The sequence below is a fragment of the Clupea harengus genome, chromosome 1 (genome assembly GCF_900700415.2).
Source record: "Clupea harengus chromosome 1, Ch_v2.0.2, whole genome shotgun sequence".
NCBI lineage: Eukaryota > Metazoa > Chordata > Actinopteri > Clupeiformes > Clupeidae > Clupea > Clupea harengus.
The window spans coordinates 18,241,122-18,311,835 of NC_045152.1; the positions used below are offsets into that span (position 1 = coordinate 18,241,122).

Here is a 70,714-nt window from a genome sequence, read left to right on the forward strand (position 1 = left end):
CACTCTGGGAACGGAGCGGTCTTGGAGGGCAATAGGGGACAACTAATTGCTTAAGGTAGTTTGGAGCCAAGTCGTTTACGGCTTTGTATGTTAGAAGGAGTACTTTGAAATCAATTCTACTTTTGAGAGGGAGCCAATGTAGAGAGGCAAGTACAGGTGAGATGTTTTAGTTCTAGTGAGTGTGCGAGCAGCAGCGTTCTGTATAAGCTGGAGGCTCTTTAATAAGAAAAATGAACTGTACCAAAAGTAGAACCCCTTAAAGAGCTCAGTGAATCAGAGCCAAAATCATCTCACTCAATACACTACATGTCAAAGTGACATTCAAAGTCAGATAAAGTGAGTCAAATGAATGTTTGTGGTGCAGCTACCAGACAAAAACCATGTTGCTCTGTGCCACCAACCAGAGCCTGTCCTTGCGCGGTCAAACACCATGTTGCTTTGTGCCACCAACCAGATCCTGTCCTTGCGCGGTCAATGAGAGGCCTAACAGGAAATTGCCCCCAGTCCGCCCCCTTTACCGCTCTCTGTTCAAACCCAATGGAGTGGCTCTGTCCAGTCTTGTTACTGTCGATAGCCCAATCCCAAATTCCACACTCACGGACTGGCGGACGTTCATGCGCGTTCCTGATAAATCCATGAGGGCTTAGAGCCTTCCCACTGTAAGATCGCCAAGTGCACGAGGGCTCTCTCGCAGACATTTTGAGCCCTTAATGTACAATTTCTGTAAGTCTGCATTTTTGCAGACTTTGCCAGAGGGAATTACCCACAGTAAGTGTTGTAACATGAAACACAGGAAAACCAGAAGCTTACAAAGGCTGTAAACAACCACCATAAAACAGGAAGTACATTAACAAGGATTTAAGATGTTACATAAAAAAACTCATGAAATCAGAGGGATGCAAGCATTACACACCTAGTTTTTTTATCAACCCTTTCTTAAAATCTTTGCTTAATGATGCTGTTTTGACAATTACCTCTGGTCCACTTTGTAAGGCAAAAGCCTGGGACACGTTCAAATCAGGCAATCGGTCCCTTAAGTCCCTTGGCCGTGAAGAAAGTGCAAAATGTAAAATAAAAAGTCCCAAAACCACATGTTTTCATGTCGTCAAGGTAACGTGATCGCAACGTGCTGTCCCATTCCTGTTTATACCATTTTGAGCCTTTGCAGCCTCTTGCCCTCAATCCCTTACCAGGTGACATCAATCAAGTCTGTGAGGGTTGATGGTTTAGGCCTTCAATCAAGTCTGTGAGGGTTCAGGGTTTAGGCCTTCAATCAAGTCTGTGAGGGTTCAGGGTTTAGGCCTTCAATTAAGTCTGTGAGGGTTCAGGGTTTAGACAATCAATAAAGTCTGTGAGGGTTCAGGGTTTAGACCATCAATGAAGTCTGTGAGGGTTCAGTGTTTAGACCATCAATGAAGTCTGTGAGGGTTCAGGGTTTAGACCTTCAATGAAGTCTGTGAGGGTTCAGGGTTTCTGCTTCGTAGTACAGGCCCCAGGTCAGTCCATTTTTGTTTGTGTTGAACAGTACAGGGACATAATGCTAACCCTCTCCTGAGCACAGGGGGCAGTACCTGCTCTTCCTCCTCCTCCTCCTCCACCTTCTGTCTTTCTTTTTACCCCTTCCCTTCCCAAAGCTAAGCTTTCATTTGATGCAGTCTTTTTTTTCACCTGTGTCAGTGAGGAAAGTAAAGACTGGGTCAATTCATATTTACATGCAAATGTTACTAGCCTCGGCTAAGACTTGCATTGAAAATAAAAATATATAGGGGTACCTCATTTGGACATGCATTTCAACCCTTAATACAAATTGAACTGAAAGAAAAGCATTTCAACTTTCGTTGAATGTTTATCAGTATGACTTTGGATAGATTAAATTAATGTTAGCTAGCAAGTGAAACTAACTAGCAAGCATCATGATGGACGGCCACAGTTTCACGTAGCGGCACATGAGCTGTTTGTCAGTTGACATCTGGGGATGTATGGCATTGTAAGAGCTGTGTCTCGCTTTGGCGGATTCAGCTGCCTGTCCGGTTTGTTGACATAACCAAAGAACCACCATGTTTAGGAAAGATTTTGTAACGACCAGATCATTCATTTTCCCTCCAACCACGGTAAAGCAATGACACCAGTGATCAGATGAGAAAGTCTGTTATCTTGGCGTTCTATAATATCTTTGCCTAAATAATAACTTTGATGCTGCAATCATTTCATGACTGTTTAAATGCACAGTCTTAAATGCACAGATTAAATGCACCTCAAAAAAATAGAGGCAACCTCAATGGTGGGTATGGCCTTACACACACACACGTGTACACACACACACACACACACACACACACACACACACACACACACACACACACACACACACACACACACACACACACACACACACACGTACACACACACACACACAGGCACGCAGGCAAACACACATTAAAGGCTTCTGGAGAACCTGGAGTTCAAATGACTAACTAGTAAGAGACTGTATTGTTAAAATGGTAGGCAATTACAGTGCCCCGGAAGTCTTATAAATGTTTATTTTTGCCAACTTAGTTATTTTACAGTATTCCTAGAGATTCTCAAAGAAAGAATTGGTGGATTCAGCTGCAGCTCACTGAGTTAATTAATTAATTTATTCATTAATTGCGCCTCTGTGTCTAATGTTACCTGTTGTAGCCTAAATCATTCATGAATTAGATTGAAACCTTTAGCTAGAATATAATTTATTATTGCTTAATTATTAGTTTGAGAAAAAGTGTTGTTAAACTGCTCGCTACAACAGCTAGCCCAAATGTTTAAACCACAAAGCTAAAACTAACCAAGCTAATCTGTTTTGAAACTTCCTTACTTCCTTACTACCGGTAGCTGTTGGGCTATTGCTGGATACCAGCACCATACCCTGATATGGTCCATTTGGAACCCTCTTGGCTTTTCTAAGCCTAAAGAGCTGCCAGTGCTGAGAGGGCTGGTTATATATAGTCTGTCTATTGGCTATATCTGGACACTGGAGGTCGGGAACTTCATTGGTTCATAAAGGATGCCAGGAACGTTGTGGGAGCTAGATATATCATCTGTGTTATCAACTTTATTACCAGAGTTGTTGTTGTGGCCAACAGTGACTGCATTTTCTGAAGGAATTCTTTAAAATTGCAGTTAATGTTGAAGTGATGTTGAGTTGGATAAAATCAATCTCAAATAATGCAGAAAATCCATGATTTTTTGTTGTGTGGAAATATTGCAGTAATAAGAGAAAGTTACAACCTGCAATTGTAGGATACCCTTATATTTGTGTGAATTTGTGAAAATGCAAGATCACAAAATCCTGGAGTGTGTGATATAAGTCAATTTTGTGAATTTGTAAATGACCAGTATATGAAGAGGGCATAGGCTATTTGGCACTATGATGGGCTAGCGGTCTGCCAGCTGTTTTTGCTCCTGGTGGGTTAAAGGTCTGTATGTTGTGACATAGCTGCTGCATCTCCATAATAGGTAGATTGGGTAAAGGTCTGTATGTTGTGACATAGCTGCTGCATCTCCATAATAGGTAGATTGGGTAAAGGTCTGTATGTTGTAGCGTAGCTGCTGCATCTCTACAATAGGTAGATTGCCATCAATATTTAATGGTGCCAACTTCCTCTTTCTTTCAGGCACGTAGTCTACTGTACCAGTTTCGCCTGCTACCCAGGATTCCCTGTAGCCTGCACGACCTGTGTAAGCTGTGCGGGCCGGGCATGTGGGATAGCCGCTACATTCCAGCCGTGGAATGTTCCGGAGAGCACCAGGACTCTCAGAGCTGCCCTTACGGGGGCACGGTGGACCCCCAGCCGCCCCCGTCGCCCCGTCCCGACGCCACCCCACCTCCGTCCGAGGGCAAGAGGGGCTCCAAGACGCGAGACATCTTCAGCTTCCGCAAGCAGTCCTGAGCGTGGAATGGGACGGGTCATGGATGCAGGTCACTTCCTGTTGGAGGGCGGGCGGTGGGCACCCTGATCCCGGGCCGCTCCGGCACCTGTAGCCTTCGATACACTCGAGGGTGCTGCCGCTCGGCTCAAGTGGATCTTCATCCACACGCCTCACTCTCCAGTTTATCTCCAGACATTAATTTGTTTGCTTGCTTGTTTATTATTTTTGATTAGATCCTAAGGGAAATGCTGTGCGTGTGCGTGTGCGTGTGCGTGTGCGTGTGTGTGTGTGTGTGTGGGGGGGGGGCTGGTGTCACAGTGAGAGAGAGGCATCCTATCATCTGCCCTGATGGAATATGCACCTTCTATATTTTGGTGGATTCCATGTTTGTGGAAGAACAGGGGTGTCTCTCTAAAGCAATATGGTGACGTACAGTCCAAATCAGTCTGACTGCTCAACAGGACATCATCTCAGACAAGAAACCAGAGGATCTTTCATATCAATCCTTCTACTCTTCTCATTCTATCGTATATCCTTACTTTACATGTTTACTTGGTCAGTTTTTTAATGTATCTTTTTGCACTGTTTTTCTGTGGTGGTGATGACAAAAATGCTAGGTGCTAAAGTATGATAATGGCATGTTTATTAGGCTAGCAAGATGGGGAGGGTGCAATAATAATCTGGGGGGTAATTTAGCAAAAAACACAAAAAAACTCCAAACCAAACCGTGCAATATGCTTTCTCAAATAACAGTCCAAGGCCAAAACTGAAAAAGCTGGTTTTATGAGTCGTCTCAAAGTAAACAGACCGTTGCTATTCCATGTGATCCCGGGTGTGCCGCGGGGAGAACCGCCCTGGCCTGCTCTGCTGGGTTGGGTCCGGTTACGCTCCTGAGGCCGCGGAGGAATCTCGGCGATAAGAAAAAGAAAACAGTATTCGGTCTCGGTTTAACTTGGATGAATATTTTATAATGGGCTTATATATGGGAAAAAGCAAATACATCATTGCAATTTGAATCCAAGCTGGGGAATTCCCTTTTCTGTTCTGTTCTGTTCTGGAGACTGTTCTGTTCGTTTCGGATCCTAAAGGAAAGGAGGATAATTTCATACGTATCAATTACAGTTGAGTTATATGAGAGAAGAGCTCTTGTGTAATTAACTTTGCATGTCCCATTTGACACTGGCACACCCATGGTGTTTCATGCGTTGAGCAGTCCATCCCAATGTAAGCAAACATCAAAAACTAGTGGAAACCATGTTATTTGGAATAGTTTCTTTACACATTGATTTTCAGCATCCAGTCAGAGCACAGCAAAAACTTAGCACTTAACATTTGTGCGTTCAGCCAGATGTCTTTTGGAGGATGTTATCCATGTTCAGCACCCAACATTCGGAGCGTTCAGCTCTGTTTCATATGCACATCAGGAAAGCTCTCTCAAAGCAGCTTCTTTTTTGCCAAGAAAGAATCTATGAAATCTTTACAGCGGGTTTTAATGACTTCATAAACGACTTCATTTGAAATTGAACCCCACCCCGTCAGTGTGTTCGGCCATCATTCTGGAAACACGGTTAGTCAGCCCTATGTTGGGGAAGAGTTCCCTAAGGGGCAACTGCCAGTCCAGTGGGGAAATGGCATCTCCAAATTGGTGCTAAAAGGTGGCATTAGTATCTGAAAGCAGCCTTCCCCTCTCTCTCTCCACGCCCCCTTCCTAAAGGACGTGCATTAGTGGCCCTCCACGGCCATTAGTCCCCCCCACAGACCCCTGCAGCACATGGACAAGGAAGGGCTCAATGGCAATCACATGAGTAGAATAGAATCACATGGGTGTGAGTGTGTGTGTGTGTGTGTGAGTGTGTGAGAATCTCAGAGATTTCAAAGATTTATGCACGCTGATCTGTGGGTCAGATGCGGCATGAAGTGTAGGTGTGGAGAGGGCATCTGTCTGTCAGAACCACAGCTGGATGCTCCATGATGGACGTATAGTGTGTGTGTGTGTGTGTGTGTGTGAGTACATGCAGAGTGCACGTGGAGTTCTTCAGCTGAAGAGACACACATTTTCTGTAATGAGGAAGTTGCTGCCAACTGACCCACATTCTTTGAGAATCTGTGAGATGAAGATAACATGGAAGGCATTTTAGGTTTTGATATGTGCATTCTCATGGAAGAACTGGTGTGTTCAGATCAGAAATGGTTGTGAAAGATTGAGCTGAGTTCAGAGAGCCTGGTCTTCACTAGTCATCTCAGTCCCCAAACATCACTCCAGTCATTGGTATGATGGTCGCTACTTTAGTGTAGATAGAAATAAAACCTGTCGGATACAAAAGGAAAAACTACCACCTCGAGTTTAATGTCATGTTTGGTGTACCATCATTGATGGTGCTCTTCTCATTGAATTGCAGTGTTTTCCAGTCATTTCAGGGTGGACAGTCTTGTGTTGAGTTTTCTATTAATGACATCTGTTTCTATATCAGGGTATGGTGCTGGTAGTTTCTATTAATTACAACTGTTGTTGTTGACAATACTAGCACACAGTTGAAACATTGTGACTGAGACTTTGGGAAGATCTCAACATTTTGGGGAATTCCAACATTTTGGGAAATAGTGTGGTGGTGTAAAACCTCCAAGTAGACAGGGGGACTTTGTTGATGTTGTTTGTGGTTTTATTAGAACATCAAGACACGTTTCATTTGAAAGCTGTTCTTTTAGTTTTCCAACAGTTTCGTAATACAGGTTTTGTCTGTTGCCGGCAATGATACCAGAGCAATCTTGGTCTGACTGACATTTGTGGTCTAACTGTAAGGCTCATATCTCCAACCATCTCATAAGGGTCTTCCTTCTTCAACAGTTGGGAAAGAGAGAGTGACTAATCAGAAACATGACAGATGGTCCTGCACCCATACCAGAGTGTGTGAGAGAGAGAGAGAGAGTGAGAGAGGGAAAAAACACTTGTATGCTTTATATCTATTGCTGCCACCCCTCCCTTCTGCAAAGATGTCTGTATGTACTACCATAGCTGATCGCAGAAGAAGTGTGTGTGTGTGTGTGTGTGTGTGTGTGTGTGTGAGAGAGAGTGAGTGTGAGAGAGAGATACACGCAGTGAGATTGCCTTGGCCTTTGTCTGACAAGGCCCTCTAATTATCAATGACTGGGGCCTCTTTCCACACCTTGAGCATGGGGAGGTGATTATGAGCCGGGGCCATTTGGAGAGGGAGCGAGGGCCCTGTGGGAGGGGACAGAGGGGGGTCCTGGCTGGACCTCTGCTATAGGCGCTAATGGACGTCTTACCCCATACAGCCGGCCCCCATTAACACTGCAGAAGGACAGAGCGAGAGGATGGCAGTGAAGGCTGTGGGTTTGCCTTGCCCTCTGAACACTATATGCAGTGGTGGTTCTGCCCTCTGAACGCTATATGCGGTGGTGGTTCTGTTCACTCCCCTCAAGATACTTCTCAAAATGTATTTAATGACGACCTTCAGATTGGCCTTCTTGTATCATTCTAATTGCAGTTGTTTCCCTACGATTTGGATTAATTTGTTGGCAAAAGTTTTTTTTTTTTTTTTTTTTTTAATATACAGTATATAAAGTCTACTTTGAGAAATATCATATATGTCACGACACAGAAGCCTCCATTAATTCAGCTTACTCAAGTACGTCACAGTAAAGTCCACAACCCTTTTAGGATATTACTGTCTGGTTGTTGTCCTTGGTTGTTCATGCAGTGTTTGGTGGACAGCCAACCCCATTGCACAAACTTCATCTCCCATGACCTCGCACAGCTTCCTGTCAATTGAGGGGTTTAACTGGGTGCATGTCATTTATGGCCTTTTACCACCCTGGTCATTTGTTAAATGACAGACAACAATTAAATCTTTTGACGTGCTCCTGTAAACAAAGAAGGTGTATTTGTGTCACTTGTATTGTTAGCTAATTATCATTGTTATGTTCATATTAGCTATTCTTTTCCAAAAAGGCAATCACAGCATGACCATTGACTTTACTGAATGTATCTACTCACTACAAATAGTCTTAGACGAGGATATGGCAGTAGAGCACCATTCTGTCATGTGAACACAAACATGCACCTTGTGACCTTTTACTGCTTGGAAAGAACAGGGGTGACCTACTTTGGCCAATATGAATGGGACTGAATGATTCTAGTGAATCAGAACATCTCAAGTGAAATGGCATGGAACACTTCTTATGAATGGAATACAGGTGACATGCTGAGTTCATCTCTGTCTCCAATAACACAACATACTCTTTCAGTTATATAGAATATCAGCAATGAGTTCTATTCAAACAAAATCATTTTCTTTCAGATCTTAGTGTGTGCTATGAAAAAATAAATGTTATATTGTCTTTATGTAGCACATCATATGTTACATCTGCTTGAAATATACCAAATGAATGGGCCACTCCCCACAAGAAATCATTTAGTAATCATTTAGTTTCTCAACATCATACAGAATGAAATCATTAAGTAATAATTTAGTTTCTCAACATTATACAGAATGAAATCATTTAGTTTCTCAACATTATACAGAATGAAATCTATTTATTGCAAATGTGTCATGCATCTGCTGCACACACACTGCTAATCTTTGGTGTAAACAAGTAGTTCAGTTCACACCAGGTTCTCTCTGGGTTGGGGTGATGAACATGAAGGAGCACTCAAGTGCTCAACCTGTCTTTAGAGCTTTTGTGGACACTTGTGAGACTGTATGCACGTTTGATGTAGTGTAGTGTAGTGAGAGAAGGGTGCGATTTAAGAATCCCATATCATTGTCTAACTGCACTAAGCACTCAATGCGCTGTATCTGTTGCACCTCCTTCTGTTAAGGCACTATGTGCTAGGCTAGGCTAGGCTCATGGTGTCCATTGTCACATTGAAGACTATGTATGGGTACTCCTAAAGGGTGCGTGCTGGAATGCTTGTACTGTAAACAGAACAGGCCATCACTAAGGGCAGGGAAGGAATGCATGAAGGAGAGATCCTAAGCCTATATTTATTTTTCTATTATCAGAAGAGAGTTTGACTGAAGTGGTTGAAGTGTGGTCCTCTGGGGAAGTTGGGAAGGATGTTTTGCATTGGCCTGCTTGTATTGAACTCCCTTGCTGGAAATCACACATCTAGTCTAGATATTGTGTAAGTTCATTGAACACTTGTACATCACTCAGCACTATACACTCGGGGGGGCATTGCTCTTTATAAAGGACTATGTGGGATGTATCACTAGATTGATGATCACTTCAGATAATTGTTTTTGTCCCTTTTTTGGTCATCTTGCAAAAAGGATATCACAGATTTGGTAAAATACTATACCATGGTTGACTTTGTGCAGTCATTTCTAGAACCTATGTTTTAAATACCATACATTTGTCTTGGTTGATAATGTTCTGTGTTTTTATACAACTCGTAAAACATGCCTCATTACTAGGCCTTTTTTAAATAACCAACATTTATGACCCTTATCTTCATATTTATGTAGCTCATTTTATGTCGAAGCTACATTCTCATTTGCTTGTTTTATCTTTTTTTTCAGAATCACTCTTGTTTGGCAGGATTTCTTCTCAGAACCCATAAGCCAATGTTCCTTTTTAAACCATGCAAACTAAGTGCACCCACCCACAAAGACATAAAACCACAGACACATCCATGCATCACCACCTTGAGTACAGACATTCAGGTTTAAGTAGACCACACAGAATGCACGAAAAGTCCCGTGAAACGCGTTATGTATGTACTTTCAACAGTTATTTCAATCACTTTACGGCATTGTCTTCACAGTGCTGCCTTGACTTAACAAATGATTGTGGACGGCTTTTTATACCTTAGTTTTAAATATTATCCTGTCATTATTGTTTTCAAATAAAATATTTATCTTGTATCGATCCCAATTGCCATTCTGCTGTTATTTAAAGGAAGAAAGAGATGCTTTATGAAAAATGAAATGTACAGTATTCGAGAAATGATTATAAACTCACGATTCTTCGAAAAACATCTGCATGTGTTGCCAAGATGACATTTGCAGGTTGTCATGGCAAATAAAAAGGAGAGAGCTATGATCTTACTGTGTTGTAAATACGTTTTTTAATGATGAGATGAACCAAGATAACAGGGCGGTTAGGTGAGTTAAGCGAGGTACTCCCACGGCGCGTTGTCAAGGTCCTTGATAACACTGACGCAGGTTGAAACACCCACGAGAAATGGCGTTTAAATAAACCATGATAAACACGCATTACCAGTGGAACAGATGAAGCTCGTATTATGGACCTATTCCAACGCTTTGTTCTCACACTTGTTCTCTACAGCAACCATGAAGTCTAATTTGTCTAACGGCTTATTAATGAGTTAATTTGCAAGTGTAGATTACTGCAGCGGATAATACTGAAGCCGAATAAAGCGAATTGCTGATGAGAAATACGTGCAGAGTAAATTGTTTACAACCTAAATCAATCTAAATATTTTACCAAACGGACATAATAGGCCTATATGTGGAATTGACAACGTTTTTTTTTTGTCTTGTTGGTGTTCCCGTGTTGAAGAAATTCAAGAAAGCCCCTCGAATGTCCTTGAATTTGACATGGTGTTAGGATGGATGTATTATGCAGTGTCATTGACAAAATGGAGTACATCATGTTCTCTTAGTTCTGGTGTTGCTTGAAGAAGGCATTTGTGACAGTCTCGCAATAACGGCAGGTGCCTTTTGTGGCCTACCTGTAAACCCTATGCATCCAGATGGCTGTAAGAATACTGTATGTAAAAGAACCAGATGTCTTTCGTTTTCACCATTTCATAGTGAAAGGAAGAGCAAGCAATTTTTTTAAGCAAACTGAAACTTTCACAATACAATTTCTCAGAGCAGATCCAATGAGATGAACATATTACAACTGAACTGAACACAGCTGCCTCCTTCCTGTCCTCAGCATCATGCCAACATCAGTTCAGTTCAACAGTTAACCATTTAAGCCCAGCCTCATCTTGAATTGTATCTATTGTAATCTCTATATTCATTATTTGCCATCTCGAGAATGTCTCCGATGTTAAAATTATTCAGGCTGTACAATTAGTTTGATCATCTATCAAGTTTGATCATCTATTACGCACAATAAATATAAGGGGCAATAAATCAGACCTCTGAAATATGTTGGATAGAGAGTGGGATTTAATCAGGCAATTGTACTACCAAATACTATAGAGTTGAAATGGAATTTGGTGTTTAATCAGACTGCTTCATTTCCATCCTTATTAACTAAAGGGGATGTGTCTCGTCCCTGATTGGATTGCTCATTGTCCTCGGCGTGTGAGATGGAGGGGGTGGCCCTCCTGGGCAGCTGCGTGAGGCTGCAGAGAGGAACCCCAGAGGAACCGCAGGCTCAGCTCAAAAGAAGCACTTTATCCAGGATTATGGCCACAGGCTGCTGGCTCTGGATTACTGGAACACAGAAGGAGTCGTCATCACACCCCCCACCTTACTACCCCCACCCACATCTTGAACAGAACCCAGGGAACTCAAGCGATAAGCTAAATGTTATAGTAACAGTTCCAAAGAGAACCCAGGGAACTCAAACGATTAGATGAATGTTATAGTAACAGAGTTCCAAAGAGAACCCAGGGAACTCAAACGATTAGCTAAATGTTATAGTAACAGAGTTCCAAAGAGGACCCAGGGAACTCAAACGATTAGCTAAATGTTATTGTAACAGAGTTCCAAAGAGGACCCAGGGAACTCAAACGATTAGCTAAATATTATAGTAACAGAGTTCCAAAGAGGACCCAGGGAACTCAAACGATTAGCTAAATGTTATAGTAACAGAGTTCCAAAGAGAACCCAGGGAACTCAAACGATTAGCTGAATGTTATAGTAACAGAGTTCCAAAGAGAACCCAGGGAACTCAAACGATTAGCTAAATGTTATAGTAACAGAGTTCCAAAGAGAACCCAGGGAACTCAAACGATTAGCTGAATGTTATAGTAACAGAGTTCCAAAGAGAAAGTCACCCCCTCAGTATCCTAGGAATGAACTTCCTCTTGTAAAACGGGTCAAATGGTAATGCAGACATGTGCCGTCATGAGAACAAAAATAAAATTCATAAAATACCTGAGGTCAATTGTGTGTGTGTGTGTTTGATATTGATCCTTGTCTCCTTGAAGTGTTTCCATTTCCTCCTTTTTTTAAGCTTATGTTTAAACCGGGGTAAAATATTATCTTAATTTTAAAGTGGTATCTCAACAAAAGAACATTGGTCTATAATGAGTGCCCATGGCGTTAATACAGAGATGTTTATTCACCTCTAACATAATGCAAGTTGCCACTCCACGAGACTGTGTTGTTAATCTGATGCTGACTGCATGAGAACAGAGCGTGCCATTCTTTTCCACTCTATCAAGTCATCAGCACTCCTTCAGTGATTTGTTGTGACAAACCGGTGACCTTTCAGTACACAGCCACAATGTGCCATTGTACAGCTCCGTGGGTACTGGAGGCAGGCGTGGAGCCTCTGCATTATCTTAGAAATGACCAAATGCAGTCAGGGTCATATTTGATTGTGAATGACTTAGTACTGAAAATGTGTGCTGTGTTTTGTGTGTTTGTGGGGATCTCCATTTAACAAGTGATTTACAGCAATACCCATCTAAATGGTCAAATATCCCCTCTATTTTTATTCAGTTTTCTTCACATAATAATATACATATATATTTTTTAACATGATAATGTGTCTGTATTTTAGATATATGCCAAGGTCCTCAAACAATGTAGATTTATTTTACACAGATGTGTCAGTATACTGTATATCTTGTATATACTGTATATATCGTGTCAGTATACTGTATATCTTGTATATACTGTATATATTTTAATTATTCAAGATGTTATTCCTTGTTTACAGCATATTCAAATACTTTATATGCATTGTTACAGTTGGACAGGATTAAAAAAGATAGAATTTATAAACAACTGTATATCTGAGTCTTAGAAATCTTCATCTCTCTTTCTCTCTCTCTCTCTCTCTCTCTCTCTCTCTCTCCTTCTAAACCTCAAACAAGGATTGCAAAACATACCCTAGAACTCTGAGAACACCCCATCGATCTTCTTTGGGGCTCTTTTTTTTCACCTGACCGTCTTTGGCATCCTTTCATTGATTTCTCAATCCTCGCTATCTCTCTCTATCAGTCTTCCTTTCGCCTTCCCCTTCTCCTTCTCAGAAATCATGGCCAACGGCAGCAGCAGGGGGTTGTGGGAGGTAATGAGGAACAGTAGGGGTCCTTTGGTTCGGGGAACAAGGGGAACTGAAACTGATTTGCAGAAGGTTTCAGGACCGTCTTGGCTGCTGCGCGAGCAAGGTGGGCTGAAGTAGGGGCGTACAGATATTGATGTAGGCTGCATTTGTTTTGGAGGTGGGGTGGGGTGGGGTGGGGTAGGGGGAATAGAGGTAATTTGTAGAAGATTGGCGGATGCTCTCGTCTGGTCTGTTGGTGAGGTGGAGTTGGACAGGGGTTTACAGATATCGATGGAGACTCGTTTGGGAGGGGGGAGAGCAAAGGCTGAGAGAGTGCTCTGCTTTAAGAGTGAGCTGGAGTGACACAGAGTCTAGCTGGAGTGAGAAACTCATTGTACTCCGTGCGTGTGCTGAGGACTGGTTCTGTACTTATTTTATTTTCAGAGCCACCCACCCACCCACCCCTCCAGCAGCTTCCTCTTCCCACCCGCCAACTAGTGTTGCGCTGCACAGGAAGGGCTGAACACACTGCAGCAGCGGCGGCTCACATTTGCATGAGAGATGTGATGCTCCGATGTCATGGGATTAGAACAACATGCCCAATAAAGAGCTTGACATTTACACAAGCAAACACTGCCACACAAAAACAGGAGGCACTGTGCAGTGTGTTGCTAATGACAACGGCACCACTGTTTATGTGTGTGTGTGTGTGTGTGTGTGTGTGTGTGTGTGTGTATTATCTCTGGTCATATTTGAATATATTTAAGATATTTGGCGGATTCAAAGAAAGAATGTGTTCATGTACACAGATGTTTTTGCATTTGTCTGCATGTGTGCAAACATATTGTGTGTGTGTGTGTGTGTGTGTGTGTGTGTGTGTGTGTGTGTGTGTGTGTGTGTGTGTGTGTGTGTGTGTGTGTGTGTGTGTGTGTGTGTGTGTGTGTGTGTGTGTGTGTGTGTTGTTGATCATTTAGCTGCAGCAGGGCTCATGCGGCGAGGAGTTTCCTCTGCCTGGCAGGGTGGCTGTTTCCCCATCCATCCACAGCGTCCCCTCAGCCCTGCATCTCTGTGCTGGCCTCACAGAGGACCCTGGCCTTCTACTGTGCACACATCACAGGGCTGCCTGAAGATTCTGCCTCTGGGTTTCAAAATAAATATTTTTCTAAGCCTTGATCAATATTGAAATACAGGCCACCAGACTGGTTTAGTGCTAAGCTGCTCATTGTGTGAAAGATATTGTGTTGACTGTGGATGTCATGTGTTCTTGTAATCTAGTGTCTCATGTTTAAGAATATCAGGATGCGTTTTGATCATGAATCTATGAGTCTGTGATGAGTCTCTGATGCATATACTCTTTCTGACGTATATATACACACATATATGTACATATACATACATACATACATCTGTGCATACAGTATATGTGACACTAACCAAACCATCTCTCCAAAATAGCTGCAGCCTCTTGGTTTTAACATAGAAAAAGAATTAAGATACATTGAAGTCACTACTGTAGCTCGAGTGTGAGTGACTGTCTGTGTGGTTCTGACCTTTTGCATTCAGAAGTGGGGGGAGAAGTAAAGGTTTCCTGTTTGGTGTGGGCCGTGTTTGGGCTTTGAAATATGTAATCTGGAGAAACGTGATCTCTCACGTCAACAAGCAAGAGTGGACTCATGGAACACACACACACACACACACACACACACACAAAGAGGCGTTTTCAAGGCCGGAATATTGCGCCTTCATTTCGCCTCGCCGTTCTGTCTAGAAGTAACAGAGGCGGAATGGAGGGGTCATTGTTGTTCCACCTCTGAGCCGGCAGCAGAGGTAGTCACAGAGGTAGTCACAGAGGTAGTCGCAGAGCCAAATCAACGCCTGCGTAAAAGTGACTGCCGGCATGGCAGAGCAGGTTTGAGACGCAGCCTAGTAGCAGGATTGCTGTGTTGTCAGAACACAACACTGACAAAAAGCTTTAACTGCAAACCAACTTTGCTCGAGTCTGAACATTGCTAGAAATGGGTATGGCTTGCAGGAGCCCGCCGACACCAAGTTCACCCGTTATTGTGTTTTTAAGCACCAGGTCGGCTAGTTTGTTTCCATTTGCCATGACGCATTCCAGACAACTCGGAATTCTGAGCATCCAACATGATATTTCCCATCATACCGTACCCCTGGATATTTCCCAGCTCAGACTTGAATGCGTTTTAAAGCCAAGTGTATACACAATAATGTGGTGATGACTCATCAATGGATTTCCCTTCTATCTGCTGGTAATTATGTACTTATTTCACTATATAACGCTTTTCTCCTTTGCTGCCTATTCATGCATCTTCTTACACATTAAAAAAGGTTTTGGACATTTGATATAGTCAATATATACACATTCCGAGTGGTCTTGAACGCTGCATTCTAGGTCAAGCTAGATGTGATGTTAAATGGCATGCTATCTAAAAACACACTGTATGGCTTAGTGTAAACAAGCAAAGGCAGCTTAATGAGGGGTCTTCCTAACGGCATTATAATGGCATCTCTGTATAAAAAGGGCTAAAGACACCACACACACACCTCCACTCCCCACACACACACACACACACACACACACACACACACACACACACACACACACACACACACACACACACACATCCACTCCCCATAAACACACACACTTCCACTCCCCACACACACTTCCACTCCCTATAAACACACACACTTCCACTCCCCCCGCCCCACACCCACACACACTTCCACTCCCCATACACACTCAAACACACACACACACCCACACACACTTCCACTCCCCATACACACACACACTTCCACTCCCCCCACATACACACACATACACACACACACTTCCACACACACACACACACACTTCAACTCCCCATACACACACACACACACACACACACACACACACACACACACACACACACACACACACGCACGCACACACACACACACACACACAAATCTCTTGAGGATGGAGTTGCAAGGACACTCTGCCTCCCCATGAATAGCGTGCCCTCTGGCCTCGGCGGTGACCCTCACCTCCCGGCAGACGGCTCCCCTGTGGCTCCACACCCAAGGCCCAGCTACCGTACCTCCTCCAGATATGTTCTCTGCAAATGTCTCCTTCATTCTCTGCATCACGCCATCTCTTTCTAGGCCTTGCAGTCTCACAGTCTGTGCTCTTCTTTTTCATTCAGATGGAAAGTACTTACTTGCTTGCTTACTTTCTGACTTAGTATCTATCTGACTGTGAGTTAGTTTGTGTCTGTATGTCATCTGACAGGGGGGCCCTGAAGTGTTGAAGTGAGCAGTGTAATGTGGAAGGTCACTGTGAGTGTATGAGTGCTGTGCAGCAGGGAGCCCAAGGCCCCTGACAGCTCCTATAATCATCTGGAGCAGAAGGTAGAGGAACTGGGAAAGGTCTCCTCATGTAGAACCAATCATCTGTGGAAGGAGTTTGGAAAAACACAAAACAAATATTATTCCTGTTGTTCATTTAAAATATGGTATATGAAAAAGATATTCTGCTTTTGATATTTAGTTAAACCAGTGTCTACACAAATACACACAGACACACTCATACACACACACACACACACACACATTCAATACCTATACCCATACCAGTTTCAATACCTATCCAGATTTAGCGTCCCTAAAGTGTCCTAAAGTTCACCATAGCACCACATCATTCAGTATTGTTTCTCTTCCTGTTCCTGTTCACATGACTGCATTCCAACCTGCTGCATATACCCTTCTCTCTCTCTCTCTCTCTCTCTCTCTCTCTCTCTCTCTCACACACACACACACACACCCACACAAACACACACACACACAGCAGTGCATGAGCCTTGGAGCCACGGACCTATATATTATCTGTACCCCGTTGTCCCAGCGACACATAATTGAAATACTTCTCTTTAGTGTAGAGGCAAAGAGGAATTTTGTGTGCCGCTTTGAGGAGGAAATGATTTATTGATGCCGTTGCAATACTCTGTACACCACTTTTTTTACTTGATTGTTGGGGTATGTCTGCATAGCTTTGAAAGATGCTTTTTGGTCTTATTTTCTTTCAGCTTCTTTTCAGTTTGTTTTCTTGTTCCCGAAATGTCACTCTCTGGGCCTCATGAACCAGTGTGTGTCTGCGACTCTTCAAACACTCATGAGAATCAACAACAAAGTGTTTCTGCTGGCATGTGTTTGATATGAAAGTAAAATGTGAGCGGCTATACCTCCGGAGAGGAAGTGGTGAGAAAAAAAAAAAAATGCTGAGAGAAAGAGAAAAAGAGCAAGAGAGAGAGAGAGATGAACTGATACTTCTGATGAGTCACTAGCCGTGTGATTCTTTAAAGACGTTTAATATGCACCTCCATTCCATTCTAACTCTCATTCCATACTTCCATCACAAGAATGTTTATTGCAATAGATTAAAAAGAATCACAGCTCTGTGCATCTATGTCCCCTGGCTTCTCTCTCATGGTCTTGTTATTTCTGGAAGCAGCACAAAAGCATACACCACCCGCCATTTCCCACAAAGGCATGTGCAACGCTTGAAATAGTTTCTTCAGGATGTTAAAAAAAAATGTGAGCAACCTGTCTTGTCTGCAAATGTGGCTCATGAATTTTCTTGGTTTAAGGATGTGGTGTGATTAGCCTGTGTGTGTGTGTGTGTGTGTGTGTGTGTGTGTGTGTGTGTGTGTGTGTGTGTGTGTGTGTGTGTGTGTGTGTGTGTGTGTGTGTGTGTGTGTGTGTGTGTGTGTGTGTGTGTGTGTGTGTTTGTGTATGCAGTAGGGGGGGTTGAGGGAGGTTTGGGTTGAGAACTGATGGGGTTGCTCCCGCTGTGGTAATTAAAATGGCAGGCGGTAACAAATGCATGTTACCATCTGGCTATGATGAGCATTCTGCTAACAACATTTTTCAAGGAGGTCTATTTTGTGGCTCTTTTTTTTGTGAGTGAGTGTGTGCATCACTACGCTGCAGAGGAAGATGAGGAATGAGGCACGGCACATTCAGATCCACAGGCGATCCACTGGCCTCCATGACTGAGAGATCAGTTCCACAGGCGATCCACTGGCCTCCGTGACTGAGAGATCAGATCCACAATGCGATCCACTGGCCCCCATGACTGATAGATCAGATCAGATCCACAGGCGATCCACTGGCCTCCATGACTGAGAGATCAGTTCCACAGGCGATCCACTGGCCTCCATGACTGATAGATCAGATCCACAGGCGATCCACTGGCCTCCATGACTGATAGATCAGATCCACAGGCGATCCACTGGCCTCCATGACTGATAGATCAGATCAGATCAGAGGACTTGCCCACTCATGGAAATGCTATCAGGCGCTGCTGTCTGGCCCCTGAGTAAAGACATACTTGTGGTGGACTTATTGGCGCCTAGTTTCTTGTGGAGGTTTACCACCCTTATTCAACAGCCCTGACAGAAACCAAGGCAGGGTCAGGGCAGTGCAGTTGACCGCTTATATGTTACAACACTTTTTTTTTAATCAAATAGGCCCTCGTTTTAAAGCAGGACGTAGTAGACCAATTACCAGCAATACTAAACCACAGTACCAGATCTGCTGTCTCATATTCCTGGGCAAAATTCTTCCAAAGCCTGTGAGCATTTGGTCTGACCCAGCTGGGCTGCACTCTCACCCTCTATTACGACTGGAGACTCTGTACCTGTGACCCTCTAACCATCACATCCACATCACACTCTCACCCTCCATTACGACTGGAGCCTCTGTACCTGTGACCCTCTAACCATCACATCCACATCACACTCTCACCCTCCATTACGACTGGAGCCTCTGTACCTGTGACCCTCTAACCATCACATCCACATCACATTGTTTCATAAAGGTGTTTTGCTTCTAATCTGACCTATGTGTGATTTTCGCGGAGCATGTTAAGGGCTTGCCTCTATTTCAATTCCATCATGTCTTCATGAGTTATGTTATGTTTTATTCTTTTGATATGTTACTAGTAAAACCTTGTAAGGTTAGGCACAATTACACATTTCAAAGACTGACTTCAGCAACGGGCACTGTAGCTTGCAGAAACTGACCACCCCTTGTTTTTAGGTTAATGCATCCTTGTCTTTGTGCTACACACAGCCAAATATAATCTGTTTCTTTTCTGCTCTTGTCGGCCTCTCACAATCATACCTGCTCTAGCCATGGCTCTTACCTAAGAGTCACATGTACCAACTAAAAGGTTATACACAGGCTAAGGCTAAGGTGTACAGTAATTGGATGGAAACAGACAAATAAAATCTCCATTCCTCCATCTTTTCTACTTGGCCAAAGTCAGTTTCAGCTGCCCGGTGGTATTTCAGCCAAACTGAGAGCACTTCTCCAGTCCAAGGTGGAACATACAGTACACAGAGCAGCCGATCATTAACCCTGATATCTCACAGGGAGCTCGGATCGTATTGATCGTATTGATCTTATTGACCGTATTGATCTCCAGGGGACAGACATCTCCACTGATATTCAAGCCGTACTCGTGAGGCCTGATACTAAACTGCAGGTGTATTCACACCCCTCAACTTTCCATGGTGCTCTGAAATGTCAGAGTCAGAAATGTAACTCAAAGTATCTTACCTACCATGTGACTATAAAACATTTAACATTAGCTTAACGCTACGCACTAATTAAGATATCTAGGAACCTTTGGTTGAGGGCTGAGTGTGAGTACCAGTGAAAATGTGGCGCTTTAGGTGTGAGCCCTGTGAGACATGTCTGCATGTGTGTGTGTGGGTTGGGGATGTGCAGGGGTAACTATTAACCCTTGTCTTTGCCTCATTAGGACCGTGTCTCTGTTGCCATGGTTGTATATTAAGGGTGGTTCAATTTATGTATGATTTGCATCTGAAAGACTGAACTGGTGCCTTGCTTGTGGTGTGTGTGTGTGTGTGTGTGTGTGTGTGTGTGTGTGTGGTTGGTTGGTTGGTAAAAAAGGGGGGCAGGGTAGCCATTAGAGAGAACATTTAGCAGCGGTATTAAACTGCAAGCACTACTCTGAGTGCATGCACACACACACACACACGCACACACACACACACGCACACACACACCAAAAGCTCCTGTGCCTGTCAGTCAGTAAGGAGGTGGTTGTGGTTGGGGGGGGGGGGGGGTGTATGACACAACATGGGTACGTCTGTCTTGTTTGAAACGTTGCACCACATAACAAAAATACTGTGCATGTCAGTGGAAAGTAATACATGTACTAAATATTACCCACTAAAGACTCATCTCACTGTTTGACACAGCAATTGACATCTGGTTTGCAAAGTTTCTCCATTATCAGGCGTGAACTAGAGTCTGGGAGAGCTTCTGTGGTTTTTTGCGCACTCTCTTTCTCTCTCTTGCTCCGCAGACAGCTGGCTTTGCATATGCAGCCTGCAGCAGCTGGCCCCGACTCAGAGCTTCTCATGTTTTTAATGAAAGACCAGGGAGAGAGAGAGAGAGAGAGAGAGAGAGAGAGAGATGGAGAGACTAGGGAGGGGGAGAGAGAAGAAAATAGAGAGAAACATAAAGAAGAAAGCCACTGTGAGAAAATGAGAATGAGATTGAGAGTGAGTAAGTAGGAGACATAAAGGAGGAGGGGACATAAAGAGACAGACATTTTTCCCCCTTTAAATTGATTCCAGGACTGCCATATATGGTCATATAAGACGCATTGCATTGCCTTGGTGCTCTGAGCTCTTAATGTTTTAAGTGGCTGTTTGGAACTCGGCTGGTGGTGCCACTGGGCAAGGTGAGTCACTGTCTTGCTGTTCTGCGGTGGGACTCGCTACCTAGCGTGACGCACGGCACTGAGCTGTGGCCATGGCGGGTGTCTCTGCAGGTCTCTGACGGTGCAGCCCTGCATCCCAGGATGACTGTGCCTGTCTGCATCCATCATAGAACAGCACATTACAAATTCCCAATGTTGTAATGGTGTGAAATACTCGTGGACCAAAATGCACAAAAGAATGCAGAAAGGGCCAGACAAAACTGAAATATATAAAATGACATAGCAATAATAGTAAAAACGATTTTAAGATTTTCCAAATCTCCCACAGTGTCCTATTCTGCATCCCTCTCTTCCAGCAAGCCTGTCTCTCTCTCTCTCTGTCTCTGAGCGTCTCAGCATGCCTCTCTCTCTCTCTCTCTCTCCCTCTGAGCATCTCAGCATGCCTCTCTCTCTCTCTCTCTCTGTCTCTGAGCGTCTCAGCACGCCTCTCTCTCTCTCTCCCTCTGAGCATCTCAGCACGCCTCTCTCTCTCCCTCTCTCTCTCTCTCTCTCTCTCTCTCTCTCTCTCTCTCTGTCTCTGAGCGTCTCAGCACGCCTCTCTCTCTCTCTCTCTCTCTCTCTCCCTCTGAGCATCTCAGCACGCCTCTCTCTCTCTCTCTCCCTCTGAGCATCTCAGCATGCCTCTCTCTCCCTCTCTCTATCTCTCTCTCTCTGAGCTGCATCTGTGTGGGCTCACACTCCAGAGAGTCGGGATCCCCGTAATAACAATACCTGCTCGCGGCGAGAGGGAGCGAGCAATGGCCAATGAATATTAATGATGAGGAGGGGGCTGGGGAGCGGGATAGGGTAGTGGGGAGGGGGAGGGGCATAGTGCACACATCTCAAAAGCTCCACTCAGAAAAAAAAACCCTGGTGAAATGAAATGGAGAAAAACAGATTATATGCATCATTTTTCAAGCTGCCTCCAAAACCTCATTTGCTTTAGTGCATTTTAATAAGATTTCACCCGCGTGGTCTGGTGGAAGTCTCTGGATGCAGCCCGGCAAAGGCGCTTTTATTCCCTCTCCGTGTGAATTTTTCATGTGCCGGGCCATGCTTGCACCAGATGAAATGCTCCTCTACACCCTGTTGACCTTCGTCTGTATTCAGTGATGCACCATGGCCCGCTCATTCTGTGTACACTGTGCAGTCGCAGGAAATATATATGGCTCAGGGAAGTATATTAATTTTGGAATTTCGACATACATTACAAAGCTCAACAGCCATCAGAAGAATGAAGTGCACACACCCCTGATTGATTGGATGCAGGCCGGTTATTCCTGAGGACCAGATAAAAGATTAGGCTATTACAAATCTCTTTTGCATTTCCCAGTCAATAATTGAATACCTCCGCTAATTTAAGCAGCATGTTCTGAGCAATTTCTCATTACACAAAAACATTTTAGGGCAGACTGAAACAAATGCATCTCTTTTGCACAATGGATTTTACATTTCTTATGATATTAATGAAGCCATTTATGATCCAAATGGAATACTAATGAGTCAAATTTGATTTCACATGAGCAAAACAGACACTGATAGTGAAAAGTGGTTGCATGGTTGAAAAATAATAGAAATATTGCTGAAAACATTCAATAATTAAATGGAAGCTGCACCAAAAACTTCATGTCTCCTATTTTATAACATTGACTTTAATGTCTGATGAGCTGTGGACTGGAATACAGAGGCAGACCCAACTAGTGGTGGTTATGGCTCACTCTCAAATCAAGAACATGGAAATATTGATTATTATTTCTCTCTCAATTGTTATTTTGAGGTATGCAGCTATAAGAAGGGGGTGAATTGTGAATTCACTGGATTGGCTAATAGACTCAACCATACTCCATGGTCCTTGTTCTTTCACATTTTTGTAGAGATGCTGTTAACTATTTTTCATCAAAATATCAGTAGAATGTGGCTCAAGAGGTTCAACTGTCACATTCAAGATATGCAAAAGAAAATCACAAAAGACAAAAGTGCTAAAAGATACTAGCGTATTTGACACTGATTGTTTATTTGTGCTGCACACGCTTACTTTCCGACTCTTTGGCCGTTGGAAAGGACAGAAGCTGAGGGACCCCCATCATGGCCAGGGAGTGCGCTTCTCCGGCCGGCGTGCGCGCAGACAGCAGAGGCAGCAGAGGGCTTAGCGTGGCTTAGAGAGGCTTGGAGGGACAGCCCAGCGGAGAGGGAAGAACAATGGACAATGGACAATGTGTTGCAGGTTTTTGCATCATACCTGAGTCAGAGCGATCCATCATCACCAGTGCATGTCTACTCAGTCCCCACCCCCCACCCCACCCCCCCCCCACCCCCCCTCTAACTGCCGCTACCTTGCTCAGCCATTACTGTGGCAGGTCTGAGAGGCTGGCTAGTGGTCTATATTTCACATAGGAATACCAGGCTAGCAGTGCTTTAAAGAGGCGTAATGACACGCTAATCTGTGAGCAGTGGAGCTGGGCTGAGAGGGCAGCAGTTCAGCACATGGAAGTGTGTGTGTGTGTGGTGGGGGGGGGGGGGGGTTAAGGTCGGCGTGCTGTCATAAGTCAGCAGGAGTGTGCTTTCTCTAGTGTGTTGGCAGACATTCATGAGAATATGCTGCCTCTCTCCCTCTCAAACATGCATGGACACACTCACTCTTCACACACACACACACACACACACACACACACACACACACACACACACACACACACACACACACACACACACACACACACACACACACACACACACACACACTCACTCTTCACACACACACACACACACACACACACACTATAAGCCAACAAAAACAGCTCCACCCTGCTGTGCTCTGGGTGATCTTTGCAGTGCTGTGAGACGCAGCATTCTGGAGGACACACTGACTCATCTGGCTGCATCTAAACTTTGGTTCCCAGCTGGTGGGAACACAATATGGCAAAACAAAACTAAACGTAACATTTCAATCGCGCCATTTGCTTTTGAATTGATATGTTCCCAAGGAGTATGCATGTGAAACCCTTGTTACACAAATCTGCTAAGGTATTGATTTCCCATTAAGTTCAATGGGGTAAAAAATCCATATCCTTCCCCTTAAATAACCATCACATCCTGGCATGTGCTATAAATTCCCAATAAATTAAATTTAAGAAAATGAAATGGCTAGCTCCCACTTGCCAGTAAATGATGACTTCTTATTTTAAAATGGCTCTCTACAGACCTGGACATTGCATTGTGAGTATATCTGTGAGATGCTTTCCCTTGGAGATGATTCGAAGTCACACTCAATGCTGACTGCTTACATGGTGCGGTCACCACTGATCTGTTTGTCCTGGTGTGAATAGTGAGCCGTCACAGGTGAGCTGCTGCAAAGCACGCGTGACAATGGTGAGTGTCTGTGGTCTGCCCTCTCCACCTGTTCTGCAGTAACATCAGATGTGTCTGAGCAGGCAATATCACAGGCATGAAAACAGATAATGTGGCCTAAATCCACTCCGATAAGCCCAGAGTGACCTAGCCTAGTAGGGCCAATGCATAAATATGTGTGGCTTAATGCCACATTTCTCAGTTATTCAGTAAGAGAGAATTACTCTCTGCTTTAAGTGAATACTTAACATTCATGGCAAAAAGGAAAAGCGTTTTAAATCACATGCGTTATGTGCATGGATTTGATCTTAATCTCCAAGACTCTATTGTTCTTCCCATCTAACGTGGACGGCATCCTTATCTCTCAAAGCTCTCTCCTTGAAGCTCTGTGGTCACTGTAGCTACACAGTGACAAATATTACAGGGAGGATTTCAGAGCCATGTTATTTCCATATAGATGGACCAGGACACTGGAGTTGGCCTCCTGCCTCCTCTCCCCCTCCATGCCTCTGATTAGAGGCTGATAGAGATATGGTCCCCATTACACTCAACTGCTCAGCCTCCATTTAGAGCAATGACAACTATCGCTCTTTACTGTTTGCAAAAGCGAAATGACTGTATTAACTGTGCATAAATGTATTTTGCTGCATGTCAAATTTGTCCTTGAGAAAACTCCTTCCTTCTCTGGCACTGAGTGCAAATTAAAACGTAATAAAATCAAAAAAAAATCAAAAGCAAATGGGCTCTGCACAAGAGAGGCTATTTGGGAAGAGAAGGCAGAACCTCGTTTCGCCCATAGAAGTACGAGTGCTCAGAACTCTGGGAAAAGGCCAGCGCTGATTTACATTACAGACACTGTGCAGCTGAAAGGGGCAGTGTGCAAACAGAGAGATTCACAGTAACACACTCTGCCTCACCACACACACACACACACACACACACACACACACAGACACACACACCCTCCAAACACATCACATGAACTGGTACTAAGATTGTACAACCACCATAATGACCTCAGGAATGGCCTTAAAACTGAAATCAGAGGCTGGCATCCAGAGTCTACAGTGGTCAATAAACTGTATTGACAGGTCCGCTGCTGCAGCACAGCCAGATCTGCACCCCAGGGAAGCCCAACCCCCATCTTCCACCTCCCTCTCCCTCTCCCTCTCTCTCTCTGAGAAGTGGGGGTTGGAGGGTGGAGCGCAGATTTGCCACAGAGGACCCCCTCGCCAGGGCAACAATGGCCTTGACAGTGACACCAAAAACGGCATTTCCTAGTCTTTGAACTGTCACAATACACTCCATGGCAAATACAAAAATTATCAAACAAAAGAGGACGATTCATATAAATGTGACATCCGCATTTGAGAGAGGGTGACAGGCCTGCGAAGAGGATTTGCATTTGCCCCATTGCCCTTATAATTTGGGATTTACATTTGCCCAAGTGCCAGTGACTTCTTTCTGGACCGTAATCATGTTCATCAATGCAACTCTGCTACACAGACAATGTGCAGCTGTCTCATCCTAGCCTAGTCTTCCTCTGGGGTACTTGAAAAGTGGAATGACCTCCTTCCTCCATTTTACCCCACTGACCCTCTCCACTTGGCATGCTGGGTATAATGGTGAATGCAGTCATACTATTATCCACTCCTCTCCTCTCCACATCAGGTTTTTTATTTGCTGAGCTTGTATCACGTAAGGAAGGCTTGAACAAGCTCTATAGGGGCTGTGAGGGTACTGTTTTGCATCTGTCTTGAGGGTAGCCTAGTCTTCTCTACCCGGTAACAAGCAGCAAAACTCATGAATTAATAAATTACTTAATCTTTACAAAAGGAACAATTTGTGTTATTTATTTAATTAGGTCTCAACCTTTGGATATTTTGTAAAATAGGCTACAATGTTCTTATAATGTTTGTGTATTTTATTGTATTGGTTGGAAGCAAATACTTTCTTAAGGTTCCAGTGATGATCCAGGGTAAGCTGAAGCTGCATTTACCATAAATGGAAGTGTCCAAGGCGAAGCTCTCAGAAATGTTGTTGCAGTGAGGTTATACTGCCTAAATAAGGAGGGGCTATTTTGGCTGTCAGAAATAAAATTACAGATAATTTAACCTGATAATGCATGGCATATTCAAACTGTTCCAGATGTTCTCGCCTTGCTTTTTCGGTTGAATTGCTGATGTGTTCACCCATGCTGTTAATGCTATTGAAAATGTAAGATTTTAGTGCGTAGATAAAGACACGTGTACCCATGTTTTAAAAGAATGAATGTAATCTACTTCATACCTGTTTGCGAGCTATAGTTCTATAGTCATCGTTGACCGATAAAAATAAGGTCGATAGTTGCTGACCGAGCAATGGACCAGTAATTCTGGTCCATTTGATTCGAGGGAAATGTGAAGACATACTAATCAATGAAATAGAACTGTGTTCAGCATTCCGGTGCACCCAAAGCCGCCACAGTCATCGTGAAACTCAGTATAGACCGCACACCATCGACAGTATTTTCGTTTTTAGGCCTATTTATGTTACTCTGTTTATCTGTAAATATTAAAGACGCAACAGCTTCGTTTGGATAGCCCACCAGGTATCAATCAACTCCACGACAAAGCTATGTTATCTGTAGAATTCATATGGATCATAGTTATACCATTGGCTACGTGAGTCATATGGATCATAAATATTTGTATTATGTCTTACTAAGAAGGGAAATGCCGACTGATACATTTGTAGCGGCTGGTATTTTCCTGTGAGCTGGGCGAAGGATAGTAGCGATAGAGATAATACATTGACTAAATAGATCTGATGCGAGGTTCTTTGATGGGAATAATCACCCAGGCGTTGCTTATTTGACTGATCGTCTTTTAATATGGGCATTAATTTCAGGCTGGCGCGATATTTCACCCCCTCTTCTTCATGTCCATATAAGGAAGAGCAGCGCCTTTTCGCGCAGAGCTCTTCATAGGCTGGCTGTTGCCGCCACGAGCTTTAACCCCTCCGCTGCAGAGTGCGTTTGGCGGAAAACAGCTTGAATTTCACTGTCACTTCTTATATTACACTATACCAAACACTGCAAACAGAAATGTCTTCAAAAGAACGATAGAGACCGGAATGGCAGCGAACGTAATGTCAAGTTATTCAAGGTTATGCGTGCATGCACGGTGTAGACATTTTTTTCCAGCATAATGGCTGACATTGAGCACGACAGATAATTGTAATAGCGGAGCTGGAGTATTCAGACTCCGGCCAAATTTGTACGCAGCCAGCTGGTGTTCGCTGGCTTTCACAGGGGAATGGTAGCCTACAAGAGGCTCCCATAGCTTTCACAATGGGTTGTAAAGGGAAAGTGCACCGAGATGTTTAATTCCGATGTGATTTGTCCCTTTATTTTCCAAATGACTGGCTAATTTTCGGTCTACGGTTAGATTTTATGGCCATGTAGGCCCCGGCTCTTCTCGGCTTTTCTCACCACCACCAAACAAATCACATCTCGTCTTTAAAGACGTCATCTCATCTCTTTCATATAAGCCCAGACACTGGGACCAAACAGTAGCATGGGCATACTCGAAACATATCTAATTATCTTCTATTAAACAGCACATCCGACCAGATTTTATTCCAAATTGTATATCTTAAATACCGTTAATAGTGTTTCAGACTGCTATATACTAATAGTTGACCAAACAATTGCATTTAAATGTTATTTAAAATAGGCATAAATTAATTTATGTTCCACACCTCCATATAGTTCCCATACACACACCATGTGAGTGTGTAGCCTACCAACCATTGTCACTATATATTTTTTTATCATAGGTCAGGCTGTGATTCCAAAATAACCAACTACGCGTTATTCATCATCTTGATTTGGGAAAATACAAAATGTTTCTCCCTGAGGTGCCCATTTCAAGAACAACTGAATTTTGGGCAAAGGCATATTGTTGGCGTATTCACTCGTTGGCACTGTATTCTATGGGCAAGGCAATGACACATATGACCATTGCAACTGTTTCCCGAGATAAATGGCATGCTAGGGAAATGTTTAAAAGTTTGACTTGCATATCCTATTTGGTTATCACTGTTGTGCACTGCAACTAACCATGTTCAACCAAGTCCCTCCCCACCATGGCTGCTACGATGTGACGTAATCCATCAATTGCATGAACTACTTTTTGTGGCTACACCACTGAACATATCTGGTCGCGTATAGCTGGCAAGGACTCCTCCTAACGTGAGAGAGTGAGTGGAGGAGAGAGAGGGAGAGAGAGAGTGAAGAGAGAACAGTTGGCGAACAGCGGGAGAGGGCGGGCTAAAGGGAAAAAAATCTTACAGGGGACTACGCATAAACTATAAGTAAAATAAACACAGCACGCCACAACGTTCACAATATTGGACTTTTATCATCTGCACCGCTTGCTGTCGACAATCGCATCCGAGCGGGAATGGATCTACCTGCCGTCGGCGAACACGTCTTCGCTGTGGAGGGAATCGAGAAGAAGCGCATACGGAGGGTAAAAACTGAGCGCCAACAAGGAATAGTCTATAAGAGAGCAGACATAGCAAGGCTAATGCATGTTATGAGCTACTGGTATGCCTGTTTTTGTGCGTGAGGTTAATCATGCAGGCTCACTGAATGTTTGTTCTTGTCGAACAGGGCAGAATCGAGTACCTGGTGAAATGGAGAGGATGGTCCCCAAAGTAAGTCGTTCGTTGCTTCATGACACACTCAGACAGACATACACACGCTTTTGCCGACGAGCAGCCATGGGTCCACTTACAGTTTTCCTTTTGAAAATAAAAATGGGGAGGCGCAAGTGGAGTGGTCTCATCCATGGATTCCATCACTAATTTGTGAGTGTATGTAGAGGGAGTGTTCTGCCATGTTCTCGCGGTTTAAGTGCTCTTGCTTAGCTGGTGAATTCACGTTAAACTGTAATACTAAAATGGCCTCCTGTACTGTGCAATAGTTCCCTAAATGTAATAGCCATGTATGGAATCGTTGCTATGGTTAAATGCTTCTAGGGCTCTTTTTGTGAACATCATCTATGCCGTAAATATGTTTTCAAAGATGCAACGTTTAAAGTAGAGCCTTATATGGTCATTGGATGAGCAAAGGTGTAATTTGATTGTCACGACGATTCTCCTGCTTTCTGTAGATACAACACGTGGGAACCGGAGGAAAACATTCTTGATCCCCGGCTTCTGGTGGCATTTCAAAACAGGTGAGGAGTGTGTGTATGAACGGTGTGTGTGTGTGTGTGTACTCAAGAGTGTACTGAACGGTGAGGGGGAGGGGATTATCTATGACCTTATATGGGCATGGTAGGAGGGGCTCGATGATAGGCTCACTGCATCTCTGAGAGGAGACATCACCCTCCAGCATTGTCTTGCAATTAAAATTGACTTACATATTAAACGACTGTAACAGGCTCTAATCCGAGCCGTTTACTTCCTGGGGCTAAAGGTAAACGATAGTTTGTTACACCTTCAAACTCAACGTATACGTTTTGCTTTGTTATATGGTTGTGGATGTTTACCTGCAATGTATTTTAATAGTTAATTGCTTAACATGGTTTTCAGAGAGAGGCATGAGCAGCTGTTAGGATACCGCAAACGAGGACCCAAGCCAAAACATCTGTTAGTCCAGGCAAGTCAAATTTCCGTATTTATTTGCTTTTCATGTGAATTCCAAACAAAGGGCAAACGTTGGTTAATAGTTCAGTTGATGTTGATAATGAAGTCACTGTTCAGTAATGTTTCATGGCATGCCATGGATCCTTTTTAAAGGCATACTTTTAGAACTTTTATCTCCTTTAATGGTTTAAATGATTATTTTATACAGTTTGTCTTCCTCAACCATATATGGTTATTCTAATACAACCACAGATAGGGCCAAGGGTTCTTAGCGATAGTGCAGTTCCTGAACAGGTTTTGCATTTGCAAATTTGTTTAACAACCACTTCACTGTGTTTGTGAGCAATACGAGAGGCACCTAATGGTGTAACTGTGTGATTTCAGCTCCCTGCATTTGCCAGAAGATCCAGCATCCTCGCCAACCTTCAGGATTCACCCCAAGATGAGGAAAACCAAATCAAGCTAGACTCTGTTCCCTTGCACCGCTCCCAACCCCAGCAGTACCAGCTGAACAGCAAGAAGCACCACCAATACCTGCCTAACTGTCAAGAGGCCTCAGCAGAGCCTCAGATACATGGCAAAAAGAAATACTTCTACCAGCTCAATAGCAAAAAACACCATCATTACCAACCAGACCCTAAGATGTATGATGTGCAGTTTGCTAAGGTGAAAGACACAAAACCTCAGGGCCCTCCGAGCTGGAGCCTGCCCCCGGCCCTGCAGCAGAAGTGGGTCCGGGACAAAGACACTGGTTGCCTGAGCAAGGTAAAAGATCTCATTGTGGAACCAAAGAAACCGTCAGCCAACACAAGCCAACCAGAGCAGAGGCCCAACACAAGCCCAAAAGAAGGCAGCCTCCCCAGTGCCGTCAGCAGCAAGATGAAGATAATCAAGAACAAAAACAAGAATGGCAGAATAATTATTGTCATGAGTAAGTACATGGACAGCAATGTGACATCAACGGACTTGGCCAATGGAGACCCTTCAAGGTCTCCCCATCAGGGTAGAGAACCTGAGACCAGCAGCACAGACCACTACCCAGAGCAGGCCAAGGTCACAAGCCACATAAACCAGCAGGCCAAGGTCACGAGCCACCTAAACCAGGAAAACGGCATAGCAGAAAAGGACACTAGAGGTCACACTCTGGATAATAAAAAGGCAAGGTCCTTCAAAGAGCACAGATTCCCAAAGGAAAAGATAACTGTTGAGGAGCATTGCAGAATGGATACTTCTGAGGGTCAGTTCAATACCAAAGTCGATCAACCCTTACAGCTTACAAATAAACCCACCTCTGCGTCAGGTGCCCCACTGGAGGTAAGCAGATGCCATTCAATCCCAAATGATCGGAAGCGGACCTTATCGGAGCCTGAGCGTGGGTCAGACTGTAAAAGATTCCTGTGCTCAAGGAGCACGAGTGCCCCCGGTGCAATGTCCTCTCCTTACCAGAGTGAACCCATGAACCTACACCTTGGTGACCAGTGTATGAGGAACGGTTCTAGTGAGTTCACCGACACCAACCCTGAGGAACCCATTGATCTGAGCTTTTGGAAGTCTCCAAAACAGACAGAGCCATCTGTGGAAACTCCTACCTCTGAGCAACAGTCAGTTGAGACTCCAAAGAGGCCAGAGGAACCTGTGACCCATTTCAAACCATTTCAGGGCAACATTGTCATCACTGATATCACCACAAACTGCCTCACCGTGACTTTTAAGGAATATGTTTCCATCTAGATGATCTGACAGTCAGTGAGAATACAGCACTGTGGAGTTTTCTTTCTTTTCTGTAAATATGTAAAGCATGTACAAAAAAGGCTCATATGTACGTATAACCTATGATGTATAAACACGTTGCTGCTAGATGCAGAATCAGAGGAGTGTCCTCATTTTGAGTGTTTAATATGGTTGTATATGACTGTTGAAACATGTACTTAAAGCTGCATTGCTAAAGATTCAAAGCACCTAATTATGGCAATTATGGTTTGAGTCAGTGAGCTACATTGTATTTTAAGGCTCACTGAAAAAAAGCACTTATGTACCCAAGCTTACAAACAACAGTGGTAAATAACGATGCCTGTTGGAGAAATATGTCAGTACGATTTAAAGTGATCATTTTTTACTCAGAGAGAAATTTTGCAAAGCTATTTTCTTGGTTCAGACAAACTTGATTGGTAATGAACTAATACACAGAACAATTAACCCACCACTTATTTTAAAGTGGGGCCCTCATGTTTGAGATATTGTGAAATCAGCTGCATATTTTCCCACGCTCACCTGAGCTGTCTGCAACTCCTGTCATCTAATACTAATGTCTTTTTCATGTGATATCTGTCTGGGGCATTTAAGACACTAGATGGAGTGGTACCCCTTTCAAACGATCAGCACAAGCTAACAAGTCCATTGGATTCCCAGGAACCAATAGAACACATAACAGTGTCAGGAATAACCATATAATGCAAATCTGTCAACAAGCATACTATTTTTATGATCTGGTCTCCACATAGGTATTTCTCTAGCATCAGGCTACATACTTGCAAAACACAAGAGGAGGTTAATAGTAGTAGTTTTTTCTCTTTAAGTATGGCTGAATGTCGTACATGGAAACATCTTACGCCTTGTGCATATGTACAACGGAGTAAACCACAATGTCTGGAATGGATTCTTGAAGACTGAGTGTAAGTAATGATGGCTGTTGGGGTAATAAATTATATTTTCAGCTCAAAGCTTGCTCTTTTATGTAGTCAACAAAATAATCATCTGTGAATTTTCTCCTATATATGCACAATTTTTCTATTAACTACAACTTTTTTTGTGAAAGAGCAAACATGCATTAAAAATGTGCATTAAAAAGCATTTTAAAGAACTTTTTCTGTGTTTGTGTTATTGAGTGTTTGACTATGGACATATTCACTTTTTGCTCTGGTGTGTGTGTGTGTGTGGGGGGGGGGCTATTGAGCTTTGTCCACTATAGACTGCATCTGCTGTCCTACAATTTAAACATAAACACACGCTATTGAGCTTTGTCCACTATAGACTGTATCTGCTGTCATACAATTTTGTTGCAATTGCCTGAATAGGTTTGTAATGAATATAATCATGTGCGCAAATGCAAAGACCTCATCATGAGTTATGGGCACTCAAAGTCAAACCTATTCACGTTGGTAAACATAAACACATAATTCAGGGAATAATACACATAGAATCACCAGACATGTTGAGGAATACATACAACCTTTGAGTGGAAAGGTATTTTCAAAGATTAGGCACAAGGCACTCAATGCTTCACTTAAAATAGCTGCTTTGCCTGTTTTTGAAGGCATCTTAATCTAACAGCCATATCTGAAAGTGAATGGATGAAAATGGCTGAAGATTCAAAGAAACAACCCAGTCATTACAGCTTCCCCTGGGCCTGCCATGGCCACTCCGGAAAGTTCCATGTATTTTTAGGTGCACTACAGTGAGGGGTCAGAGAAAGAGAGGGTGAAGGAAAACACATCTAAAGGATCTCCATACACTGAAAAGGAGGAAACTAAAAAACAAATTAAATGAAACATTCCTCCTGTAATCATACTTGATTTTCACCATTTAATTGCTGTGAATAGACCTTTGTTTGTTTCAAACGCCATGACAGCCCACAGACATTGCTCTCAATCAGCTGTGATTAATCTGGGTAGGGGTGAAGGCTGACTGACAGACACGGCTATGATTAATAGACTACTGATTCAACTACTAATTGACAAGACTGATTCAAAACATGCTCCTCCCACAGTACCAAAGGAACCATCCTTGCTAAACTGTAACTTGCTAAATCTGTCATGGCTATAAGCTTTCTTTTAAGCCTCTTCGAACTGACTTCCCTATATGTTAAGAAGACTTCTCTATACGTTTTCCAAAGAAAGATCAACGAAACCTTATACGTAACCTGCACTATAGTCTACCTGCCTGGAATCTTCAGATATGCCGAGGCCTGCTTTTGCCAACAAGTAACTACATCTGCATTTAGGCTATTTATCTGGGAAGTGCTTTTATCCCATATAACTTTAAACTGACAGTGTTCCACATTTCAGCAAGTATTTCCAGTTATGTGACCATATTCAGTTGGTGTTTCAATAAATGTGTACACAAAAATATGGGTTCCTAGTTTCTAAATAAATGTTGCATCCACTGTTGATTAATTTCTGAATCTTGAATTATTTGAGGTTGCCCACACAATACAAAAGAATAAGAGTAAAGGTATTAAGTTAATTGTGTCTTCCAATCATAAAAGGACATCTTTCAACTCAATATGCTATTCTACCCCTTGAATGGCCCATAAATACCCTAATCTGAGATTCCCTTTCGACCCTGACTAACAGGATAAATAGGTTAAACAAGCAATTTATTCCCATGCAGTTTGTAAAGTAATTTGAAAGATTTTGTAAATAATAAATAGCTTGATGTTCAATTTCACCCGACTGGGACATCACTAATGCAGCCTGCCCACATGTAAATGACATGTAAAGTAAATGGAAATCAGTTAAAATCATCACTTTTCCCCCTGATCACACGGAATCGGTTATCAGCGCCTGGAATTACTAACTTTTATGATTTTTTCAGAGTCTTCTCTGATGTGCTACACGTGGCATTACACAATCTCTTCATGTTTAACTTCACTATAGCCTAACGAGGACTGGTATACTTCTTTGGCACGTGTGAAGTTGAAGGGCAATATATGATGAATGTAACATCATCTAAAATTAATCATATTTTTGGCACACAACAAACATGGTGCAACATCACTCTCCATAGCCAGTTGACATATTGAAAGAAAATGAGAAGTGGTAATGAGCAATAGAGATGTCGCCTAATGCGGTTGGATACAGCACACCTAGATGAAATTATTCTGCCGTTTAGTCTGACCGTTTTAGGGATCACATACCGTAACCGAAATCGTCTTTTAAATTCATCACGATCAGTGACCTATTACAATCCAACAAAATTAGAAACCAAACCCTCAAATGTGTGGTTCATGGAGGACCAAATATCAGGCCATTATTCCGGGCCTGATCGAAGTCATATATTTCACACCTGTCTGTAAGTGCTATTTCTGAAAATGTCCAACGGCGGGCGTGTAATTGGAGTATTTGGATAGGTTATGCATGGAAACATCCTCCACCAAACCCAGTCTCATTGCAGCCAATGCCAATGCTAGATCATAGCAGTTGCCCAGATACAGGAGAACCAATGATATTTTAACAACTCGCACTATGCAGGCTAACCATATGTGGTCGCAGCAGTGCTGCACTGCAGACATGCCAAAGCCAATCACGAGCAGCCTATTTCTCACATCTTGCCTCTCGCCGCAAATTTAGCCTACTTATCGCCAGCCTAGGGACCACGACCTGGTTCATTTAGTGAACATTTAAAAACATTTCTTAATTCACAATTGTTTCTTTGGATAGACGATGCAGTCGTCTTTGTCTCTTTGTTCCTCTGCCATCGCAACAGCCGCGCACAATGCGTCTATAGGCTTGTGAAACCACCTTGTCCCGAAAAACAACATGAAAAACACAAAGAAATGGTTTTGTATATATTTATTTATGCAGGACCCTCTTTGTGTGTAAAACTAAAACATCTTTGAAAACAGTAAAACTATAAATGTAGGCTAGGCCTAACTCAGTTATGCTTATATGATCTGAAATGAACTTCAATCCTTTACTAAAGTCGGGTGAGAGACGAAATTTTAAATATATATACAGCTAAACTAAACTAAACTAACTAAAACCTAGCCTACACAATCAGTCAGTTTTCTTAACAACTGTAAATGATGTGTAAAGGTAGGTTTGGCGATGTGGTCTCGCCAAGTTAACTGTTGTAAAGGATATGTTATTAAATCCATTCGTTTATTTAAAAAATGCCATATTATCTTTCGTCTATTGTTAATACTCTTTTAATTTTCTTTTATTTAAATATATGAATTTCACATCCAAACGAAGGCTGATGTGATTTGTTGGCTAATTTATTTAAGATTTCATGGCTGATATACTTGCTTTTTATCACATTTATTTAAATCAATTCTGATTAATAAATCAAAATTATTGTTAGGCTTCTCCTAAACATCTTTCTCGCTATCCAAGCTCTTTCCTTTCTAAATAAATAGGGCAAACTAATAACCCGACCAGCCAAAAAACAGAAGCAATACAGTCTCCTGCAAAATTCTCAAAGTAAATCCAAGAAACGGGCAAATCATAATCCAATGACAACCTACGCTAAATTGTGACTGTTCATCCCATTAAAATGTGACTTTTGATAGGCTATTTTCAACTTTATAAAAATAATAACTATATCACGTTTCATTATTATTATTGATGTTGTTGCTATTATTATTGTTAGTATTACATGAAAATATAAATATATTTGTATACATTTGATTTCACTGTAGGCTAATATTCTATTAGACAGGGTTAGGCACAATAAGAATAATCTGTACGAAAATACTTTATGAGGCTGATGCTGGCTCATTTTTACCTTTTGATCAGCCTATCTCCTTGTGGAAGATCGCTGTGCCGTAGCAGGCTATTAAAAAGAATGTAGAAAGAAAGAAAGAAAATAAATGAAAGGAACGCTAAGGTATGATGATTTTTCACATGATGATATTCTATAGTTTTTATTTAGTCCCCAAAAAATGTGATTTTTTTTTTATTGATCCATAAATTAGCCTAGCTCATCAAATGTTAATAAAAAAGAAACGTTTACACCTTTCACTTTTTCCTTTTTGTACCGTATACCAGCAACATCCCCACCAGTGATGGCCTCCACATTTCCATAAGCCGAATCTCTATAATTTGATTATGAATCTTCTTCATTTGACTGACAGGATGCAGCCTGGAGACTCAAAAATGATCAAGGCAAGCCTTTACCTTGGGCAACCGGACAAGGCTGTGTAGCTATATATAAGGAATATCATATTCATTTACCAGCCGACCATTTGTGGCTATATGGCTTAGACGAGTGGATTAAAAATACACCAAACAAAGACACATATTTTACAGAAATTCTTAAAATGCATGTAAATGAATGAAATCAAATACACAAAAAAACATTAAGGACAACATGATCAAAAACTGTTTTCGAAGATTGATTTTAATTTCGTCATTTCCTGTGGAAACACTAAACCCCTCCTTTCTTGCAGCGGAACCAATGGGCGTAGCGCAAATGTTCCTAAAACACCGGTTCTCATGGCAACCCAGTGACGTTCGGTTGAGTATTATGGGCTGGGTGAAAGCACAGAGGCAAAGGTGGCGAGAAGGGAGATATACCAGACCAGCTAAAGGGCTGCGACACTGAAGTAAACATGGAGCTATCCGCGGTCGGAGAGCGAGTCTTTGCGGCCGAATCCATAATCAAACGGCGCATAAGACGAGTATGACAGTCTTTTGTCAATATTTGCTGGAATAAAGAACAGAATGTCATTTTGATCTTAAGCTGTGCCTTCGATTTCAATATGTGATGTGTCTGTCGCTATTTTCTCTTATTTATTCATCATGCAGGGTCGGATGGAATATCTGGTGAAATGGAAAGGCTGGTCTCAAAAGTGAGTAATGTTGGCTGACAGTCAACTAATTGCTTTATGTGGTATTAGTGATGAACGCTGTTACGCAATTTTAGTCAGCAAGCATAACGTTACCCTAGTTATAACGGGTTCCAGCTAATCGTTGTTATTGCAATGGCTAGTAAGCTAACATTTGACAAGACGTGTACAGAACTAGCCAGATAGCTTGCAAGCCTTTGCTAGCAAATCTTAGCTTAGCTGGACTAAGCCATATCCGTGTATGTAGCTACATTTGCTAGCTACACTTGGGTTATGCTGCCCCTAAAATGTAAGCGTGCAGTTCTCCTTGATGCTGGCTTAGCTAATGAAGCTAACGTTAGCATCTCTCGGTCCGCTAGCTTACCACGAGCATATGGTTATTGCATATTCTGATGAAGCTAGGGTATTTGCATTAAATTGCTCGTGACCACATCATGTAATTTACCAATTGCATAAACGTTTCGATGCAGATACAGCACATGGGAACCAGAAGAAAATATTTTGGACGAACGTCTCTTTGCCGCTTTCGAAGAGAGGTAATGTTAACGTTTGGTGGTTAGCTGTCACATTTGGAGGCCTATTTGTGGTTTACGACCATGTGTTTGCATGGAGGGAAAGTCAGTGCCTGAATTAGTATTTTTTACGAGACGTAGTTCTAACTTTGGCTTATTGCCATAACGTATTTGCAGAGAACGTGAACGGGAGCTTTATGGACCGAAAAAGAGAGGTCCAAAACCTGAAACTTTCTTGATGAAGGTGAGCAATATTATTTGATATGGCACTGAACTCTGAAACATACAATCCACACTGCATGGGTGGTGGTGGTGGTCGAGATAATTGATGATTTATCCAATAAGTATTTCCTTATAAACCTCAGTAAATAGAGGACAGAAAGCCACATTTCACTAATGTCATGTGATATTAAACCCTGCAATCCCCAATCCGTAACACATTAAATATACGTTTAACAACGTTGAAAATAAAAAATGTAGAGTAAATTTCATGGCAGATTATTATTACACCAATGTTATTTTCCAGTCCATTTTACTCTTCTTGTTGGTGTCTAATATGTTGTCATTAAAATGATCGTCCATATCTTCTTGCATTCATTCGATCTTTTATGTTATTTATATGTTTTTTGTTATTTACAGGCAAGAGCAAAGGCTAAAGGAAAATCATATGAATTCCGAAGAGAGATGTCACGAGGAATGCATGTTTCATATCCTGTTGCTGAACCTGTCATAACTCCAAGAGCGCGTGAGGGTCTACGTACTGTGGTACCTACAATATTTCCACCAAGCACCGTCAACAGAGGAGAAAGTGTCCGACCGCAGGAGTTGGAGAGAAGACCTAGACCAACCGGTTCGCCTATGAGAGTTACTGACAGCTTTGTGAGCACACCCAAGAAAAGAGGGCCAAAACCTAAGTTAAGGTTCAACGTTAATGCGAGCAGCTGCGCTTACACAGAGGTCTCAAAGAGGAGGTCAGACGAGCAGATTGCCTACGGCACTTCTAAAATGGGAAGGTATGGTCATCGTGAAGGTGAAATGTCAGACTGCAGCGTTACTCAAATGACTGAAAGATTTAAACCGAACTTTAAAAAAACGATGGTGGCTGCAACCAGCGGTTACCATCTTATCCAGGCGTCTGCTCTCAGCAAACCAAGACAGGATATTCAGGGCCACAGAACTGTTAAGGAATGTTCAAGTGAAACATTGCAGCAGTCGAAAGGCCACAATCCAAGCAGGCCTCATTCATATGAGGATGATGAGTTAGAGACTGAACAGTCTGGTTCAAAACAACCAGTGCCGAGTATTTTTGGAGATCAGTCTAATGAATCCTGGCGTCCATCCATCTCAAACATGGAGAAAGTTGTTGTCACAGATGTTACGAGTAATTTTTTAACAGTTACCATTAAAGAAAGTACTACAGACAAAGGCTTTTTCAGAGAAAAATGAGTTGACTTCGCTTTGACATGAGTATAGAGGCCTATCGACCATGTATATAGACATTGCACCTTTTCTGCTTGATTTCAAAGCTGATTTATCATTATTAATTTTCTATCAATTTCGCACTTGTACAGCTTACATAGATCTTAGTCATGCATAGTGTAAATATGTATCTACCTTTACGTGTACATTGACCTTTTCTATGGAAAATGTTATTTTTTTAGTGAGTTAATCTGTTTGAGATTGAGTGTTCATTTATTTCCCCTTGTGTACACTGCTACTGACAACTTTATTAATTTTCTTTAACTTGTAACAACGAGCACTTTTATTCAAATGATATTTAGGCTGACGAGTAATATTCTCATATTCTTATATTGTCTTCAGTTATATGACCTTATCATTGTGTACCAGCGCTGTAAAGGTGTTACTGTATTAAAGCACAAATTGTGGGTCCAGATTATCGATTTGTTGTGCGGTCATTCGTGTTTATTTAGCCTGGTGATGAATCGTAGTGTGTCCATTGCTACTCGTATGCGATTTATGTAACACGCAAAGGATCTCATCTCAACCCGTTTGATTTTAATTTCGTATGATGGAGTTTGAAGTTTGTTGGTTTTTTAACGTAGCATGGAAATAACTGCATTTTGAGCAGAAGAAGCTTGTCTTTTTTGTATTTCTTTCAGACCTATTAACATAAAATCCAGCTAAATATAGAATTTTTTTTTTTTTTAATCTTTTAACGAAAATGTGAGTAACTGCATTTTGACCTAAAAGTTTATTCGTTTAGTTAAATCAGGCCTATGGGTAGACCTCTCTTCAAATAATTGGTCGTGAAGAGCCATGTGTGCTATGTTAAAACTTCTATCGAGATCCGATGGCAAGGTCAGTGACAACCCTATTCTCCTAATGTTGAAATTACATTTAGCGGAAGCTGTAAATTGATATGTAAAAGGTAAGAATTGTCCGTTTTTAAATGACAATGAATTTATTTATGTATTTAGCATACTTTATTTATTTTTGTACGGAAGGTGAATCCGAGTAGGGCTGGCGTTATACATTGCCCAGCTTTTATTTACTTTAAATTATGCTTTTTTTTTATGAAGAAAAAATATTTTATTGAACTAGGGCCAATACAAAAAACCTAATACTATTGCTACTACTACTAATACTAGGCTAATAATAATAACAATTTTAATATACGATTATTCCATTAACATAACATACAATCAAGGCTTACATAGTAATGATTCCAGCGAATTTTATAGGCCTTCATAAACTGAGGTTTGCAAAAACCTAGTACAGCCTACGTCTTCGAACATGGACAAATAGCCCTAGAATAAACCATTTATCTGGAATTGTCCACTATCATCGGACAGATCAGGCACGTTACATTTTGCGGTGCCTTTAATCTCTCCCCCCCCCATATATGCCACTAGTAAACTCCCTTTAGACACAAAGGAATCACCAATAAATCCGGGCTAAAATATGTGTTTTAGAGGTTTGGTTTAAACACATGCTTTTTTTTTTCGTCGGTCTATTGCAGTGGCCTAAACAAGATTATTACGACTAATTAGGCCTAGTAGTTCATGTTCTCATGGCATTACCTTATATCTCGCGAAGTCTACCCTTATGTAGCCTACAATTATATATAAATGGGTTTTCTTGGAAAACGTTTAATCGTGGATTTAGTTTATATATCTATGTGCTCCCTGTGTAGCTCTGTCGCCAGCTGTAAAACAGTTGGGTAAACTGTTAACAGCTGGAAATTTAGTAGATTTTAAATTTGAAAGCATGAATGTTTGGCACAGAATAGACTTGATAGTATGTCTGAACGGGGGCCATGAGAAGGTCTGTCATGTGTTTTGTCCAAAAATAACACGATTCCTGCAGCCCGAATGTGTGCAAGAGAAGATTTAGAAGTTGACTACAGTATCCCAAGTCTTCTATACCCGTACATTTGTCACGTTATAGTTTTTTAACGTCAGATACGCCTGACGGCCTCAAAGGCCTTAAAAAAACCTGGTGAATCAGAAGAAATTATCCATAAAATATGATTAATTATAAGGTTGATATAATGAATTCCACCCCGCAGAATTCCGTTTCTGCATGTTTTTTCCGGGGAAAAAATACAATACACACCAAGGCGACAAGACTTGTCGCTAACCCTATTATGCGTCATAGGCGGTGTTGTATTTATCCCTCTAGAGGTCGCTAAGAATTCGTGTGTCCCTAGACGTCTTCACTGGCCGGGCAAATGAATGGTGGGCTAAAATTCGCCTCAATGTCTCAAATTTAGTTTTTCAAACAGAAAGTATTGGCCCATATATGCTTGGAGAGGATAAACGTATCAAATCGTATCTCCTTTCATTGCTTATTTCAGTCTGACTTATTGGACAAACGTATGAACAAAACTATAAGCCAAACAGACACAGTGTTTGGAAGAAGAAATGTGTGTATTTTATATACACCAGCATAACTGTGACTCAGTGTCTGCACTCCACTCGATGACAAACTGTTTCATTTGATGGTGTGTGATGGCAAGGTTTCCTGATCTCATTATTCATTGGGGGGGGGGGGGGTCTGGGGGGTTGCTTGAGTCCGCCAATAGCCTCACAGAACATCAATTCATGAACAGCACTAGACGGAAGAGACACGTTGACTTGGCTATATGTTCTGTGTTCAGCGAGGCTGCATGCTCTCCAATCTCTTGGCATGTCTCTAAAAAACAAATTTTTACATTATCTGCAAGCTCTTTGTTTGCTTTCTTCCGGCAAATCTGACTTGTGCAATTGGAGTGGAAGGTAAGACCATGGCCGTTTTGTAAATGTGTTGTGAACGTCGAGATGTTTTGTTTTGATGTATAATGATATAGCTCCAAGTATGTATCATTATATTGCTCTCTCATCTTGAGCACAGAAAAGAAAATGCACATATTTGCATTGAGTCCACACTCTGGCAGTGTATTTAGGTTATTTCAATGAATTGTCTATTGTTGACCTAATTGATTGCAGTGTCAATATTGATTTTGTTTGTAAAGAATTTAAACCAATCGTCATTAAGTCTATCTGACTCAGAACTGCTCGTTTATATGAAATGGATGCCTCAGAGGAATGGCAATTTGTGTGTCAGTCTGAGTATCACCAGTGTGTGAACTATTGGCGTGTTTTTTTTTCAGTGGTTTGATGCGGAACGATAATTTGCGTGCGGTGCAGCAAGTCCGTTTGCACTGTCCCGAGGGGTCGGTAGAATGGATATACCCCAGTCACGCCTTGCGGGTGGTCCTGGAACCCATCCTTGCAAGGGCGCAGCACACCGCTGTCTGCATCAAACCTTTCCGTGGCTTTCGCGGAGCTAGTCTGTTTATTGAGCGCACCGGGGAGTTGGACCTCTTGATGGCTGACGGTGAACAGCCGGAGCAGGTGCACTGTTTTCGTACTGATGGACGCCAGAAATCGGCGCTTTTCATTCAGGCTAACCCACAAGAAGATATCAGCCGCCGGATAGTGGGCTTCCACTTCGAGTTCCTGAGAAAACGAAGCTCCGCTGCGAGGCTCCGTGAGCCCCTGCATGGTAGGTTAACAGAATGGCATCTGTCTAAACTGTTGCAATTTAGCATTCATTTATTTCCATTGTATAATAAATTACTCTTATCCACTTAAGTGTTAAGGGTCATTTTTTCTACCAGGGAGAGATCTGCGAAGACGTTTGAAGATAACTGTTCATCTCCAGTTTTGAACACATTAGTGTGTTTAAAACATGCCATGCACTGCACATTTGGTTCCCCCAGCATTCCATCCTTTAACAGCATTCCAATCCACCTCTTCAGTGTTGTGTCTCTCCATCAGACGTCCAAAGGGGATAAAGAGAGATGCTGATGAGTATGGCACAGGGTCAGTAGGCCTCCTAGATTAACAGCAACGGCAAATATCTCATGGATTCCAGAAATGCCATAACATTGTGTCTGTTTGCTGCTTGATTCCAACAAGCAGTGTGGGAATTATAAAAGCCAAAGCCACAGACATGCCCACCTAGTAACTGGGGGTTGGGAGGGGGTCTGAGGTGAATACCAATAGATTACTTTACCAGCCAGTTAGCTGTCTGGGTGGAGTCATCCAATTTAGACGGCACAATGGTGGCACAATAATGGAGGTCAAGGAGAATCAAAGTTGGTGTTTGACCAGCCTTTTTTTAAGACTGAGATTCTCTCTCATTTCTCCACCATTTCTTCCCCATTAACAGGTGCTTATCTCCCCAAAAGTTTCATTTATCTTTCAACATGTAAACAAATATCTTGTGCTTTTGTTAACTATCAGTACACTGTTCTATTTCCCCCTTTTTAATACCCACAGATAGCTCAGACAACTTGAGTATGGAATTTTTTGAAAAGTTCTGAAGGTTAAAGGAGATATTTAAGTGTTGTATAGAGCTTTATATGTTCTCTCTCTCTCTTTCTCTCTGTCTTCCCAGCTGCCTGCCAACCATGCAACGACACAGAACTTTTGCTGGCCATCTGCAACAGTGATTTTGGTATGATGAATCTGTCATTAGTTAGTGTTTTGTAACAATTTTTTTCCCAAATTCTAAAGGTACAGGAAGAATAAAATTGCACACGCAAAAATTTCACAGCTCTCAACTGAAAGAGAGCGAAAGTCATTTTTAGGTTAAGGAACATTCTTTTTCAGGCCGGTCCTTTATTATTCTCTCAGACTTAAAAACCACGACCTGCACCGACTTTTCCACACACTTGTAGTCACAGCCTGATGTATTTAACAGAGATCTGCCAGCTGGCCACAGCACTGGTCAATTCCCAGAGCCCTACGGCCAGGCCTGGGCTATGGAGTGTGACAGATATATGGGCTCTGGCTCACACAAAGGAGGGACATGGATAGCAGCAGCCAACCAGAAGAAATGAGCCCTTTGAACTGGCTCTATTGACTGCCTGACCTTAAGCCCGCTCATCTCCCAAATCACCATCAGGGGCCATTTTTAGCCCCTAATGAGGCAAAATAGCAAGCTTATGAAAGTATAAATGGATAGAAAGAGAAAATAGGGTGAGATCCTACATTTAAGGTCTTTCCACAAGTAGTAGTTTCTCGGTCTGAAATTCACGAGTTGATTATCTCCATTTTCTCCATGGTGTTGTGAAATGTGTGATGTAACGTCTAATCTATGGCTTCTCTTCGCACCCTAGTCATTCGTGGCTCAATCCGGAACGTATCCCACGATGCAGAGCGGCGGACGTCAGTGGTGGAGGTGTGGGGTGGCCGGGTGTATCGTCAGCGAAGTGGGGTGTTTGAGCGGGAGGCCGGCGTCCTGGCGCCCAGCTGGCACGGGCACATCCACACACGTCTGGAGTGCCGGGTGAGGCCGGGGGACGGCCTGTTCCTCTTCACCGGCGCAGAGCACTTTGGGGAGGCCTGGCTTGGCTGTGCTCCCAGGTTTAGGGACTTCCTCGCCCTGTACCTGAGGGCCAAAAGGGATTCCCAGAACCCATGTGACTTCCCCCTGGACTAGCCCTGGCTCTGCCACAGGGCAGCTCTCCTCGTTGAGAAAACTACAGAAAATACTTTAGAGAGAGGAGACATGAGACTCTCTGAAAGGACATACAATTTTGAATGGCAGTGTTGTTATTCCAGTCTGATATATTTTATACGTATGATGTAATAACTACTGTAATTACAAATGATTATCTAATATTCAAAATATAAGAGTGTTATTGTATTGCTTATTACATATTGTGCAGTATTTACAATCGTTTATACATGCACTTATAGTTCATGAATGCTTTATTTTCCTTATTTTTTTTCTATTTTTTTTTTCTATTTTATTTTGCGTGAGTTCACACGTGTGTGTGTGTGTGTGTGTGTGTGTGTGTGTGTGTGTGTGTGTGTGTGTTAGGACTTCACCTTCTTGGTTTGCTTGTATTCTCAAAAATGAGTTACACCATTTGAAAATCAGATGTATTTATTATTGGTTATGTACAGGGTACAGATAAAAAAAAGATAATCTGCTTCTCAATACCATCAGATGACTTGGTTGAAGGCATTTTACCACCTGTTTGTTTCCTGCAGTAACAAAGTTTAAGTACAAGTTATTTGAAAAAATAAAATGGTTAAGCTAAGGTGGCTAAGATGGCTGAACGTTGTTGTGTTGTACTGAAATAATAACCTAGCAGAGAAGACTATTGACCAACCACAGGGTTTTTCTAGATGGTTCTATCACTTAGATTGTTCACTAAGGAGATCACTCACGCCTGCTGAGCCTCCAATGAGGAAGACAGAGTGGTGTTTGTGACTCCCTTTGGACCATTACATCAATTCAACTGACCTCCTCTCTTATTGAAATTCATTGTGTCATGTCATCCCCTCTTGTTCGTTTGTGATGTGCTCATTGGCTTATGGTTTCAACTCAACCAGTGTCTCATTAAATGTTGACTGTCAAAATGATTGAATTGGTGCCTGTGTGTGCTGCTGAAGAGAGGAAAGCATGAGATGGACACATGCTTAAGATAAAGTTAAGTTAAAGGTAATCATAATACATATATAAATATATATAGTAAAACAGCATGAGAAAACAAACACAAGAAATGTGACTTTCTTTTTCCAAATATGACGTGTTCCCCTAGAGTAGACTGTCATGCACTGGCTTCCCGCCTACTGAAAATGTTGCTTTAACCTCCAGTGAGCTAAGATCTGATGGCTGAATAGAGCTGCCCTGTCGTAAAATGAGATACAAATGTGTGTGCTGTGAAGGCCCTGAATCAGCTCCATTCTCCACTGGCTCCAGGGTTCAGGGCTTGGGAACAGAGAGAACAGAACAGATGTTAAAGAGCCCAACGCCCCGACCGTGGGGCCTGCAGCGGGCACCTCCCCAATTCAGAGAACAAATAATTGACTTTTAAAGAAAACTCTGCCCTCCCCCTCCCCCACACCCATCCACCCCCCTCCCACACCGCCTCCACCTCCACACTTCCACTTGGCTAAGCAGGATTCACAAATTGCTGTCTTGAACTTTTTATGGGGACTAAATAGCTGCCAATGAAAGTGTAAATGACTTAGGGTTGAATGCGGCCCTGACAATAGTCGTAGCGTGACGAGTCTCCCCACTGACATAATGATCATTGTCATCGCCGCTGTCCCTTGTGAAAGCATAGGGATCCCATGAATGCAGTAGAGGGGAGACACAGCAGAAACTGGAGGCATCTTTTGGGTCAGTTCCTCGCTGGGATGGAGGCATTAACTTAACCACTCCCGCAGTCCTCTCAGTATGCCCTCAGTACTGCCGTCCAACTCCCTGCAAGGAAATGTGCTTATGGTGCTCTGAAGACCGCAGGAGCCCAGTTTAAAAAGTCATCTCACTGTGGCACCGAAATGAACTCATAACCTCATGAAGGTCTAGTGTCACTTCAAATATTCCCCTCCAGAGGAACAGTCCGCAGTGTTTCCACCACTTAGTGAAAAGAAAGGGATTTACTGTTCCTGGCAGAAGTAGAAGAGTAGTAGAAGAGACGTTGTTAAAGTCTGTGAGTGGCTGTATGAGCATTCATAATATGTTTAGTGTTAGGGAAGCTGGATTTTGACCAAAAGAGTATGGTGTTCTTCCAATTCAGTGAAGCACATAAAACACAAGGTCAAATCTTATCTTTTTTTTTACACATACGGGCAAGAGTGATGTGAAATTCTCACACAATATTATCACGCAAATATTGTGTTTGTGTCTCTGATGATACCAGAGATGCTGGAGTTAACTAAGATGACATTTCCCTTCTAAAGAACACAGAGTGAGTGAGATCTTACTGAACAAGTATTTGTAATCTATGGATTATACATAATATAGCAATGCATGAAAATAAGTCGAAGCAGTTACACAGAAAGTATGTTAAAAGTCTCTAAAATAAGATCCCTCCTTTGGGAAAGAAAGCAAAAAAAGCATGCAAAATGTGGCGTATGGAGTACAAAGAACTTACCATGTGGCAGCCTACCCAGGCAGCCTACCCAGGTCGCTGCCAGCGGGTTGTCTGGAAGCCTCCTGGTCGGCACCTCCAGGAGAAGTCCAGGGCCTCCCGTCTGAAGCAGAAAGCGGAGGTCCACACAGTTGGAGAGCCGTAATTGGTTTAGGGCAGCGTCTTGGAGAGCTTTCCCACGTGGCCACTGCTGTGAGCGAGCACAAGAGAACAGTTTGAAACCCACAGAGCCAGACCCCAAAGTCCAGCACAACAGTGACAACGGGGGACATCACAAAAGCCACATCAGTTTCCTTACTTTTGGCTCGGTCTTGGCTCAACATTAGCTCTGTAATCGAGTTTTGGTGAGACTTCAGATGCCAGAAGTGATTCATAAGGAAATCTCTTTAAACAATATGGTCTCCCCTCCCTTTTTGACCACACCTGTTCCAGCATTCACCCTTTGCACCAACATCTTGACAGGGTTTTTGTTTTGCTAACACAGAAACAGATGCGTGTAAGTATCCAAGAAACTTGCCTGGCACATTCATTTTCTTGATGTAGCCAATATGTGTCAGTTCACATTATCCATGCTCAGAAGCTATGGCTTCCAGAACAGTGACATGTTGTTACATACCTCATGCTGCAAGGATGCGTTTACTTTGAACAACATTCTAGGCTTTTGGTTTGATAAATGTATTGAAATATACGCATTTCATAAATGCTTCAAAATATAAGCTACTACAAAATAGAACTTCAAAAAATTAAATATTTCAAAAATATATTAAAAATCTGTAGAATGATCTACATATAAAATCCCATAATAGAATGAAATAGGTGAAATGAAACAGTGTACTCTATATTGCCCCTCTGGTAAATAAGATCAAATGGCAATGGTGCAAAGTTTTATTGTAGTTTTTAATGTGCAGTGTGTTCAGAATAACATACAATATAACACAATGAAGGTTCAGAATTCACTGTATTTCTGCCTTTGTATACGTTTAATATTTTCAAACGAATAACCATAGAAACATATTGACACTCATATAAAAATCCACCATGCAAAGACATTGAACTGGAACGAAGCAGAGTACAGGAATTCTTTAGTAAAAGGGTTTGTGATGAACACTTCATATTTTTACTGCATCTTTGTTAGAAAAAATTAAATCATTACTTTCCTACTTTTAAAATAATTTCTTTACTGGCACACACCTATATTACATTTGTAACAAGAAGCTGGGAGAGCGGTTGCGCTGTGAACTGTTGTTCATCATTGATCTCTCAACCAAAGTGCATGGGAGGTTTGAGATGTGGGAGCATCAAGGTTTTGGAGAGGGTATTTGTCAATAGCAAGTGCAGATTTGAAAAGTTCAGACGACTGATGGGTTAGTAGTGATTCACTGAACAGTCTTAATATCAATGAATAACTGCCACCTCATCACCATTTGCTGTCACTGTGGATTATTCTATGTAGATATGTGGAATATCCTTGATGATTCCAGGACGTTTTCAGTATCTTACTGAGGTATCTGCATCTAATGGTGAGCACCATAGTGAGCAGAAAAGCATTTACAGTGTCGGTAAGTGCGGCTGCTCCTTGTTCAAAGAATTATTTTAGGATGACACGCAGCTTCCGGTCCCCAAGCAGAAGCCTATAAAACAGCAGAAGAGGTCAAGTCAGCTGAAATTGTCTTTACTGCAACTGCAACCTTAATACTGTCTTGTTTAACACACCATTGAGTCTTGCTTAGCAAAACACTCAAGCCTAAATAATTGAAATGTTTTTTTTTTTCATTAGTAGATGTCCTTACCTCACTAACACTGTAGCCACCAGACCTCCAGAGAGAGGACCCACCCAGTACACCCAGTGGTACCTCCAGTAGCCCATCATCAGCGCGGGGCCCAGCGCCCTGGCAGGGTTCAGGCAGGCTCCTGACACATCAGCTCTGGTGGGACAAACACATGAGAGGAAGATGAAATGTGTGAAATGTGAAGCTCATTCTCAGGCCATTTAAAACTTGACATTTCTTAAAATATATACTTTTGAGATTATTGAAGAAGCAATTTTATTTTGCCCGATGACACAAAGTGTCTAAAGTGATGGTAAGGCCTGGCCAAGCTTGCTTCGACCACAGAATCTCACAGACCGAATAAGACGAAAAATACAAGAAAAAGGTTTGATTAAAAGTGGGACAAACATCCACTGGAACAAAAGGGAAAACCACTGATTCTTACTGTAAATACTTTCCAAAGTTAAAACTATTCATGACATGTAACTCTGTCACCACACATTTCCTCTTATCGTGCGCTGATATCCAATCAGAGTCCAAGCACGGTATATAAGCAGTGTATAGATGTGGTTTATTCAAGATTGTATGCGTATACTGTATGCACTGCGCTCAGATAGTGTGGCTCCCTTACGTCTGACACTCTCAATGCCTGACTGACTGCCTGCCTCACTCACTCACCCTGCTAAGATGTTGACAATGACAGTGCAGCCAATCAGGAAGGGTGCCATGGGGCTCTTGCTCTTGGTGTTGACTGCACTCATCAGCACCACTGTGGTGACCAGACACGTCATGGCCACCTCTCCAAAGATGGCTGCCATCAGCTGCTCCTCTGATTGGACCACAGCAAACGCTGCGCCCTGCGCGCTGGCATAGTGTTCCCCTGATGTCATCACCTGATTTCAAACACACCCATTCTTTAAGTGATCGATAGAAAGAATTGGAACTAGAGATGTTCATATGTATCTACAATAAGGTTGAATTAAGAGAGTTTGTAGAACTCACAGATTGCACCGCAGGGAATGTTGCAAAGCAGTCAAAGTGGAATTGAAATATTTTACATTTATGTTTTTTCTTTTTTACTCACCCTGGACATTGCTGCCCCCAACACTCCCCCAATCAGCTGGCACACAATGTATGGCACCACCATCTTCATCTGGATGCCCCCGCATAGGTACACCGCCATGGTGAAAGGTGGGTTAAAATGGGCACCACTGAGTAAGGAACAGATGCAAAGCCATGTGTTACCTTCTTTAGAGAGATCATCACATAAACCTTACTGTTTAATACTGGGATCTTTTTTCACTGTGACTTTAACATCTGTATCTTACATCATATTCATTTACACATTAATATCCTAATGATGACAAAAATTATTAGCTTGTGATAATATCTTTCAGGAGAAGTCTTCAGATCAGCTCCAGTAGGAGACTCAGTAGAAAGGCCTTTTTACAACTTCCAATTATCTCAAGAGATACTGAAGTGTGCACGCACTCCAGATATTTACCCAGGGTAAAAGTAAACTCGCATCACCATAAAACAGGGCCACAATCATAAAAGAAGTCAATGAAAGTGGCATTACTGTCACTAAACTCTCCTGACCTGACTTCTGCCATGCATGCCACCAGGACGGCCACCGCGAGGCCGTGTGCCAGGGCGGGCTGCAGCCTCCCCGCAGCCTCCACGTTCTCAATCACCGACACGCAGCCGACAAACACGAAGAAGGCTGTGCCCACCAGCTCAGCCACACATGGCTGGATCACCCGCTCGTAGGCACCAGAGGGCCGCTCGCCGTCTCGCTTCTTCACGGCTGCAGCTGAGCCGTTCTCCATGTCGTGGAGCTGGTGCTTCTCCTCTGCCATGCTGATGTCTGATTCGGAGCTGCTCAACACTGCTCTTCTCCAGGGTAAATGATCTGGAGTGCCTTATAAAAGGGGCAGATACAATCGCAGAGGTGCGCCCCAGTATCTTTCGTCAGGCTGGGTAATCAGTTGAACTTTGAAAGGTTAGCGGAGACATGCAGTCTAATTGCTTGAGTGGCCTTTAGACAAGGGCATAGGTGTGGTATCAAAGCTGATGGGGGACACACCAGGCATGAGGTGGGCTGTGTTGGCCAGGGGGATATTAGACCTGTGACCAGAATGGTTAACTTGGAAAACAGGGGCTATCATTTTGAACAGAAAACATCAACCAACTTTTTAAGCAATGCATTTCATGACCTTGGTTACGTTCTTGAGGACACTCAATATTATGTTCTGATCTCACTATATTGTAATGTAGCAAGATTGTAATTTTAGAAACCGACAAATATATGAGCAGTATATTTCTGCTTATTTTAATGGTGCCAGCAGATATCTGTCAATTTAAGGACCAAAAGCTGCACAAAATATTATAACGTATTAACTCAGGAAATGCAAGATTGGTTGATCTCCCGAATTACATGATTTAAGTGTTAAAATTATATATATATATTTGGCAATGGCAAAATAACACAGTGGGTCACCTTTCCTCCAGGGAATGTGAGCTGTGCATTTTTATTAATGTAAATGATTCCAGAAATGCACACTTGTTTGTTGAAAAAGCCTTGCTTTTAATTGTAATTGTACTTAATGTGATCTATTGCAGAAAGTGCAATGTGTGATTGCGATTCTTTAATTTTTTGCTTGAACTGAAAATGTATGTATATTGAATATCACTGACATGTAGAATTTCCACTTGTCCAATTTCACTGACAAATACTGAAAAGATAAGCACAAATAATATTCATAAATGACATTACCAATAATTTAAACAGGTTTCTTTATCTTATAAGTTTATTTGATCAATTATCACTGATTATTATGAATAATCTTATAAAAATGTTTTTGTCCCTTAATTTGGGAAACCTATGAAAGAGCCTGAAAATGAGGAAAATGATAATAATAATAATAATGAACTCCAGTTCTGCTATTTACCTTTACCTCAAAATCATAATTGAGTTGGTGTTTAGGTGTGTGTGTGACAATTTCAGTAGTTACACAATGCATGAAAGAAAAAGAAAAACTTATTTGGTTGTATAACATTTATTACAAATTATTGGATGGATTGCTTAGTTTCCCAAAGAATCTGAAGATGCATTAATATTCCAATGATTTCAACATTATTATACTATAACATTACCAAAAAGACACATCAGCAAAAGAAAAAGCATACTTAAGTGCAGCATGAATGAGATTATTAATGTTTATGAATACAATAATAACTATGTATTTTACAGTTTTACATGAATGAGATTATTAATGTTTATGAATACAATTATAACTATGTATTAATGTTCATGAATACAATAATAACTACGTATTTTACAGTTTTACAAGAATTCATGGAGATTCATGGAGTATACAAAAGACAATAACAGAATATGTGACATAAAGTATGACTAGAATAGATAATTGTTATTCATTATTATTAGTCATTTACCAGTAAGACAATTGTTTGCATTTCATTTCGGGGTAGTTTATAAGGTGACAAAAGCAGACATATGTATGACATAAGTACAAGTAAAGTAAACATATGGGGTTGTTCGGTCATGTGTAATTCTACTGACATTTCAGAATGCAAAATTCCTTAGCCTGGATACTCAAACATACATCAGAAAATAATGTAATTAATACAGATGTGTTGAGTGGTCATCATGACATGATTATGAAATGTCCAGCACTTATGATACAAGATGTAGAACTTGCATCACTTCAAGAAAACTCGAACCGTCTCATCGCCAAGCAGCAACCTGGAAAACAAAGCAATCGTTAGTAGTTGGAACCAGATCAGAGAGCAGGTATGGGTGTGTTCAGTTTGGAGTGTCTGTGGAATCTGCTCCGACACAGTCCATCCTGTCACTCACTGACCTACTTTTCAAAAACGGTCACAAGCTGGCCATGTCACAAACATGTTCCAGGTGGAAAATTTGAGGCACAGCAATAACGATAACACAGACTCATTCGTGTCAACCTATCAGTGGGTCCAGGGGTTGAAGTAAGACCCTGAACTTGTATTGTCTGTTCATGCAATAGCAAGATGTATGAAATATGCATGAAATATAGTGAATAGCTAGAAGATGTGAAATATAGTGAATAGCTAGAAGATGTGAAATATAGTGAATAGCTAGAAGATGTGAAATATAGTGAATAGCTAGAAGATGTGAAATATAGTGAATAGCTAGAAGATGTGACTTATAGTGAATAGCTAGAAAATGTGAAATATAGTGAATAGCTAGAAGATGTGACTTATAGTGAATAGCTAGAAAATGTGCATTTCATCAAATGTGAAATGATGGTCCAGGAAGTGCATATTAGATATGCTCTGTGAATGAGTGAATGCGAGTTGTTGAAAAGCTAAAGGCTTACCTGATGAGACTGCCGGTGATCAGAGCTCCAACCACAGGTGCCACCCAGTAGATCCAGTGGTAGGTCCAGTAGTTGGCCACCACCGCAGGGCCAAAGGCTCTGGCTGGGTTCATGCAGGCCCCAGAAATGGCTCCTCTGAATCACACATGAAGGAATGAGAGCATATAATTCATTTGCAGAAAATGTTTTCCTGACTGCTTACAAAATATATTCCCTCTTCATTTTAACCATTTGTGTAAGGCAGTGCCCTCATTTAAGCATTACATGTAGAAAGTCAGGTGGCTGTACTAGTTTACTGATACTAGTTGATACCTGAGTTGGAAATGAAAAGAAGTAAATAACTGGATAAGTGGATAGTAGTGTGTCGTCCGGCTTGGTTCTCACCCGGCCAAGATGTCTGCGGCGACGGTGAGGCCGATGCAGAAGGGGGCCAGCAGGCTGCGGGTCCTGCCGTTTACCGCGCCCATGCACACCACCATGGTCAGGAACAGGGTCATGACCACCTCTGCCACGATGGCCGGGCCCACCTGCCCCTCAGCCTGCACCACATTAAAGGCCCCACCAGATGCATTGTGGTAGCTCTCCACAGGCGAAACCACCTGGTGTTGACATTAGTAAAAAGCTATAGATAGCCTCTACACAAACCTATAAGAGCTCCACTGGTGCATATTGAATTTGCGAGCGCACATGATAAAATGGCTTTCCTCATTCCAGTGGGGTACCCTCTGAAATGCACTTTACTTGAAAATACATGTTCTTTTTTCTCTGGCAGTGAAAGGGCAAAACCCAGTCTGAAACCAGTTGGCCTGTCTGCACTGTGTGTTGTCTGAAATCAGCATTGGCTCAACCCCCTAATCCTTTTACAGCTTAATAATCAGTAGAGGAGGGTGCAGACATTGAGAGAAGCTAAAACTCGGGCGATAAGAAAGATAACAATAACTTGGGATGATCATTTTAACTACATCAGATAAGACAGGAATGTGAAAATTGTGAGAAAAAAAATTGTCCTCATTGCCATATTGTCAGTAGTGGCTGCGGTAGTGAGTCCCTCACCTTGGCCAGAGCAGCTCCGATCATGCCTCCACACAACTGGGAGATGATGTAGGGCAGGAGCAGAACCACCTTCAGACCGCCAATCAGGCACACAGACACAGACACCGCTGGGTTGAAGTGGCCACCGCTATTAGGAATTTCAGAGATACATGATCAATAGTTTATACTCAGTATAACCTTCACTTTGGTTGTCGTATGATCCCCAAAATCATTACCCTTTTTTCAATGTATTGTTTTGGAAATCAAACACAGAATTTGCAGCGTTGTGTACTTTTGTGATTATTATCTTTACAGTTTATACTTTACTTTTCAACTTCAATTCTGATCAGAAATCTGTTTCAAACGTCACTTACAGGTTCTTGAGCATTTTAAATGACTGAATTACACTGGACATCACATCCCCCTCTTGAAACTACTAAAGATGAATGCCTGTAATAGCACTAATATGCTGTTTAACACAGGCAAGTGGACTGTAGTAAATTCAGGCTTAAAGCTTGACTTCTAGTGACCTTGCCTTATACAAGATGCCCCCTGTTCTCCCCACAGCCCTGAGGTCCCCTAACCCCCCACCTCTCCCCACTCCTTATCTGGTCTAATCAGGTGTCTCCCCAGCACGTGTCCCACCCCTAACTGGTGCCCCTCAGACCTCTCTCCCCCCGTCTCTCCCTCCTACCCCATACCTGATCTCCCCCAGCACCGCGATGACGATGCCCAGTGCCAGGCCATGGGCCAGAGCTGGCTGCAGCCTCCCGGTCCCGCTGACGTTCTCCACCACCGAGAGGCAGCCGGTGAAGATGAAGAGCGTGGAGCCCAGCAGCTCAGCCAGGCAGGGCTGGACGTAGCGCAGGAACAGGGCAGCTCGTCTGCTTGGGCGGCGCTTCTCCTCTGGCTCAGCCAGGGTCGTTGTGACGGCCAGGTCGCACAGCTCGGACTTAGAGTCTGACTTCGTCATCCTCGGGCAGGTGGGTTCTGGACACAGGCATCCTGGAATCGGCGGATAAAAAGCCACGCTAACCACCCCCCTCCCCTCACACACACACACACACAGTTTACAGGAGTGTGCTGATAAGCTTGAAGAGGGAAAGGAGGGAGAGGGGGAGGTGGAAAAAGATAGAGAAGGAGTGAAAGGAGGAGGGAAAGAAAGGCAGAGAGAGGTGGGATAAGAAACAATGTGAAGAGGTGAAGGACTCTGGAAGGAGAGAGGTGGAGGAAGGTTGCAAGGTCTTGGATGTTGCAAACTGTCCCATCCCAAACTACCTGCAGGGATCAAAGGGGTCCTTCTTTCAATTGTTGAAAGTTCTTAGAATGGGACAAAGGAGTACAACACATGATGCTTCCTTCTAAAAACTAAATATTTCAGAAGGTCTGTAGAAAAAAATAATCTCATATGGTCTTTATAATAGAAGTATAAACCATTTGAAATTGAAACTTTTGTAAATTTGAACCATTACAAATTAATGAATTCTTAATTAAATATAGTGCATGTCATGTATACTGTTCAGCATACTGTACTTTGTGTTTTTTCTGCCAGTGTAATGAAGGAATGTTTATTTTTCAGTGAGTAAATGGATTTATGAAGGACAGCAACAAGAGGTGCATATAGGACTGAATAGCCTTGTCAGAAAGGTTATCTGTGGGCTTGGTCAAGGAGACTATAAAGATAAAACAAAACAAGAAAACAATCATGATGATTTGTGTCATTATTACGCAAATAAAATATGTAATTTCAGCATATTTAAAAAGAAACTATAGACATATATAAACAATCAGCCTCTTGGCCTAACTTTTTAAACGTAGCTCACGCTTTGACCTTCACAAGCTTTTTTTGCAACATACCTTTACCCTTGAAAATGACAATTAAAAGTCATAACAAAAACTGGTAAGGACTGATTTAAGAAGCAATTAACCTATTTCTTTCTTATCACAGAAGGAAACAATCTGTTTGAATTTCCAACACCTCAGTAGATTTACTGGAATAACAGAATGCTGAATATGATAAGAACATTTGCCTTTCTCCCTCTCCCTACACATATAATCCAACCGCCTGCCTTTTTCTACGTCAGTGATTTGACTTGTGTGTTTGTAGTTGTAGTAGTCAATGTCACATGGGCTTGTATCACTCATCACGTAGCCATCAAAATGAAACCTCATGAAAAGGACAGACACTGTATAGAAGTAGACATTGTTGAAGAGAAGGTTCGTCTCTCTCTCTCTCTCTCTCTCTCTTTCCCTCTCTACAGCCTTAGAGTAGGCAATGTTGTAGTCATTTTATGGATATATAATTAACTGTGATTTTGTAATATAATACATTCAGAAAGTGTACTTGTTACCATTCCATACTTCAGGTCTGAGAGAGCCAGAAGATAGCCTTTCTGCAGGGATGTTGATGAGCAGGAGCAGTCTCTTATCTCCCCATGCTCGTGGCCTTGTTTGGGGGGATGTCAATGGTTAACCAAAGCATAGAATCCAGTGGAAAGAATTCATACAATATTATGTCTGATGACCTTTAGGTCAACACAAGGCAGTTGAATGACAGGTACTCGGTCAAATATGCCATACCTGCTCGTTTGACTTCAGTGATAACTGGTCCATAAAGCGCCAGTTATACAGCTTGTGCTTGCAAACCTAGTAAAGCCTTTGAGACCCCTATTATCGCTGGTTATTACACGTCTTTCACTGGGTAAACAAACCCAAAGACACTGTCTGGTTTGAAGAGGTCACTGTCCACCCTTCTAACATTCACCACCTTTCTCCTAATCAGATAGGGGAAGATATGACCCCAAAGATCAGATTAAAAGCTTAGTGTTATTTAGTGAGGCTTCTTCAAGGTGAACTCACTAAGTTTATCAGCTAACTCGCTAATGTCATTAGCATGATGAGCTTGATGAATGGGGTAGATGTTTGATTTTGTTCCAAAAAGTGAAACCTAAATGTATTGGTCCAAACATAACTCTGACAACAATAACAGAGCCAAATCAAATTGTTTTTATGAAATTATTTAATGAAATTATTTTTATGAAAAACCTCACAAGATGTGTGACAGCAACAATCTAATCTATTGTCAATCCACTGTGAATGAATTAATAACTCATAAATATTGCCTTGCTCGAAATAATGTTTCTTCAAAACAGCTAAACGCTATGAAAAAACAAGGATGTCATGTCAGAATGGAAAAGCACAAATGTAAAGATAAAATAGAGAAGGTAAGAAGGTAGAGAGAAATTAGCCTTCATTTGAAAAAAAAAGAAAAAATTTCATTGTAGCTTTAAAGTTTAAAGTAACACTATGCGACAATTTGACACTTTTTGAGGTTTGATGTTTTATAGGGACCTAGTTTTGGTACCATCCTCAAATTAATTTAGATAGCATATGGTCATGTGAAGGACAGATAAATATCTGTGTCTTTCCCACTAGCCATCCAGGATATGCCCTATTTAGTTCCGTGTTCCGGGCTGGAACACCCTGCAAAAATGGAAGAAAAGCTTTCACAGCATGACATTGCCAGCTATAATGCTGCAGCTATAAAATGACACCAGTTAGTGTGTTGGCAAGCTTCTGCCAGTGTCAACTGGGATGTTGGTGGTGTTTGCAAGGTTTTTGCATGCCTTTTAGGTAGTACGCTTGTTTTGGATCAGAACTCCTTATTGCTGCTTGGACTTCTCTCTCTGAAGAGTTGGTCAGATCACTACTATGAGGAGCACTCTGATGTCCAAGATGGATTCCCACTCCACCAGAGAGCTCTCACTCAGGTCAAGACAGAGGGCTCTCCACGGCCTTTCAGGGGGGCGCCCTATTCTGTTGTGTCCTTGAGTCCAGCCATGCTCGAGTCCTGCCCCATGTACCTGCACTATTCTCTCCATTAGAGGGAGACACTACACTACAGAGGGAGTAAAACAGCATCACACCACAAACTCTCGAACTCTCACATAACATCTGACTGACCCTGCTTTGTAAAGTTTCAGCAAGTAGGATTTGTGACTGTGACTGGGTATGCCGTGGCAAAAGGCTGCAGGCTGAATAGCTGTAATAATGCCTGCATGCTAGCACTAGGTGGAGGCCCAGGTAATATGACTGAGCAAATATACAAGGGGGTAAAGGGGCTTGTCACCATGTGATCATAGTAACCTTATTAACACATTGTATACCCACTCAGCAATATTTGAATGCTCTCTCTCCCCACCTTATCCAGTTTAAATGTTGTATGTATCATGTATATACCATGTCAGGGGCGTTTCTAGGATTCAAAGAAAGGGGGGGCTTAGCCCCAAGGGGAGTGGCATGTTTGCACGCGGCAATTATAATTTTTTTAGGCCTATATGGGGCCGCGGATATCCATTGTTTCAGACAGTTCATAGATTGGTTTAATCAGAAAGAGTGTGATTTTGCTCTGTAGTTTTGCTTGCATTCAGTATATGATAACACAAGAGACAGAATGACTGGGTCATAGTGAAATTTGACAACACAAATATACCAGCTGTGGTGAAATGACCTGTTCTGAGCTGTCCTGTGGGTAGCTCTTCAGCTTAACCTGTCTGGGCCCTGTGTCTTTTTCACCTAAATCATTAGTTGCTGCAGCTGCTTGGTCTGTCTCTTCCTCTCTCTGACTCCTTGCCTCAGCCTCTCCTTCTGCATGACCCTTTAAGATACGTTCAAACATTGAAACATTAACTGATCGAAATCCAGAAGCCAATTTTATGACTTGGCATAAAAATATCATGTAATAATCTAGTTTAGGCTAACCCTTGGAGTAGCCTAGGCCTGACAACATATGCCTATACATTTCTACCACAGTAGAAGAAAATAAAAAAAACTCGATTCATTTCCTTCTAGACCTGTAGACCACTAACCTCCATCACACCGGCTCCTTCAGTCCTGTCAATCTCCTGCTTCTCTCTCTCATCTGACTGGGCGGAGCTGCCACCTCTCCTAAAGAATGTTCTTATATCCATCTGGTCAATTAATTGGATGATATACCGGTACAATAGCGTTATGAGGGACACTATGACATTTAGTGTTCACTAGCATTAACTGATTATAAATAACAACATTCTATAGGGACTGATAATATTGTTTTGAAATACTAGAGAGATATATCAATGCAAAGAATAGAGAGATGTCGATAGTTATTTCTTGTATTTCGAATTCGCTCGTTCACACTCTTGCTAACTGGTGACAGTTTCTAACAAAGTAGCAAGCTAGCTTAGTTTTAACATAGCCCACTACAATATTCGCTTTCATTTGCCTCATATCAAGTAAACCTAAAGCAGGTAACACTCGTTAACAACTACAGATAGCCACATTCTGTAACTTCTTGTACTTACAATTTCACTCCGTGGATCATTTACTTTGAACTCCTTGTCTATAATACTGGCTGTCGTTGACGAGAGACGGTACTAGTGCCCGGGGTTTATATCGTAAAGTATGATGAAAGGCTATTGGATTATAATTTGAAGGGGGAGTAAACATACAGACCAGAACGCACGCACATAAGTAGCATGTTAAAGTTATAAATAACTTGTCCGTGTCAGAAACAATAGTTACATTTTTTTTTTTTTTTTTTAAGTCAATAATGCCAAATGATTTGGGGGGGCTGAAGAACATTTTAGGGGGGCTTCAACCATGTTATGTTTGTGTTACTGGGTACGCTAGCATGATCATCCTGATACATGTACGAATTCATCTGCCATGTTTCTGAATGTCTCCCTTCCCCTTCTCCTCCCTCCCCTTATGTCACAAGTCCCCAATCTCTCATCTACCTCTACCTCTAACTCTCTACCCAGCCAGCTCCAGACAGGTGAGCCCCCCCTTATGAGCCAAGGTTCTGCTCAAGGTTTCTTCCTGTTAGCAGGGAGTTTTCCCTTGCCCCTGTTGCCATTGTGCTTGCTCCAGGGGGGTTCAGGCCCTGGGCTCTTTAAACGCCTTGAGATTTGATTGTTTTGGCATTATATAAAAAAAATTGAATTGAATTGAAAAAACACAAGCCACAACAACATAAAATCAAAGAGTACCTACGGAGGGCAATGATCACTTTACAAACAGAGACATGCCTGTGTATTGGACCCTGCAGGGTGTTAGCGAAGCTTTCCCATGACATAAGTGAAAGACTGTGGGGAGCTCCCAGCATGCTGTGTGTGTTGAACTGAGTGTCATTTCTGTGTAAATGTTCCAAATTAGAATGGGGCTCATGTCTCCCTGTTGTGTCTAATGTTAGGGTGTGTGCCTGTTATCATTTTGCCTGTGTTTATTGCTGTTTGATGCCTGTGGAGTTCCCTGTGTTAGTGTAGCGTTATCTGTCACCGTCTGTGTCTATGTTATGTCAAAGTTAGAGATGCCTCACCTTTTCCACAGGCTGAATCAGTGTTTCCTGCCTGTGTATGCTTTACAAATAGAAAGGCTTGCAGCCAAATGCAATTTATCTTCATCGAAGAACCCACCAACACTACAGTATGGCACCCCAAAATAACAGTAGATTTATGGTCGCTTTATGGTACAGAGCTCGGTAATCTTGCTGGATATCTTCTTCATTTAGAAGCTGAATAGAAATGATGTGTGGTTTGCCCATAGCTGTGTCGGTCACAACAATGCCTCAGTGTAACTGTTGTCTGTGTCACAAAGACTCCAGCTGACTCAGTCGCTCAATGAGTTTAGTTACCACATGGTGACCCGTGCTCTCTATACACTGATCCCACAGGGCACTCAAATTCTGGCCCAAATGGCTGACACAGATTTGTCTGTTCAGTGAAAAAAAGGTTAAAAAAAAACAACAAAAAAACTTGTATGATGGAGACTGCTGAAAAAACTCAAAAGAATACAAAAGACAGCAAACCTCTAGACTCTTGTGACTACAGGCCACTATGCCCCACTACTTTCTGCTTCAAATCATTAGTTTATTTGGTGTTGTTTTTACATACATGATCATTTATACAGATGCCTTCATAAAGATCATTTATACAGATTTCCTTAACATCAGTGTCATCACCAACAATCTATAGCCTATGGAGCCTTAGAGTCATAATAGTTGAGGGTATTCATGGTTAATAGTCAGACACAGGTGGTGTAATGTAATCACCACCTCTCCATTATTCAGACAAATACATCGAATAATTGCCGAAAAGAGTTCCAAAACAGTTAGTTTACGTCAATATGTATGGCACATTACCGCGTAAAAGATTATGGGTTTACTCCACCCGTTTTTTTCGGACAGCTTTCATTTTTGCTGAGTGACAAAAGTGACCACCAGGCTGCAGTAGGCTACAGTTCTAGATGCGTGAATGGGACAGGAGTTCACCTTGATCATAAGTGTTTTGTGGTAAAAAAAAAAGAAGTGTTTTGTGAACAATTATTCTGACTCAGTAATGTGTTGTTAGTAAGTTACGTGTTGTCTACCGTGATTTACAAAATAACATTGTACATTACAATAACAGGAAATAGTAGGTTACGTCCAATTTGCCTGACTGTAAACAAGCTCATTAAATTGTGAGCTAAATGGTGTGTACGTTTATTTATTTTTTAAATCATAGTTACATAAATTCTAAGCGCGCCGTGATCTGACAGTTCGGCACATTCACCACCAACTTAGTGTAAGTGAATCAATGGCATAGCAATGTACCGAGGTATCATATGTCATTGGCCAGTTTGCAATTGCTTAATGTAGGGAAGTGAACACGACTTCCTCCTTCTCTGTCCTATGGCTCTACGAGTGCTTGCTTACTCGGTGAGCCAGGAAGAAATGTGGCGATTTGAACAGAAAAGGGTCTTGTAGATGCCGTGTTATTACTTCAGTCTGCAAATAAAACTTTGCGTGTGGTGACAATCCATTTTACTTTTGCGGACTATTTAGCCATTTGCTCAGCAGCGCGCAGCAGTGAAATACAATGGCAGCAACCAAGCCTTCTCAGAACCAAGTTTATGGAACGATATAACGGGGAGGCCTGATAACTTCTTAAAACTTGTGGGCGACAGCATTTTAAGGCTTGAAAATGAAGAAGCAATTTAATCGAATGAAACAGCTCGCCAACCAAACGGTTGGAAGGCAAGTACATGGATCATTACAAAACATGTTGTTTGTTTGATTGTTTTGATGCAGATTATAGTATATTTGTATGACATCAATGTTGAAATAGACCTGCTAATACACTTTGTAACGGCCCTGTAGCCTTCATCAGGTTTGTCTTGACGAACACATTTTAATGACATTTGTATAAACATTTATGCAAAGCTATGGATAGAGCTGTTATTGAACTGAAAGTGCTGAGCTAAGAAATTGAGAGACGAAAAATCATGAGTCTCTCTGTTTTTGCTTGGTAAAAAATCTCAGTGGCAGACTGAGTGTCATTGAGTCATTAAGGACTAATAATGTAGTACAGTTTAGCCAGACCATGGGTTCTGTCATAAGACCTCGTATTGGTGGAGTAAAGCCCACTTAGCTCTGAGGAGCTAAAGGCCATGGGAATGTTGCAACAGTAACAACAGAAATAACAATCTTCCTTATTTGAATATTTTCCAAAATTCACCCCTGGCCCAACTGGTTTGTTTAGTTTTGAGAAAATTGTCATGTTACTCTAACTGAAAACTCTGCATGCAGGTACCTGTTCTGGTCACATTCGGGTGTGCTTCACTGCCTGTTCCTTCATGTAGTATGCATCATGTTGACGTTTGGAATTATTGTTGTTATTAGAACATGGGGCATCCAATGTAGTGTCCCGGGGGCTGCGTATGTATTTATGAATAGCAGATCTGTGCCTTTCAGGATATGCCAAACAGATGAAGTGGTAGTTGTTGCTGCGCCTCTGAAGTGGAAGAGGCCGCAGGAAGTGAAAAGCTCAAATTAAGAAAGAGATGATGATGCAAATGACACTGAGAGGAAAGCAGTTATTCATGACTCATGTACACAGTCTCCCTCTTTCATGTAGCCATGTGTTGTCCTAGGCTTCTGCAGCTGAACGGACTCCAGGGTAGATGTGGGAGTGCGCTGTATTTGAGTTGGCAATATAGTGATTACTGCAGAGGGCTAGTGAAATGTCTTGCCCCATGAATATATGAGGGCTTTCTGCAGAGACGGCCTGGAATACTCATTACGCCTCTAAGACACCAAAGCAAAGGGCCAGAGCATCATTTACTACAGACTTGAGCGAGGCTCGCTGTGGGGTGGCAGGGACAGGGATCTGAGTCCAGCCTTTTGCTCTGTTTAATATATTAAATATTTAGTATAATAATATTTCAGCTGATGTTTTTTGAATAATCTGTGTTGTTGAGGCTTAGTGTACCATGAGTGTGGCTTGTCTTGGAGAAGAGGTGGCAAAATGGCCAAAGAACCTCTGCCAACAGGCGCAGATTTTATGGCCGTTTCTCTAGTGTTCTCTGTGTTTTGGTTGTTGGTTACATCTCGTTAACGCACCTGGCGTATTACTTGGCCCTGGGACCTCTGGCTAACGGCAGAGTGTGTGTAGTCGGCAGGAGGTCACTGGCTGCCTGAAGACGTACCACACACATTATTGGCCTGTAGCTGATCAGAATATTATTGTTGGAGCAGTTTGATTAGTAAATCTACTAACCCTCACACTAAGAACTCTCTCCGAAGAGTTCTATTTATTGACAAAACAGGCAGCTAGCCAGCCAAAGTAACATGGTTGCTCCTACAAAAACTACCAAAAGACTAATTCCACAAAATGAAAATAATATAGAAATAGTATATGACAATGGTATATGAATGGGAAATGACAATAAGATTGGGTTTGACCACTATATATGACCATTATATACTTTAGACATGATGAGCAGCTTTTGCCACGAGCAGCTTTAGACATGATGAGCAGAGTTTGGCTACTCTAAAATAGCTGAGTGGCATGTTACTTTTATACACTGATGTTCTGAATAGATATCAAATGTGGTCACTCACAGCTGTTTCTCACTCACAACACTTTCGTGTAACTTCCACCCATAGCTGACAGTGGCTTTGAGGCAACCCATAACCAATAACCAGTGTGATGTTGATAGCAGGACAGTGCTTCAGTATAACCTCCATAGGTGACATAGTGGCTTGAGGCAACACATAACCAATAACCAGTGTGATGTAAGCAGGGCTCTTTATTTTAGCTCTTCAGTTCTCACAGAAATAGCAGAGACCTCTCTATACAGCGAAACATGTTTGAAAAAGACAGCCGGAAACATTTCACTGCAGCTATCGAATGCAGCTACTTGGCTTGCAGGAGTTTATTCTTAAAGATAAAGTCTGTGATTCGAATCCGCTACACTTTTTTTTTAAATAGTTCCTTGCGGTCCTCTAGTTGTCCGTGTCCTCTCAAAAACTATGGTGTCAGAACCCAGTCCAAGCTCAATACATTCCAGCCAATGAACATGGTGCTTCAGAAACTCAGAAGGGAGGGTTTCATTTAATATGCTGTTGAGCTCAAACACCAACAACGCTTCACTCAAAATCATGGACTCTACCTTTACAGGACTTCACATATATACAAAGAAAAGGCCTATTTGAGGAGGACACCACATTGCCATGTCAACTGTAACTTGATGTTCTAATGGTGGAGTCAAGGTCTGGAACACAATCTCTTATTCTGGGTGTCCTTGCTATTGATTTGGGATTCATGACATTTCAGTGGCCCATATTTTGCCTAATGCCCTATTAGCTCTCCTCAGTTCAATACTAACTCAATATTGATGGGGAATCTAAAAATACCTGAGCTGGCAATCTGTAAGTGTTCAGGATATTTTAGAGGGGTTTCCCATCATATATTTTACATAACTGCGGATTAAACCCCGGTGGTCTCTCAGTGGAAGATGTTTTACACCAAGACCTGTAAATGGATGATTGTGGGTGAAACAATTCCCAGCTTGACTCTTTTGTGGCGCGGCTAATTGATCCCAGTGCGTAGACAGGAGAATTCTCCTGAGAAGCCTCGGTTTGGACTCCTGCTGACTCCACAGTCATGTAGCTCCTCTAATACTACCCTAATGAGTAACTCTACTCTACAGTTACTCCTGTGGTAGAGCTACCCACTGCTCTGCTCCCCCCGCGGGTGAATGCTGGAAGATATATGACCCCCATTACTGGCTCTGAGTAGGGTCTCGTGCAGCTTCTCTGCCAGCTTCATGAGCCATGAGTGGGACCATATGCCTTTCTTCCAGTAATTCAGTTGTTTTTTCCATAGGGCTGCTGGTGTGCATTTGTGTGCATGCATATGTATGTATGTATGTATGTTTGTGTCTGTGTGTTTTGAATTTGATGCACAAACATGTGTGTGCAAACATACGTTTTTTTCATGAGCCAACGTGAAATGTTTCTCATATAGTGGTTTGGTGGATTGTCTCCTGGTCTCACACGCTGTTCAGTGTTGGCACGACTGGGGCTTTGCCTGAGCTGCCTGCCTCTCCGTGACTCACCTCATTATCCAGATGTGTTCGGCCGGGGGAATAGCATGCTAACCACATCCATCTGAGGTCCCATCCAACAACCCTTTCAGCATACTACCTTTGTGATGGTCATGTATGATCACTGTATGTCAACATAAAAGTAAAAGTTGAAACGCTTATCTATTGTATGTAATCCAGGGCTATAGATTGTGTGTGGTATGATGATAGTTTGCATTTACACAAACATCAAACAACAACCGGACAGTACGGAAAGTCCACTCATAAATTCAAATTTGAATAGTTTCTGATTTGGTCAGCAGTGTGCAATCCTGAGATTTGTCTTTTTTCCCTTTGAGTCTGCATGTTCTACAGGAATCAACAGACAGAGGAACAGGGAGGAGAGCGTTCTGATGCAGCACTGCACACTTCCCTTTTCTCTCTCCCTTTGTTTCACATCAGTATTCCCTCACACTACCTGAACAGGGCTTCTCCATACACACAGAGACAAGGCTGCAGTCGTACAGACACATATTGTTCTGGCACATCTGTGTGGTGCTTGGTCATTTTATGCCTTGTCTGACTTTGAGGCGTAGTTGCCTCTGCTGTGGGCTTTTGTATTTGTGATTTATATAAGGTTTGATGTGTTTTAGGAAGCGAGGGAAATAGCCTGGTGGTGTTGAATTGTGGTTGCTGGATTGTTTATGGGGGGAGGCGATACAGAATGGCAAAAGCATATGGTTTGTTTTTGAGGAGGCCTTTTGAAGTGCTTTTGTGTCAAATGTGTGCGTAAATCTCTCCTGGAGATGACTGTGCGGACAAGCCTTGGTCTAAAAGACATTAACCAGCCATGGAGAAAAGGCACCAATACAGTTGCTCTTCACTCTCGCTGGTCCACAGGGTGGACTGGCTGTGTTGTGTACTGATACAGCACTCTGTTTACATGTGGAGGGACTGGAATGCCTGAAAAATGCCACATCTGATTGGAAATGTATTGAAAATATTATGCACTGTTGCGATACGTTATATGTATAATGTATCTTCTATATATTGTACCATAAAACTTTGGTTTGTGTAACGAGCCATGTTCACAGCAGTGTGCGGGTACCTCAAATTGATTTCATGGTGCTGTAACAATAAGCTCTTGGCACGAGAGTTCTATTTGGGACTCCATTGTAATAGCCAAGGGTAGTCGTGGTAGTTCCCAGTGTATTGTTTAAATGCCTGGCTTCACGGTCACATCCTGTTTTCACCAAGGCTTTACCCCCTGAATCATAGTCTGTCAGCTGCGGTGCCAGAGCGAGAGAGGTTTGACCTGCTGGCAACACACCAGCTCGTTCTTAATAACAGCAGTGTGCAGTGAGATACAGTAGGTCAGGAGGGACACACATAACAGGCCAAATTGCTTTGGCTCCACTACCCACTTCCAGCACCAGACCGATGACATGTATGTGTCTAACTTATCAACAGTATTCCCCCCTTGCCAACCCACCCCACTCCTTCACGGCCTCTTCCCAAGCTGTTGCCATAACAAGCAGTCAGGAATGCCGAGGACATGAAGTTTTAGAGAGTTTATGTTACATTTTCCCCATCTTGGTTAGCTGACGGAGTGTAAACAGGATCAGTATGTGTGTAGGTATTGGACAGCTAATTTTGATAGGAAGGAGTTGATAGTGTTTGCTTCCAAACCATTAAAAGATACAGCAGATCAATACGGTGAACAAACAAAAGTAGATAAAGATCCTCTAAACAGGGCTGAAGGTCATTATAATCGATGGGCTCTTTTTACCCCTGAGTCAAATTTGACATCTGTTCAATTGACCCCCTGCCCCCTTCTCTCCCCTACCTCTCTGCACACTATGATATGTGAGCCACAGTGCAAAACTAGTTGCAGCTCTCAAATATGCCTGCAACATGCATAGCTGGAAATTGAGCTCATATTTGTATTGTTTTAATTAAGACAGCATTACTCATATTTGTATTGTTTTAATTAAGAGAGCATTACTCATGTTTGTATGATTTATTTTTGTTTCCCCCACAGAGCTGAGAAAACTGAGGTCCTGAGTGATGATCTTCTCCAGGTGACTTACCCACTCTCATTTCTCTGACATACACCACACACACGCTCTTTTACAATCATAAATACTGTCATTTCTCTGACATACACCACACACTTGCTCTTTTACCATCATAAATACTGTCATTTCTCTGACATACACCACACACTTGCTCTTTTACCATCATAAATACTGTCATTTCTCTGACATACACCACACACGCGCTCTTTTACAATCATAAATACTGTAATTTCTCTGACATACACCACACACTTGCTCTTTTACCATCATAAATACTGTAATTTCTCTGACATACACCACACACGTGCTCTTTTATCATAGTTACAGTCTGTGTGTGTTTCCTTGTAATCTGATGATTGAACCTGAAGTGTAAAAGACTAATGATACAAATCAGTATTCATTTACATTTATGTGTTACTTTTTCCCTTAATCAAAATATGTGTGGTGTATTTCTTCAGATAATTTACACGTCCATGATGTGTAAAAATACAGGATTGGTTTATATGACTAACCACTTGGGCATGCATACTTAAATGTCAGAAATCTTAAAATAACAATAGGTTCATGATTTCATGGGTCTGTCTTAAAGGAGTTATCCGTAGTCCAGACACCACGCATTTATTAACAGTATTGCATTCCAAATTCAATATATTGGAGAGCGTTATCTCCCCCCTCCCCTCCTCCCCAGACTTGAAGCTCATGCGGGTTGCCAGGTTGAGGACACTGAACCAACATGAGCGATCGCAAGACGAGCTCAGCATTAAACTTTGACAATGGCAGGCGATAACGAGTCCAACACTATAAGTAGATCAGCTGATGTAGAAGTTTGCAGTGTTTCTATTGTTTGCAAATTGTAAACCAGCTCATATTATTTTTTTATTCTCTGACAGTGTTAGCTAGATGCATGGCTGGCTATGTACGTTATCCAAAGCTAAGCCTGTAATGCCGAAAACACGCAATATGCTGGAGTTAGATTTCTTTCTTTCCAGGCCCCAATAATGATAACATATTGTTCAATTTAACAGATACTCTATAAATCATTTCACATCTATTTCTGAGTACTAGCCGACTTGCAGCCCGATGCAGATCTCAGTTATGAAGTGCCCTCACCAGTGTCAAGTGAAGCCAGTGAGGGCTGGTCAGGTGCCTCTGATACAAGAGGCAGAGGGCGGAGAGAATGAGTTAGAGAGAGGAAGAGGAGGAGGAGAAGGAGAAGGAGAAGAGAGTGCAGGTCCTAGTGGTACAAGAGGCAGAGGGCGGAGAGAATGAGTTAGAGAGAGGAAGAGGAGGAGGAGAAGGAGAAGAGAGTGCAGGTCCTAGTGGTACAAGAGGCAGAGGGCGGAGAGAATGAGTTAGAGAGAGGAAGAGGAGGAGGAGAAGGAGAAGAGAGTGCAGGTCCTAGTGGTACAAGAGGCAGAGGGCGGAGAGAATGAGTTAGAGAGAGGAAGAGGAGGAGGAGGAGAAGGAGAAGAGAGTGCAGGTCCTAGTGGTACAAGAGGCAGAGGCATGTTCTTGGGATTTTGTAAGATCCCTGAGATTCAGAGTCACGTACGTGAGACATGAGACATTCTGTCTCACGGATAAAACGAGATAGGACCGGTGCGGTCCTGGTCCAAGACGCAGAGTACAGCGGAAGAGCCAGAGGAAGAACGACAGAGAGGAGAGAGTGTCTAACGCTGGCGAAATTTGACCATTGATAGTCACAAAATTGAATAAAGTCTTCTAAAACAGGTATATGGTCACGCTGGTTGTTGCAGAGGTAGTCAACACCCGTGGCCCGTCCCTCCTCCGGTGTGACTGATAGCAGTTAGAGTGTGTTAGCATGAAGCATTAGCCAGCTCTATTGGGATCACTTCATTGGCTGCAGCACATGGACCACAGTATTAATGTGAGTACTGGAATGTTGAAATAACTTAAAATGCCCATCCCTACTAGTAGCTGTGATAAATGAGTCAAGGTTAGCTAGCTTTAGCTGAAGCTCAATGCTTACCTGTTCTTGGCATCCGTCTTAAAATCCCTCTGGGTTCTTACCTGTCTCCATCTTTCAAATGCATCTCCAATACTTATCCGCATTTTACTACGTCTGGACATGCAGCCTTTTAGAAGGATGCCAAGGCTTTTTTGGTTGGTTAGAATCAAATATTATCTCTGATGGTCCAGTTCATTTGCTTACTTCCATGACGGTTGCACGCTTTGTTCGCCTTCTTATCTGGCAACCCAGGGTGTAAAAATGGTACTGGAGAAATGGGCAAAGGGTGGAATCTCACATAACAGGCCAAAAACACAATCAATTTTCCCAAACGAACATTTTAAAAGGAGAACTGGCTGTAGCATTGTTGTCGGAGAAGCCAGTATTTCAGTTTGGCATGTTTCCTTAATCTCTGATTACATATAATGGTCATTTTAGGATTTAGTACAGTAAATGTACTACATATTGGTCCGTTATGCAAACTAACAACAATACGAATTCACTTACTAACTAACTAACCAACAAAATAAGAAAACCTTCTATGTTATCTATGATTGTCACACATCTAGGGCTGCAACTAACGATTATTTTGGTAATCGATTAATCTATCGACTAATTTTTCGATTAATCGACTAATCTAATGATTATTTCCCATAGCAAATTAAAATAACGACTCAAAATGTTGGAATTTGAATTTCAAATGTAT

The 70,714-nt window shown here is 42.2% G+C and overlaps 7 protein-coding genes across 11 annotated transcripts in view; 5 read left to right on the forward strand and 2 right to left on the reverse strand.

The window, feature by feature from the left end:
* Nucleotides 1-9,799, forward strand: part of tbc1d16 (TBC1 domain family, member 16) — a 30,571-nt gene extending 20,772 nt beyond the window's left edge. For both annotated transcript variants that reach the window (XM_012818210.3, XM_012818233.2), the window contains exon 12: nt 3,651-9,799. In XM_012818210.3, coding sequence (XP_012673664.1) covers nt 3,651-3,926 — 276 coding nt within the window. In that variant the 3' untranslated portion in view covers nt 3,927-9,799. The remainder of the gene's footprint in view (nt 1-3,650) is intronic.
* An 18,634-nt stretch (nt 9,800-28,433) lies between these two features.
* Nucleotides 28,434-32,462, forward strand: cbx4 (chromobox homolog 4 (Pc class homolog, Drosophila)). Its single transcript, XM_012817544.3, has 5 exons — nt 28,434-28,791; nt 28,935-28,978; nt 29,437-29,502; nt 29,861-29,927; nt 30,299-32,462. Exons 1-5 carry the CDS (start codon nt 28,723-28,725, stop codon nt 31,643-31,645), a joined length of 1,593 nt encoding a protein of 530 aa, XP_012672998.1. The 5' UTR covers nt 28,434-28,722; the 3' UTR covers nt 31,646-32,462.
* Nucleotides 32,463-37,144: 4,682 nt separating this feature from the next.
* On the forward strand, nt 37,145-39,887 carry cbx8a (chromobox homolog 8a (Pc class homolog, Drosophila)). Its single transcript, XM_031569442.2, has 5 exons — nt 37,145-37,313; nt 37,441-37,484; nt 37,952-38,017; nt 38,171-38,237; nt 38,633-39,887. Exons 1-5 carry the CDS (start codon nt 37,245-37,247, stop codon nt 39,437-39,439), a joined length of 1,053 nt encoding a protein of 350 aa, XP_031425302.1. The 5' UTR covers nt 37,145-37,244; the 3' UTR covers nt 39,440-39,887.
* Nucleotides 39,888-40,885: 998 nt separating this feature from the next.
* On the forward strand, nt 40,886-45,276 carry LOC105891562 (meteorin-like protein). Its single transcript, XM_031579092.2, has 4 exons — nt 40,886-42,231; nt 42,606-43,000; nt 43,898-43,957; nt 44,622-45,276. Exons 1-4 carry the CDS (start codon nt 42,143-42,145, stop codon nt 44,942-44,944), a joined length of 867 nt encoding a protein of 288 aa, XP_031434952.1. The 5' UTR covers nt 40,886-42,142; the 3' UTR covers nt 44,945-45,276.
* A 3,705-nt stretch (nt 45,277-48,981) lies between these two features.
* aqp8b (aquaporin 8b) lies at nt 48,982-51,021 on the reverse strand. The gene is made up of 5 exons (XM_012817972.1): nt 50,762-51,021; nt 50,247-50,373; nt 49,841-50,055; nt 49,184-49,318; nt 48,982-49,024 (listed from the first exon to the last, which is right to left on the reverse strand). Exons 1-5 carry the CDS (start codon nt 51,019-51,021, stop codon nt 48,982-48,984), a joined length of 780 nt encoding a protein of 259 aa, XP_012673426.1.
* Nucleotides 51,022-52,885: 1,864 nt separating this feature from the next.
* On the reverse strand, nt 52,886-55,638 carry LOC105891572 (aquaporin-8-like). The gene is made up of 5 exons (XM_012817750.3): nt 55,278-55,638; nt 54,598-54,724; nt 53,929-54,143; nt 53,545-53,679; nt 52,886-52,928 (listed from the first exon to the last, which is right to left on the reverse strand). The coding sequence occupies exons 1-5, from the start codon at nt 55,547-55,549 to the stop codon at nt 52,886-52,888; spliced, it is 792 nt and encodes a 263-aa protein (XP_012673204.1). The 5' UTR covers nt 55,550-55,638.
* A 6,372-nt stretch (nt 55,639-62,010) lies between these two features.
* The window catches only part of arhgap17b (Rho GTPase activating protein 17b), a 33,833-nt gene continuing 25,129 nt past the window's right edge, over nt 62,011-70,714 (forward strand). For 2 of the 4 annotated variants that reach the window (XM_042707801.1, XM_042707807.1), the window contains exons 1-2: nt 62,014-62,629; nt 68,003-68,042. In XM_042707801.1, coding sequence (XP_042563735.1) covers nt 62,577-62,629; nt 68,003-68,042 — 93 coding nt within the window. In that variant the 5' untranslated portion in view covers nt 62,014-62,576. Of the gene's footprint in view, nt 62,630-68,002; nt 68,043-70,714 lie in introns of all 4 variants that reach the window. The other 2 variants (XM_042707800.1, XM_031569480.2) reach the window with 2 other exon arrangements.

Excerpts from the sequence above, each read along its gene's own strand:
- cbx4 (XM_012817544.3), top strand. The coding sequence starts at position 28,723 with ATGGATCTACCTGCCGTCGGCGAACACGTCTTCGCTGTGGAGGGAATC. Across the intron at positions 28,792-28,934 it reads AGAAGAAGCGCATACGGAGG|GGCAGAATCGAGTACCTGGT; the intron begins GTAAAAACTGAG and ends CTTGTCGAACAG. Across the intron at positions 29,503-29,860 it reads CTGGTGGCATTTCAAAACAG|AGAGAGGCATGAGCAGCTGT; the intron begins GTGAGGAGTGTG and ends CATGGTTTTCAG.
- cbx8a (XM_031569442.2), top strand. The coding sequence starts at position 37,245 with ATGGAGCTATCCGCGGTCGGAGAGCGAGTCTTTGCGGCCGAATCCATA. Across the intron at positions 37,485-37,951 it reads TGGAAAGGCTGGTCTCAAAA|ATACAGCACATGGGAACCAG; the intron begins GTGAGTAATGTT and ends GTTTCGATGCAG. Across the intron at positions 38,018-38,170 it reads TTTGCCGCTTTCGAAGAGAG|AGAACGTGAACGGGAGCTTT; the intron begins GTAATGTTAACG and ends ACGTATTTGCAG.
- LOC105891562 (XM_031579092.2), top strand. The coding sequence starts at position 42,143 with ATGTCTCTAAAAAACAAATTTTTACATTATCTGCAAGCTCTTTGTTTG. Across the intron at positions 42,232-42,605 it reads TTGTGCAATTGGAGTGGAAG|TGGTTTGATGCGGAACGATA; the intron begins GTAAGACCATGG and ends TTTTTTTTTCAG. Across the intron at positions 43,958-44,621 it reads CATCTGCAACAGTGATTTTG|TCATTCGTGGCTCAATCCGG; the intron begins GTATGATGAATC and ends TTCGCACCCTAG.
- aqp8b (XM_012817972.1), bottom strand. The coding sequence starts at position 51,021 with ATGGCAGAGGAGAAGCACCAGCTCCACGACATGGAGAACGGCTCAGCT. Across the intron at positions 50,374-50,761 it reads GCATGCATGGCAGAAGTCAG|TGGTGCCCATTTTAACCCAC; the intron begins GTCAGGAGAGTT and ends TTCCTTACTCAG. Across the intron at positions 50,056-50,246 it reads TGGGGGCAGCAATGTCCAGG|GTGATGACATCAGGGGAACA; the intron begins GTGAGTAAAAAA and ends GTTTGAAATCAG.
- LOC105891572 (XM_012817750.3), bottom strand. The coding sequence starts at position 55,549 with ATGACGAAGTCAGACTCTAAGTCCGAGCTGTGCGACCTGGCCGTCACA. Across the intron at positions 53,680-53,928 it reads GCCGCAGACATCTTGGCCGG|AGGAGCCATTTCTGGGGCCT; the intron begins GTGAGAACCAAG and ends TGTGTGATTCAG. Across the intron at positions 52,929-53,544 it reads ATCACCGGCAGTCTCATCAG|GTTGCTGCTTGGCGATGAGA; the intron begins GTAAGCCTTTAG and ends TTTGTTTTCCAG.